The 60,948-nt window shown below is 52.3% G+C and overlaps 5 protein-coding genes and 1 pseudogene across 10 annotated transcripts in view; 4 read left to right on the top strand and 2 right to left on the bottom strand.

Moving 5' to 3' along the window:
* Positions 1-4,797: 4,797 nt before the first annotated feature.
* On the bottom strand, positions 4,798-10,852 carry LOC142093734 (granzyme F-like). The gene is made up of 5 exons (XM_075175162.1): positions 8,081-10,852; positions 7,824-7,971; positions 6,618-6,759; positions 6,237-6,470; positions 4,798-5,560 (listed from the first exon to the last, which is right to left on the bottom strand). Exons 1-5 carry the CDS (start codon positions 8,265-8,267, stop codon positions 5,423-5,425), a joined length of 849 nt encoding a protein of 282 aa, XP_075031263.1. The 5' UTR covers positions 8,268-10,852; the 3' UTR covers positions 4,798-5,422.
* Positions 10,853-10,904: 52 nt separating this feature from the next.
* LOC142093703 (mast cell protease 1A-like) lies at positions 10,905-13,167 on the bottom strand (annotated as a pseudogene).
* A 7,322-nt stretch (positions 13,168-20,489) lies between these two features.
* Positions 20,490-25,340, top strand: S1PR4 (sphingosine-1-phosphate receptor 4). Of its 2 annotated transcripts, none has more exons than XM_075175098.1 (2): positions 20,490-20,620; positions 21,531-25,340. In XM_075175098.1, the coding sequence occupies exon 2, from the start codon at positions 21,724-21,726 to the stop codon at positions 22,942-22,944; it is 1,221 nt and encodes a 406-aa protein (XP_075031199.1). In that variant the 5' UTR covers positions 20,490-20,620; positions 21,531-21,723; the 3' UTR covers positions 22,945-25,340. The 2 variants fall into 2 exon arrangements, with proteins under 2 accessions (XP_075031199.1, XP_075031200.1); XM_075175099.1 differs by having other exon boundaries at positions 21,582-25,339.
* A 489-nt stretch (positions 25,341-25,829) lies between these two features.
* Positions 25,830-38,673, top strand: NCLN (nicalin). Of its 4 annotated transcripts, XM_075175479.1 has the most exons (16): positions 25,850-26,084; positions 29,027-29,217; positions 29,431-29,575; positions 30,204-30,298; positions 30,530-30,610; positions 30,892-30,995; positions 31,423-31,511; positions 31,690-31,829; positions 32,268-32,446; positions 32,662-32,749; positions 32,856-32,894; positions 33,011-33,174; positions 33,808-33,861; positions 33,952-34,030; positions 35,400-35,499; positions 37,492-38,673. In XM_075175479.1, exons 1-15 carry the CDS (start codon positions 25,904-25,906, stop codon positions 35,457-35,459), a joined length of 1,689 nt encoding a protein of 562 aa, XP_075031580.1. In that variant the 5' UTR covers positions 25,850-25,903; the 3' UTR covers positions 35,460-35,499; positions 37,492-38,673. The 4 variants fall into 4 exon arrangements, with proteins under 4 accessions (XP_075031579.1, XP_075031581.1, XP_075031580.1 ...); XM_075175478.1 differs by having other exon boundaries at positions 25,830-26,084; positions 35,400-38,673; XM_075175480.1 differs by having other exon boundaries at positions 25,848-26,084; positions 33,014-33,174; positions 35,400-38,673.
* A 1,159-nt stretch (positions 38,674-39,832) lies between these two features.
* Positions 39,833-46,647, top strand: LOC142093882 (activated RNA polymerase II transcriptional coactivator p15-like). Of its 2 annotated transcripts, none has more exons than XM_075175492.1 (5): positions 39,833-40,438; positions 40,948-41,020; positions 41,291-41,407; positions 41,641-41,749; positions 43,654-46,647. In XM_075175492.1, exons 2-5 carry the CDS (start codon positions 40,949-40,951, stop codon positions 43,731-43,733), a joined length of 378 nt encoding a protein of 125 aa, XP_075031593.1. In that variant the 5' UTR covers positions 39,833-40,438; position 40,948; the 3' UTR covers positions 43,734-46,647. The 2 variants fall into 2 exon arrangements, with proteins under 2 accessions (XP_075031593.1, XP_075031591.1); XM_075175490.1 differs by lacking the exon at positions 39,833-40,438 and adding an exon at positions 40,768-40,831.
* A 3,015-nt stretch (positions 46,648-49,662) lies between these two features.
* The window catches only part of CELF5 (CUGBP Elav-like family member 5), a 43,379-nt gene continuing 32,093 nt past the window's right edge, over positions 49,663-60,948 (top strand). The window contains exons 1-2 of the mRNA XM_075175483.1: positions 49,663-49,951; positions 57,329-57,411. Of these exons, the coding sequence (XP_075031584.1) occupies positions 49,663-49,951; positions 57,329-57,411 (372 nt within the window). The remainder of the gene's footprint in view (positions 49,952-57,328; positions 57,412-60,948) is intronic.

Raw genomic sequence — 60,948 nt, 5'->3', positions numbered from 1 at the left:
GATACTTTGGGCAGTCACAGCTTTTCTTAGTCACGTGAATGACCTGGGGGGCTTCGAGACGTTTTGAATTACTAGGTTTGGAAAGTACTTGGAATCTTAAAATCTTTGGTCTAGTGTTTTGTATCCAGCGCTGTTGCAGATATTAGATGGGCTCTAATAAGTCACCCTTATGCAAAGGTGAACATAAGGAAAGGCAAACACTTCCCAGAAGTACATCTTGAAAAATAAAACCCATTAGGGGGTTTTCTTTTAACACAAAAACTTCAATCTGACTGCTGCTTTTCAAAAACTTGGGTGATTGTGTTTCTATAGTCAGGAAACTTTTGCTGTAACCTGAACACTGAGGTGTACCTATAGGCTTAGAATGGTTTAAGAACAGGAGCTGGTCGGTGAAATTGGGCTTGATCAAAACTTCCAGATCAAAACCCAGTTTGGATTCAAAAGGACAGACGTTCTTATCAGTAGTTTTGTAAACTTTGTCCCCTGGTCTTTGATTTTAGAATTTCATTCATCTGCTCTAATCTCAAGAAATATGTTGGATTCCTGTGCTTTAAACAGATCCCTTCCCCCCCGCCTTTCTATGCACTTAGACGAATGCAAATACTGTCAAGTTCAAAACCTCTACGCGCTACAAAACTACCTGGGTACCTCTAACAACAGAGAATCAGATTTTACCCCATTTTTCTCCAACAGTTGCTTAAATGTCTTTAGCTATCCGCCTGCTTTTTCTGGTACTGGTGCATCCCCACTCCTCGGGTAGGAATCGAGCTCCACACCTCAGCTGGGCAGGTTCCTCCCAAATCCATCCCATCTCTGAAGACCCAAGTCCCGTTGTTCTTTGCCTGGAGGGCTGGCGCTCTCGTTCCCCAGCTGTGAGCCCCAAAGCGTGCAGCCATAGTTAAGGCCAAAGTCAACGTCACATCAAGGAGAGCGAGATGGTTGTTCCGCACGCGCAGGCTCCGATTTTCTCCCAGGTCTGGTGACGCCTTTGCAGTGCGACGCTCGCTGGGGTTCCTGTGCCTCCCAGCTCCGAGGTCCTGAACCTCCAGTGGTTTGGGGGGGGTGGTTATTGCAACCAAGAGAGGAGAGAAACCAGGCCTGCTTACAGCACAGGAAATCCATATAAATAGATGATTATTATAAAACAACTCCTCTCCTCCCTGCCCTGCATTAGGCTTGGATAGACTATGAAATTTTGCCTGGAATCCCAGTCAAAACCGGTATGGTTGGAAACGTGGGGAGAAAAAAGCGAGTGGCGTTACTGGTTTTGTACTTGTTTGAAGACAAGCCTCAAAGTTACAGGTCTTGGAATGCCCTTTGGCTGTGTAAAATAGAACACGTTCAGCGTTTCACTGGCCATCACGCTCCTTCCCTCGCCCTCCCCCGTCAGCAGCAGCTACCTTGCTGTGCAAGATGGTGGCCAAGGTGGCTTCTACAGACTCCTCCTTCGTTCTCACTTCAGCGTGGCTGCACTGGGCTGTGTCTGGGGAAAGGCCCTCTCAAAAAAAGCTTTCTTCTGGCTTTCCCTCCACCCTGTAATTCTGTAGAGAATAGAAGAGGTTTACTGTCCCTTTTTTCTGGTAGGAAGAGTCTGGACTTCTCTGATCTGAAGTTTTCACTCAAAAAGTTTCTGGCTTTGTTTCTGGCTTTCAAAATTCAGGAGAGGACAAGGTTCTCTGCATTCGCTCGTCCTCGCCTGTGTTTCACTTCCATCGTACGAATGCAGAAGGTGACTGTTGGGCGTTCAGCCTGGCTTGGACCCCCGTCCCTGCAGCCGCTGGACAGGAGCGGGCTCTTTCAGATCAGCTGGTTTGCTGATGCCCTCGCCAATTAAGATTAATTCAATCAGGCTGATGTAGTTCAGGGTATGCCAATGAGTACCTGGGATGGGGGGGGTGTGCCTGCACGGTTAGATCCGCTCCTGCTCCGGGCGGTCAGCGGCGGGGGTCTGTGCTGCCCAGTTCTCAGGGGTGAGCGACCCCTCTCCTGGCAGGGGGGGCACTGGGAGCACTGGCTGAGCGATGCAGAGGAGCTTCCTTGCCTGTTGGACCGGGTGGCTCTGTTTTTAAGAGCTTGAAGCTGTCGGATTCCATTTCCCCCCGCTCCTCGGGGCAGAGGTGGTGGTGTGAGAGGCGTCAGGTGAGGAAGCCAGAAGCTGGTTTTTTCCTTATGGTTGTTCTTTCTGAGCTGGGAGGGGGGGGTCGGTGTTTGTCCCTATTGCTTGTGGACCCCCCCCCGCCCGCCGAAGGATGCGGCGTTTCTTAGAACGTGAGGTTTTGCCCTGCGTGGCTTGTGGATGAGAGGTTGTGCAGGGCGTGGGGAGGTGCAGGCTGAGACGTTGCTGGGACTTGGACTCGATGGGCACTTCTGTCACACGGGCCAGCCCTGCGGCGAGGGACATCCTGAAATTGTTTTTCTGGAGGAACTGTCATTCACTCGAGAAGTGGGGACCTGGCAGAGTGGGTTTTTCCTTGTCTCTTCTATTTCTGTCAAGGAAATCCTAAGCACCTGATGGAAATGTTTGTTCTCATTCTCTTGCCAGGTCACTTGCCAAATCTCCAGATTAATTGCCATCAGATGTAATATTTTCAAGCTGTATTCTAGAAGAGGTGGGTCTTTATTTTTTTGTCTTAAACCATGAAATGTAGAAAGAAAATATTTGCTGACTGTCAGACCATGGTGGGAACATGTGGCTCTTCTCTTCGCTGCCAACTTCACTAAAAAGACCGGAATGACTCCACGTGTCTTGACGAACATTGTGTGTGACAGAGAACTCGTCGGGATTTCCCCGCCTGGCACCTGCCGGAGTCCAGCCATAGAATCATAGAATCATAGAATCATAGAATCATACAGGTTGGAAAAGACCTCTAAGATCATCGAGTCCAACCCTCAACCCAACCCCCCCATGCCCACTACACCATGTCCCCAAGCCCCTCATCTACACGGCTTTTAAATCCCCCCAGGGATGGGGACTCCACCACGTCCCTGGGCAGCCTGTTCCAAGGCCTGACCACTCTTTCAGGAAAGAAATTTCTCCTCATGTCCAATCTAAACCTCCCTTGGTGCAACTTGAGGCCATTTCCTCTCGTCCTATCGCTGTTACTTGGGAGAAGAGACCAACCCTACCTCGCTACAACCTCCCTTCAGGGAGTTGTAGAGCGATGAGGTCTCCCCTCAGCCTCCTCTTCTCCAGGCTGAACACCCCCAGTTCCCTCAGCTGCTCCCCATCAGACTTGTGCTCCAGGCCCTTCACCAGCTTCGTTGCCCTCCTCTGGACACGCTCCAGCACCTCCATGTCCTTCTTGTGGTGAGGGGCCCAGAACTGAACACAGGATTCGAGGTGCGGCCTCACCAGTGCTGAGTACAGGGGCACGGTCACCTCCCTGCTCCTGCTGGCCACACCAGTTCTGATACAGGCCAGGATGCCGTTGGCCTTCTTGGCCACCTGGGCCTCTGCTTCTGCTTGGGCTGGGCAGGTGCTGCGGTTCTCAGGAAGCAGAGCCTTTGCACTCTGGGCCTTCTCTTGTTTGAAATCCTGCCTGCACCTTGAATTTCAGGCAGTTGAGTTCCAGCTGGCTCTGGTGCCCTTCCTGTCCTCTGCCTAAGGGGTGGCCTGGTAAGGCTTCTGCTCGCTTGCTCTTGGCAGGCTAAGAGTGCATTTGGGATTACATTTAGCAACTTGATGTCTGGTAACCTGTGGAGATGTGGCAGCACAGTCTTGGGGCGGCTCCGAGTCCGTGACCCCTGTCAGAGCTTGCCCAAAGGGGAAAATATCGTGCCCCTGCCTCTGGCTGACCCTCCGCCCTGGCACGATCATGGATGTGGGTGGGCAGAAGTCAGAGCAGAGAAGTGGATCTGCTGCTTCCAGACTGGGATTGCTCTCATCTCTCCGGCCTCCCTCGGTGAACGTGACCGCTGCCTGGAAGCCAACAGCGAGGAGGCGAGAAGCTCTCGGGCTGTGCCGGGAGGTGCTGGCGAAGGAGCTCGTAGGGTGCTCCAGGCAGGTGGGTGAGGAGCGTGGGCTGTCTCTGCCATCGCTGCTCTGCTCTGCAGAGCCTGGGGAGCTGGGCCTCTGCCCAAGAGGGACGGCAGCCTCTGCGTGTGCCCCCCTCGCTGCAGAACACGGTGGTGGAGAGCCTGGCTCTGCTCGGGGCCGCCCTGGCTCTGGATCCTCTTTCTAAGCAACACAAACCTCCCGGAGGACACAATTGCTGCCGGGCTCCTCCAGGCAGCTGCGTGGCTGGAGCAGCCACACGCGCGTGTCGCCAACGCGAGCTGCTGCCGCCCTGGCTCTCCGACAGCCCGACGAGCTGGAGGCAGCAGAAGGCTGGGCACAGCCCCAGGACACTCGGGCACTGCGGGGGCTGGAGCCTCGGGCCGCGTTCCTGACTTTGCCGTGCTCTGCGGGCAGGCTGCCCTGCGGTGAGATGGGCTAATTCTGACCCCACGCAACACCAGCGGGCACGGGGACCCCTTGCGCTCCGGCCCCCTCCCCTGAATAATTCTTCTTTCCTGCCTGCTCACGCTGCAGCAGATGGGGGGAAGGAGGTGACCCATCACCATCTTTTTCAGTTTTGCCTGAGCGCTCCACACTGGGGAGAGGAGGCCAAGAGGCTTCCCCTGCCCTGAAAACCAGGCTTGAGACCTCTTCTGGCAGTTTAGGTGGGAGAGAAAACGGAGGCCACTGGTGAGGGTAGAAACTTCCAGCTTGGGATTCAGCTGCTTGAGCAGCGACTTTCTTCGGAGCTCTTCAGGACTGGAGCCAGCAGCCGAGAGAAATCCAAATCATAGAAGGAAAAAGGCTTTCACATGCAGATGCAATTTATTGGTTTTATGTATTCTTACAAGACTGGAGCTACAGCAAGAGGGGAGAAAGGAGGCAGCAGGTTTCAGAGCTAGGGGACAGCAGCAATGAAGCAGGAACTGAAAGCGTCCTCCTTGGAGCTGGGGCAACCTTCTAACCCCAGGGCTTGGGCAGAGGAGACCCAGGCATCTGCTGTCCCCAACGCAAGGGGCAGGGAGGAGGCTGCTCTTTGGATCTGCCCCCCCCCATCTAATTGCATTGCCTTCCCCAAAGGGCGGCAGACATCCCAACAGCTACCGTCACCTCACCCAGGGCTGTCCTGCTGCTTCCTTTCTAGAGCTGTAGCCACAAAGGGGGTAAATCAGAGCAGCAACGGGTGGGAGCGGGCACTGCGTCCATGGTCCCTCCCCAGCTTCCACAGGGAACAAACGCAGTCAAGGTGCAACCTCTGCGCCGAGCCCCCCCGCTGCCACAGTTTGACTTTGCCGGAGGGAAGTCCTTGCCGTGTCCATGAGGATCCGTGGAAGAGGTTTGCCAGGGAGAAAGGAAGAAAAAGCCGGTGAGCACGGGGCCCTGACGGGTGAGTTTTCCAGGGCAGCGGCTGGGGGGAGAGTAGGGTCATGCCGACTTCATGACCCTGTTGACCCAGGGAAGGTAAGGAGCGATGTGCGTGTAGAAACCGGGCCAGTTGTTATGCCTGTAGGAGAAGATGCCGTAGGCTTTGTTGTTGCAGACGAGCGGATCCCCGGCATCGCCCTGTAAAATGGGGGAGGAGAGAGTTCAGTGTTGATTTACGTGGGGTCCCCAGGAAAAGGGTGCATTCGCAAAGGGAGGCTGCAAATATCAGGACAGAGCTTCCCCAGGAGAAGCTTGGACTCGCAATGGCTGTGGATAGGTCGGGGTCCAAAAGGGACCATTGGCAGTTTTGTCTGGGACCCAGCACAACTACAGCTGGGCAAATGCTGACGCTTAAAGTATTATTATTAAAGTAGTTTTCATTTCTGCCCTTCTGCTGGCTGCAGAGCACTACAAAATGCACTCAGACCAGCTATGAGATTTAGGGCAAACCCCGCTTCGGCCAAGCTGCTGTCTTGTTGTGCTATTGCAGACTCCGAGGCCCTCTGCTGTGGGGAGCCCAGGATCTCCTTGTCCCTTCTGCTTGGCCGAGGGCTGAGCACCAGCGTGGTGCCCGCAGTCTGCAGGACTGCTGCCGACCCTGGGAGGGCACCTCTTGTGCCAGGGCAGCAGGAGAGAGGGAGGCCAGTGAGGAAGCGTGGAGCGATGGGGGGAGAGGGGGAGAGTGAGGGGACAACAAGAAGCAATTTTAGAGGGTACCTTTTCAGTCAAGTTTTTTTAGCCCAGATCAGGTTTGTGCCCAGCACCTGGCTGAAACCTCCCCTGCAGCCTTCTACTCCCTAAGTCAGAGACTGACCTTTTCAGGTACCCCAGCAGATCCACTGCGGCCACAAATCAAGTTGTCAGCAAGTCCAGGGTAGTGGCTGAGGCAGTCCCTTTGTTTGATGATGGTGACGGTGGCTTCGCGTAAGGTGGCATTGGGTGTTTTGTAGCCCCAGCCGGCGACGCTGCACGCGGTCCCACCAGGGACTTTTGATTTTTCAAAGGAAATGGTCCTAACATAGCTGTTGCTCATGGCATTGCCTTTCAGCTGGGCAAGGGGACAGAAAATACAGAAATAAGTGCTTGGTCTGTAAATGCTCGGTGGCAAAGGCTGTGCCCTCCCGCTCCAGGGTTACAGCTCAGCCCTGCACATCGGGCGGATGGGACCATGCAGGAGCTCCAGGCAGGTAGTTACCTTCAGCAAGAGGATGTCGTTTCCCTTCTTAGCACTCATGAAGTCTGGGTGACAGTGATACTCTTGGACTTGGAACGTTTGCCAGCTTTCCTCTCTCTTCTGGATTGTGTGGGCTCCAAGGATGACGGTCAGAGGTTTGTATCTGGTAAAATCAAGCACGGTGTATGTCATTAGCTTTCTCCTGTCTTCCCTGGTAACACTGAGGCACATCTCCCAGGGGCACGGCCAGGAGAGACTGGCTGGGCTTTTAAAGAAGAATGACGGAAGCAAGGAGCTCTGCCAGCGAATCCACCCAGCCAAGAGGCAGAGCAAGTTCCTGCAAGGGTTACTTTACCTCTGGATCTCGAGCTGAGCAGATTTGGTCCAATGCTGCTGCTGTGTACTAAGATATGTGGGCCGTTGGTCCAGGCTTCGTAGACCCAAGGAGGGATTTCTAAATCGGGACCCTGCTCTGGGCCGATGTACCTTTACTGGCCTCTACATCACCTGCAGAAGGGGCTGCCTTGGGACAACTGGGAAGGACCCTGGGTACGGGTGGGAGTCCCTCTCAATCTAGCAGGTAGGACTTGGGCATCCGGGCTCCTGGCTTCTGCTGATCCTCGTTTCTGCTGCCCAGATGTGGGAACTGGTCCCGAGCCTGGCTTAGTGGCACTGGGGCAGAGCTGTCAGCCCTGAGGAGTGGAGCAGCTACACCCAGAGACATGCGCATCTAGGAGAGCCCTCTTGCCTCTCCAGTTTCTGCAGCTGGAGGGCTGGAAGAGAGCTGGGCAAGCACCTTGCTCGTAAGAGATCATAAATTCTGATAACAGTCGTGGAGGTCTTTGGTGGCAGAAAGGGCAAAGCCTGACACCAGCCATCCCTGCTCTGCCAGCAGGTCAGTGGCAGCAAGGGAAGAAGCCGGTCTGACTTCTCGTTGTTGATGTCTGGGAAGAATAAAATGAGTCATGGAGGGGGAATAAAAAAAGAAAGGTATCTGAACAGGGGCTGGGGAGGGACGTGGGGAAGGATGGCTGGAGGGAGAGCTGCAGGCAGACCCCTGCTAGCCCCCCCAGCCTTGCCCTGCTCCCTGCTAGGGACAGAGTTTGGCCAGAGCCGTGAAGGAAGTGATTCAAACCCTTAGACCTCCATCTAGGAGATGTCACCCAGATCATGGCAGTGCAACAATCTCATTGCACCAGGTGCTGTACGAACGTAGCAAAAACTTACACGAAGCACTGAGCCGCTGTCATCACCCAGTTGGGGGCCACTAGGAAGCCTCCGCAGGACTGGTTGTTCTTTCCTTGCAGATAGGCCACGTAGGGTGTGGAGTGGGTCCTGGCTTCACCTCCTCCCTCCCTCCGATTCCAGGAATAATCTGCAATGAACGGATGCAATGAGGATGAGGGGATCGGAGGGCACAGGGCGCGCTGCCGGGGACTCTTCCTTCCCCAGCCCTCTCCCCGCCTCCGGGCCGCTCTACTTACTGGCTTTGACTGGGGGCCATGTCACCAGCAGGAGGGAGAGCAGGAGTTTCTGCAGGTGCTTCATCATAGCGTTCTCGGCTTCAGTGGATCCCTCGGAGGTGAGGCTGCAGCTGGGGTCTCTTCCTGCTCCCAGCAAGGTTTTATAGCCTGAGACGAGACTCCAGGAAACCACAGAAGTCAGTCTCATCTGATTAATCTATCTGCAAATTGCATGCCTCAGCGATCTGAGAGGGGAATTCAGTCAGCCTTAGCCTTGGGCATCAATCCACCTTCACCTTGGCCTGATCTGGGGTATCTGACGTCCTTCTAAACCCAGAGCCAACGTTAACCCATTGGTTTTGAGCTGGAAGCTATAGGGAGCATACCCCCCTCATCACTTTGCCTGCCTGCGGTCTCTTCCCTTGCAGCTCCTCTTTGTTGTTGTGCACTTGCAAACTCTCTTGATTTTTATCACCAGCCTTGTAAGAACAAGCTTTCTTTCACGCGATGTACCAGTTCCGAAGACCGTGCAGTGGCAGTTGAGGACCCTCAACCCTTCTTTCTCAGTAGGTGTGGTCCTAGCTAACAGAGCAAAATTAGCGTCGGTGCATTTATAACACGGCGCTGGTCACGGCTATGGGAGGGCAAGAAGTTGGTACGGCAGCTTCATGAGCGTGGCCCACGGCTGTGAGTGCCGCTGCTGCCACGAGGTCTCTGCTCCTATTAGGGCTTTGCTTTGCACAGCAAGAGGCAGCATTTGAAGTGTTTCTTTCCAGATGTTCACCGTTAAATTGGGGAGTTCGCTGTCTCCTACCAGCCAATGTGAGGGAAGACAGGAGGACACTTCCTTGACCCTGGGGCAGGGGCTGACTTTCCCTCTGGCGTATTGAGGGTGGATGGAGACGGGGGATGCAGGTTTGGGATTCTGCCCCTTCACTAGCGAGAGATAACCCAACGACACCTCTCCCTGAGGCTGCTCTTCCTCCTCTGGGAAGGGTCCGTGTCCCAGCGTCACTGCCCCTACCCCGGCAGTGATTTTTAAATGCCAAACGAGTGCCTTTCGGCGGTGCACGGTGGGGATCAGGTGGGGATCCAGGTGGTTCTCCCTGGATCAGGCCCCGCGGCAGCTGCGCCTCTTCCGTCTCCAGCCCTCGGTGACAGGGACTGTGCTGGGGGAAGGGCTGGTGGCAAATCACTGAACGCGCTCCCCCCGCCCCCGGCCCCCAGGATGTCCCCTTGCCTCCCCACCGGCACCAGGGCACGGCTCCAGCGAGAGGTGGAAGATGGGCACGTCTACGCACTTGCCCCAGCAGCCGTTCCTGCCTTGGCTGTGACGAAACGGGGCTGATACGTCCTTGCTGCCGGTAAATTTGCTTTCCTATCTGCCCCCAGTGCCACAGGGCAAACCCCATTTTTAAGCTAAAAGCTGCCATTCTCGTGCAAAGACTGCAGCAGCTGGAGCTTCAAGGAAAAGCCTGACGTGACAAAGATTCGTACTACATAGATAAGCAGTTGCAGCATTTTCACTCGCCGATTTTTTTAGCTGATAGCAGCTCTTAGCAGAAGCCCAAACCATGGACCCTTCTCAGTTTCCCGACGGTGGCATGGGTGCTGAAGGCAAAGGCGACATCATTTCCCTTCGTTCCAGGCAAGAACAGGGAGAACGTAAGAGCAGACGTCCAGGGCCGGACTGCAGGCCATCTCCTTCCTCTGACAGAGGTGGCTACTGGGAGCCTAGGAAAGGCTATGAGAACAGGGCCAGCATCCTGTTCCCTTGAAGAGCACGCAGTTTCTGTATGTTTAAGATTCCCAGCTGGGTTTCCCCGCAGCAAACCAGTCTGGTCTCTTCTTGAACTTGCACAGACATCTGTCATCCTGCACCAGGGAGTTCTGCAGCTCAGTTATTTACCATCTCCTCCAGGAAAGAAGTGTCTAGCCCTCGCCCATCTGCATACGAGAGGCACCATCAGAAATGAGCTGGAAGGAAGGAGACGAGGGCTCAGAGTTTGCTTTACACCCAGTGCAGGCCATGGAAGGGGGGGCTGGTGCGAGGTATTCAGACTCTAGTGCAGGGGCTGTCTGAAAGCGGTGCTAGAGCATCCTCTGTGGCGGGGAGAAGCTCGCCTCTGAGCATCACCCGGCTGAGGGGAGAGTCGTAAAGCTCTTTTGGTTTTGTGCTGCTGCGAGATTAGTCTTTGCTCGTGCTAAACTGCTAGGGCTGGGCTTGCCTTCCTGAGAGGGCCAGAAACACGCCAACAAGCTCCAAGGCAGGCAGCTCCCAGCTAGGACTCGCCCTTGCCTTCTCCAGGGAAAGAGTCTGGCTCTCCCGGGATAGTTGGCATGGGAGGAAAGGAGCAAGCGGCGTGAGGTCAGGCACTTCTGTGAAGCCGGGTCCTTTACCAACCCTTTCAGTACAATCCCTTCAGAGGCTGTATCCGTGTCTCTACCCAGGACATCACGGTGCTGTTCGGGAGATGGAGGACTGTGGCTGCTGGAGAACGGCAGAGGCAAAGACTGAAAGCACTGGTGTGCAACAGCTGGGATTTTGGGTACGTCTCCTCTCTGGGATCCTAAAGCCCCATCCCCGGGATCTCAGCCACCACCTGCCCTACACCCAAGTGGGAGCAGAAACAGCACAATCCACAAAAAGTCCAGCTCCCTTCACCTGCTGGAGCCTCTTACAGCTAAGACAGCTGCAAAGATTAGCCTGGTTTCCCCTGTTGTCTTGGCTGCAACATCACCCAGGCATGAGGTCCCGGCAGAGGGGACAGCCATGACTTTGCAGGGAATGGCAGCGTTTGACCCTGGTACCTGCTGACAGACCGCGCTCCGGCTGTCAGCTGCCGAGGCGGGTGGTGACGTTGCTGAAGTTGCCCGTGCGTGCACATCGCTTTTCCCAGCCCGTTTCTACCCGGGCAGTTTCTCTTCCTGCAACGCACTCAGCCCCGTCACCCCAGGAGGGGCAACTGTAGCTCTTGTCCTCCAAGTCTGCCTCCAATTCAGTGGATGCAGAGCTATAACTGCCTCTCTCCCAGCAGGCTGACCCCTCACTTTGACCAGCCAGACCTTCCCTCCCTTCTCCCTGGGGGCACGGTACAAGAAAGGAGAAGACGTACGCTGGGAAATGCAGCTCTGAATTTACTGTGGCTGTTTAAGGTTCAAGCAGGGAGGGGGTTATCTCTGAAGGAAAGAGGGTCTGTTGCAGCACAGCCTTTTTCTGGTGCCATCTGGGAAGATCCCTGCTTCTGCCAGAGGGATTTTCCCTGCCTGAGATGGGCAGGGAATGGGAGAGCCAGCAGCCTCGGAAGAGAAAGAAGGGGACCCTTGTGTGCACCCATCAGGTCACTTGGGTTCCTAAGGAGAGAGGAGGGAGTCAAGCCTTCAGCAGGGGCAGGAAGGAGACCAGTGCAGTCTCCAGGGCTGCACCAACGCTGGAGCAAGTGCCGCTGCGGCTACTTCGTCAGGGTTTTTTTGATCCAGGGCAGGTAGTTGGAGATGTGGGTGTAGACCCCTGGCAGGGCATCGTACCCGAAGGGAACGATGCTTTGTGCCACCTCATTGCGTACCAGGGGTCCACCAGAATCTCCCTAAGGACAGATGAGAGACTGGTTTTAAAGGCCTCTTCCCTGTGGGACCAGGTTTCACCTTGGTCCCCCCCTGCCCAGGCACTGGGCTGTGTCTCTGCTCCAGATCTGTGGCTCTGCTCCTGCCCCACATGCCCACCGTGCTGGAGGAGCTTCTGGAGCAGGCGAGCTGGGGCTCTACCCCTGGGACCGCGCATGGACCGTGGTGTCAGGGCATCCAGAGAGCTCGTCCGCATGGGAGCTACAAATCAAACGCTTGTCACCTCTCCTGGGAACCAGCTAAGTCTGTGCCAGCAGAAGCCCCTGGACCAGAGAACCCGCCTGCCCCGTGGCCAAGCCCCCAGCCTGTCGGCAGCCCGTACCTGGCTGGAATCCCGGAGCTCGTGGAAGCTGCCGGCACAGACCATGCTGGTGTTGAGATGTAGGTAGAAGCAGATGCATTTCCTGCGACTGTAGATGGAGACTTTGGTTTCAAAGAGCTTGTTGGTTGCCTGGTCATCATCGATCAGGCCTCACCCAGCTATGCTGCACTTGGTGCCCGTGGGGAGGTCGCTGCCGGTCTTGGGCAGTGGAATGGTCTTGACGTAGTCATTGAGGTGGGCCTTCGCTGTCAGCTGGGAGAAAGCACGGTTTTTGGAGAAGGCTGTGAGCAGAACAGCTGAAGGACCCTTGGTGTGCGGAGATCTAGCGGGACATACAGCACTGCAAGCTCTGGTGAGCGGCTGCAAATAGGGTATGCGGCTCCAAGCCCTGCCCACGGTTCCCTCCCAGGTCCCTCCCATCCCTGCCTGCCTCCAGCACCCATGGGCAGGCGATGGTTTGCAGAAGGAGCTAACAGCAAGAACGTGCTCTGCCACAGCCCCAGTCTACCCTCCGACCCACTGCCTGCTGCAGGACTGCCTTGCCTTGAGCAGCATCGTTAGACACAGTGTTGGGGTCGTATTCAGGGTGCTACTGGGTCACTTCTGGTTCGTGGATGTTGTGAGCCCCCAGGATGACTGCGGCATTCCTGGCCGTGGCAGCGGAGGGGAGAAGGGGGAAAACAGGTTGGGTCTCACCTGCGTCCCTCCCCTTTTGCGGGCAGGTGGAGAGAGCTGCTCAGCACAGGGGGAAGAGGAACCTACTCCAGAATTACTCCAGTGATGGGGAGGAAGAAGGGGATAAAGCCCCTGTATGAAGTACTCACCCCAGGCAACGTGTGGCTGTCATCACTCAGTCAGCGGCCACCAGGAAGGCTCCGCGGGCTAACATCCCTGCCTTCAGGTATGCCATGTAAGGGTGGGAGTGGGGCTGAGCCTCATGGCCCCCCACAACCTCACCCTGTAGAGCAAGACACCCCACCGCAGGATGAGCCGGTGGCTGCTGAGGTCAGAACCCAGACCAGCAGCTTCACTCGCAGCAGCTTGCGGCACCCCAGCTTACTGGCATTGGCCCGTGGGCAGGGACGCAGGAGCCGCAGGGCCAGCAGGGGCTGGGGCTGGGGCTGGGGCTGGGACATCTCTCCCCACAGCTGGACACTCCTTCCAAAATATGTGGAAATCTGAGTCTCCTAGTGCCCAAGGGCTGGTTTTATACCCTGGGACCAGCTGTACCCAGCATGCAGGAAACCATCTGCGATGGCCTGATTGCGCTAATCAGAGCCGTGCAGCATCCCTGCAGGTCTATCTGCATCTCCGCTGCCCGAGCCTGCTCACAGCCCCGCGTGCCCTGAGGCTGTGATCGATAAGTGATTAAGCAGGACAGAAAGGCCAGGGCAGAGAGAGCGTGGTATGCCACAGCCCCACAGCCTCAGGGGTGCTGAGGAGAGGTGTCCTAGGGTATTTTCGAGGTGTGATTTAGCATTTCTCCCGTAGTTTGGCTGCAGGACAAATCACGTCCACCTGCTTCAAAGCACGGTGTCTTCGAGCTCTGGCAATCAGGCTGTCTCATACTGCACCTTCAGAGGTTCATGGCACTTGCTCCTGGGGGTGGTCAGGTCACGTCATGCTTTGTTGGCAAGTGCGATGACTTGCAGATGCTCTTTCCCCTCTATGGTTTCCCCTCTGCAGCCGGTCTGGCCACTGGCACGTCTGTTCAAATGGGAGCAGGGGAAGCCTTCATCTACCCTGCTCTGGATTCTCTGCTCTCTCCCTTCCCTGACCTGAAATTGCCTGCAAATCAGGCTGCAATTGCTGTCTTCACCTTGCCCCTAGCAAAGTGTGATTTGGTTAAATGCTAAACTGAGCATCAATCCTGCTGCACTTGTCCCTTCCTGGCCTTGTGGTCCTGAACAGAAACCACCATTGGGTGACTCTTTACAAAGAGGTGCCCAAATCTTTGTGTCAAGGGCATGGACCTGGGACTCAGGACACCTGCGTTCTTCCTGTTCCTGGCTCTCACACTGGCTTAGCTGGTGGTGGCTGCACTTTCCTTCTGATCTTTGGGCCTCCAATTGCCTAAGTGTGTCCTGTGATGGATTGTCTTTTGTATGAAGAGCTGCCTGACGCTCAGGCTGCAACCCCAGAGGGAGCTGTGCCATACATGTGCTGTTTAAAGTTGTCCTTCCCGTCTGCGCTCCCTAGCCCTTATCTACCTTAATTTTCCCCACTGCCAGGTTGTCCCAGTTTGCTGCGTTGTTGCTCGCTCCCTGGGGCTTGTGGGCAGTTGCGTGCCCGCAGCAAAGCGTAAATCTGTTAGGGTTAATGCTGTGTGAGGTGTCGGCTCTGCTCAGGAGGGATACGTTGCATGCTGGAAGGACACCTTTTCCATGCTCACAGACTTTCAACAACTCTTGACTCTGCTCCAGCACAAGAGCATCTGAGGGGCTGGGACAGCCATAGCAGAGAGGGGCCGTAGAGGAGGGGGTTCTGCACACCAGGTTCTGCACACCTCCTCAGCCTCATCCCTCCTAGTTTGAGTGCTGATCAGGATTAAACCTTCCCTCAAATGCTCTCCAGAAATTTTCTCTGAGCCCTGAAGTCCAGCCCTTTCCCTTGCTTTGCCCCATCGGCACCAAAATCTGGCTTAGGGGCAAACCAGCAGGCAATTGCTCGGCCACGGCCGCTGCTCATCCCCAGAGGCTGTGCTTATGTGACAAGAGGGACAGAGCCCAAGAGCATGGAAGTGCCACTGGCTTGTGCGAGCGCTTGCGAGGTAGGGCAGCCAGGCGTCTGGCCAGCATGCTAGTTGATAAAACTGGAACGGTGCTCTCCTCTCCTCTCATGCCCAATGAAGCTGTGGGCAGCTACTCCAAAACTGTTGTGTAGATGAACAATTTGCTAGTGAAAGGATGGGGAGAGCTGGTGAGGGAGGGGGTGATGCCTCCTTTTAATCGCTGGAGTACTTGCAATCTGGTTCACCTAGGCAGGAATCCTCCCAGAAGCTCTGGTTGAGGTTGCTACAGATTCTCTGCGGGCATCTGGTTTAAATAAACTAATTTGGGGTTGTAACTGCAGCCAGGAACTGATGAAAAAACACAACCGACAAAGGCAATAGAACAATTAGCACTCTGAGGCTTCAATGCCTCCCCCCCCGTCCTTGGTCCTGCTATGGGAGATTTTTCTACCCAAAGACCTTGTCTGTGTGCCCATTGCCTGGGACGCTTTCTGCCAAAGGGGATTCAGGGGACTCAGCAAAGGCTCCTCAGGGCCCTGCACGTCACTTGAAGAAAATGAGGCTTGCTTTAATCCTAAATCACCGTCTCTGGAGCAGTCTCTGGTTACCAGGTTATTAGGTCTCCCAGTCCTAATGTAGGTCTGTGACAAGTGGTTTAAGCTCGGCTCTGCCTGCCCAAGACACGATACCAGCTTTGCTTCCTGCTGAGCGTGACGTTAGGTTAAAAAGCACATACAGCTCCAAGGCTCCCAGCAAGGGAGAGTGGATCAGGAGGAAGACCTGCCCTAAAAACCCCTTTGGCACGCAGTAAGGGTGCTGCTTTGTGGCAGACGTGCCCTGCGCGGGCAGCGCTGCCGGGCCTGGCACAAGCACAGCGCTTCGGTGCTGTCATTGCCTCTGCTCACAGCGTGCCCGGCGAGCCGGTGCCGGGCTGATTTTGCCATCTTGGACCTGCTCGCGGGTCAGAGAGGGACAACGCTGGTCTCTCCCAGCCCCTCCTCCCCTGCCTGCCTGGGCCAGTCCTCCTTGTTCCCAGGCAGGGCTCAAAGCTGGGGACTCTGGGCAAGCTGACAGCAGGGTACCCAGGCTGGGGGCACACGGGCAAGCTGACAGGGCAAGTGGCCCAGAAGGGCACCGGGGAGGCAGTGGGGCTGATCTGCCGGTTAGTCTGCATTGCTGGGAGGAGGGCATTTGAGGGAGAGCTGCGGTATGAGAATAGAAAACCCCTGCGACAGTTCCTGGAAATAAAATCAGAGTATGTGTGTAGGTATAAACAAACCAACAGATAAATCTACCCCTCTCTTACAGCCCAGAGCAGTCTCCAGCACATCAGAAGAGCCACTGGGCTCGTGGTAGGGCTGTACTAACTCCGGAGATCTGGGAGCATGGGCTATCCTGCACGCTAATCCTTGGACATCACGGCTTTTGTTTGATGAAAACCTTACTCCCAAATACAGGGCTCCCACTGCACTCTGAGCCCTAGTTTCTCTCTGTGAGCAGCAGCTCCCTCCATGAGTCTGCACCCTGCAGTAACCTTGTGCAAAGGTCCTGCTTTCTCCTTGATCCCAGTGGTGCCAAGCTGAAAGCTCCACGCTGAGATGCCCGGGGCCGTTGGAGTTTACTCACGGCCCCGTAACAGCCAGTGGGTCAGCAGTACCGGGGCCAGGCTAAGCTGCAGACAGTAGAAACCAGACAGCAGTTTTCAGCCCCAAACTGCTTAGTATTCTTCTATATAACAAGCAGGGAGGAGAAACAGCGGGTGGAAGAAGTGGTGCACAGGGTGGTAAGCAGCAGAGCTTGGAATAAATTTATGCTCTCCAGCCACAGTGCAGCAGCACCAGCCCCGCTGCCAGGAACCACATCGCCCTGCCCCAGCCAGGCAGCGCTAACCGCAGGGAGGTGTGTTGCTTGTCCTTCCTCTACAGTGCCCAGGTTAGGTTTCAAACCAGCCCCATTTCCTCTGCGTGGTGCTTGGAACCGCACCCCTGCCAGCTCCCCCTTGAGCGGGCATCACCCTGCTGTTTACGCCGAGCCACCCGTTTCCTGGGTGAGGACTGGTTCCTCCCTGCCATCCCCGCATGAATATGGGAAGAAACAGCTCTCAGCTGTGAGCCTGTGGCGACAAGTCCGGCATTGATGAGCTCACATGAGGGATTTTATGGGTCCTGCACAGGGGACCCTAGGCCAGAGGCTCCAGCCAGGTCTTGGAGCAGCCTCGTGGCCTTGGTCACACCATGCTGACCATGGCTGGCCGTGCCACACTGAGTGGGGGTGGCGGGAGCACCGTGCAGCTCCCTCCCTCCTGGGGACGTGTCTGCTCACTGGAGACACGGTTACAGGGCAGAAGATGCTAGGGGAAAGCTGAGCTTGTCCCAGGCACGGTAGGAGAGACGGTGCTGGGCATGGTGTTTGGAGACCAGGCACTGAGCTGGTCCAGCTTCTCCAGCCCCTCTGAGCTACCCAGGCCAAAACCCAGCCCCAGGGAGGGGAGGGATTGCTTCTCTGGCAGTTGCCAGTGGCTGTCAGGAGCTGCATGAAATGCCACACTGTAAAGAAGGGGGGGGACTCAGGAGTCTGCATTTGTAGCATGCTGGCTTGGAGGGATGCTGAGGGATGAGCCCTTCCAAAGCTCCCGTCCTACAGGCACTGAGCACTGGAAACGCTCAGTGCCTCTCACTGCAGGTCAGGCAAAAGGTCAAAATCTCAAACCTCTTGTAAAGGAGGGAAAGGTGTGACACCATGGGAGACAGGGTCTGGGCTGGCCCACTGATGGTGTGTTTTACTGGGATGACTTCCAAATAATTATGTTTTTTTTGGGGGAGGGTGGGGAGGGGCATTTTATGCAGCTGTTTGCTTTCCGTTTAATGTTTTTGCATTGAGGAAATGGAAGTTTCTAAAGAAAAGTCACTTTAAAAATATCAACAAAACTTTGCCATTTAATGTCATTAATGTGGTCTAAAGGAGATGATCCTGAAACTTTCATGTTCTTGTTTTCCTTCAAATCCAGAGATGCACGGGAGAGACCCACCATCACCACCCAATTTCAATGAACTGACGCCCAGGCACAACAACTCTGCCTGGGACAATTCTTTGAGCACCATGAAGGGCCAGGTCTCCAGGGTTTGGTGTCAGCCCAAGTCCGAGGGGCGTTGCTGGCTCTTCCCAGCTCTTCTGGGGCCAGAAGCATCCTGCCATGTTGGGGACTGGGATGTGCCACTGGAAAGATGACCGCCTGCTGCTGCACAGTAGAAGAGATCAAAGTGAGAAATGCAACCAAGCAACTGCCAGGAGCGATCAGTCATTTTTAAACCAGCACAACTCCACCCTTCCTGGAGCAGAAAAACACCTGCGGGCAAATGGATGCCTTGGCTGATGTTGGGCTGTGCTGGGGCTCCACGGCGGGGACAGGATGGGTGGGTGGGGAGGGAGGGAGGGAGCCTTGTGGGGCAGCGATGGGGATGCCAGCTGTCCATGAGCCAGCCTGGGGGTTGCCTGGCTAGGCCCACCAGGCAGAGCTCTCCACAGAGCTTCACCCAGGGATTTTTTTTAATCCGAATGTCTGAAAATACAAGTTTTAATCAGGACTGCGCAGCAGCACAGCAGGAAAACCTCAACAGAAATCATTGATATTTTATCTCGCATTTGTAACTTGCTGTGTTTCCCCCGCGGCTGCTCACGGCCCCCCACAATCTGGAGCTGGACGCCCTCCCGGGAGCAGGCAGTCTCAGGGCAGGAGTGACCGGGCATGCCACTGGCCACAAACCCAGGGAGCCAGGCTCCAGGCTGCTCCTGCCCTGCTCCTCTCTGGGCCCCCCTGCCTGCAGACAAACTCTGCCCTCAGCGGCTGAGGTGCTTTTGCCTTCCCGTTGGCCTCGGTAGGAGCAGGCTGTGGAGGGCTCCAGGGCTTCTGCTGCTAAGGTGCCTCATCTCGGCATCTGTGAGCACCTGCTACGGCCACAGCTCTGGCAGAGGGTTTGGGGGGCTGCAGCTGGCCCCCATATCTCCCCTGGTCCTTCCAAGCCCAGCACTCAGCAGCTATCAGGCGGTTTCAGGTAGATTCTGGTCTTGATCTGAAAGAAAGAGATGAGAAACATTGCAGGACAGGGTTTCCCTCCGCCACCCCCCTTCATTTCAAAGAAAGAACATCTGAACTGAAATGGCAGCAAAGGAGAAGTACCAAGATAAAGCCCAGCCTGTGTCTGTGGTGATAGCTGCGGAACAACAGGAGCTCTCCCTCGTGCAGGTGCCCGGCTGAAGGGGAGTCTCGTTTGCCCCCAACCATGGAGCTGGGGACTCTGAGGGGGATGCGGGGCTGGATTTGTGCCGGCCAGCAAGGCCCCGCTCTGCTGAGCTGATTGCATGGAGTGGAGGGGACCCAAGTCCCCCCCAGGTCCCCCAGGCTATGGGACTGTGCCCTGACTTGCCGTGGGATGGGAGCAGTGTTTGAGGTGACTTGCCGTGAGGCGGGGAGCTCGGCAGGCTGGTGGGGGGCAGAAGTGAGAGGGTGCTGGAAGGGCAGCAGCAAGGGCTGGGACACAGCTCAGGCGGCTTCCCAGAGCCGGTTCCCCTCACGACGTGCTGTGAAACTGCGGCGTGCCTCGAGATACCCAGTCCCCTCCGCTACGGAAAGGCCAAACAAGCCAGGTGCTAGGACAGAGCAAGGAACAAGTTTTTGTCTCACTGGAACAGCTCTTGACAAAATAATCAGCCCTGATGTGCTTGTGGAAGGGGCATCAGGAAGACCCTATGATATTTTGCTGGTCCAGAGGACCTGGCACCCCATGGGTGAGTGTGTTGAGCTGTCCCAGCTGCTTGTCTGTCTCAAGCCCTCCTGCCGTCAAAAGCATTTGCCTCCCACCTGCCCCACACTCTCCGCAGATCTCCCTGACAAAGAGCTCGTTCTTGTCAGACACCTCTTTCCTGAGACTGCCCACATGCTGCCAGCTATTTGAGAAATTACTTAGGGCCCCTGACAAGGCAAGTTTCTTCATCCTCTGATCTTTTAGGGACGCCCCACCAGTTCTGTCCTGAGCAGACACATTAGCTGGAGGCTCAGCCTGAAGCAAGAATAAAGCAGGGGTGATGCGCAAGGATCACATTGGCCCTTTTGATTCCAGTGCTGTGCCGGGAGCATCTGCCCAGCCCATTTGGGAGTGTGCTCTTGGTGCTGAATGTGCAACCTTGCACCCCTCTTCTCTGGATTGCGCTGCACCCATGGCCCAGCCTTCCTGCTGATTTCCGCTCCTTCAATCTTGGGGTCATCTGCTAACTTTATCAGCATGAGTTTCTTTCTATGCTGCTGCTAGAAAAGCCCAAAACACCAGCTGAAAGGGTGAATGTGGAGGATGGAGCCCTCAGCTTTTGATGAGAATCACTCTTGCTTGCACATGACTTCCTGCAGCAGGAACCTCCTTTGCATTTTCCACTTGTCTATGCTGCGATCCAGGCTGGGATCTCTCCACTCATCAAGCAGTGGATGGGCTCCTAGGACAACTCCCTCCTTGCCAAGCTGATGGAAGAAATCACCGCTCTTTGCTCTCAACCGAGGGACCTCCCCATGGCCTTGTGCCAGTCTGGCGTGAGAACACAGGTGAAAGCAGCAAGCAGGGCACAGCTGCTGCTGTGATCCCGAGTTAAAGGGTGCTCTGTCTTTCTTTTCTCTATGCCTCTTTGCAGCTGTTTTGGGTGGGGTCCATCCTGCACAGAAATGTGGTTGATGTTGTAACTTCCCCTTTTTCCACTTTGGTAGGTAGAAGTCTCACTTATTTCGCGCAAGGAGCCCTCCCCACTACCGACTGTGCTGGGCCTCGGAGAGGCAGCTGTAGAGCACTGCTGGCTGCTGAACCTCCCTCCGGCAGCAGGAGCCTCGGGCCAGTCATGACAGGTGAGTCATAAGGCAAATTCAACAGCCGCGGTTGGGAATAGCACATTGCAAGACTTTGTCTCCAGTCAAGTTTTGCAGACGCCGGGAATAGGTCAACGATAGACTTTCACATTACAATCATGTCAGGACTCCCGGGTTCTGGTCTCAGTGCAGCCCCCGAGAGGGGGGGGAAGAGGCAGCAGCTTTGTGCCTCTGTTTCCCTGTCTGTGATCTAGACAATGGGAAAGAAGATCCTGACCCATCTCTAGGAGGTGCTTGGAGAGCTGAAGGTGGAGGGTGCAGTGTCAGGGCACGTGCAGGGCTTTGACCAGCTGGTTTCATTTGAACTGAGTGGAGCTGAGCCCTCCTTTCAGACACACAAGTGCTGGACTTGCTGCACTGACAGGGCAGGACTTGGATGGATGTGTCCTGAGAGACTGGCAGGAGCTGGGCCCACAGAGGAGCCCAGAGGGGTGAGAACATCGAGCTTCCTCCTGGAGAAGGATGTATCTGGGCATGGGTGGTGCACAGGGCAGTTGCTGAAGAGGCAGTTGCTCTCTGCCAGGCTCAGGGGTGAATTTAACACCACCAAAGGCAAAGCAGAGTGTCTCAGGCTGTCTGGGTGCTCTTACTAGCACTTGGCTTTGTTCAGCCCAACAGACCCTACCCATCAAGGTGGGAGGTGGTACCCCATTCGATCCAGCCTGCCCTGACTCAAAGAGGGGCCTGACACGTTATTTCATTCATGTCCCACCCTCACAACCACAGCAAAGCTGAGACTAGCCAGGCCCTTACGGAGAAATCATGACAACTGCTAGAAACGATGTCAATACTCTAGCTCACAACAGGAAACTTTATTAAACAACAGGAAGCCCGTGCTCATGCGTGGCCTTACAAAACACCTCACCCTCCTCTCCCCTTGCTCTTTCAGTGCTGTGGGGCTGGCAGACAGGGCTCTAACTCTCATCTCTACGCTGGGTAGGGCTGCTGGGCTGAGAGCCGGTCCTGTGTGGCAGAGTCTCACAGCTCTCTTCAGCCCTCAAACCGACGGTCTGCTCTGCTCCAAACCTCATCTCAACCTTGCTCCATCGTGCATCCCTCGGCTGCTGACCTAGGCTCGGAAGATGGATGGTCCAGAGCTGAGCTGGCTGGTGAATCGCTCCCTTCCACTGGGCTCTGCTCAATATTCTGAGCTCAGACTTGACCTGCTCGACAGGAAAGGTTCCTGCCTGCAGCTGGCTGCCATGAGGAATGTGAATATCATCCTGCAGCACTACAACTTCACAGGAAAGCTGACCAACCGGCAGTCTGGGGATGAGGGCATGGGTCTCATCCGCACAACCTTTGCCATCATCAGCTGCATCATCATCCTGGAGAATCTGCTTGTGCTGCTGGCTGTCCTGCGGTGTTTGCGAGCCCGCCGCTGGGTCTACTCTTGCATTGCCAGCATCACCGTGAGCGACCTGCTTGCAGGGATTGCCTACCTTTCTAATCTCTGCCTCTCGGGCAAGAAGACCTTCCAGCTTTCACCTCAGCTCTGGTTCCTGCGGGAAGGCATCCTCTTCATCGCACTGGCTGCCTCCACCTTCAGCTTGCTCGTGACTGCCATCGAGCGCTACAGTGCCATGGTAAGGCCGATTGCTGAGAATGAAGCCAGCAAGACCCTGCGCTTACGCAGCCTGATCATTTCCTGCTGGCTGCTGGCCTTCATCATTGGACTGCTTCCGCTGCTGGGCTGGAACTGTCTGTGCGACTTCAATGCCTGCTCTGTCCTCCTGCCTCTCTACTCCAAGAACTACATCCTTTTCTCCGTAGTCATGTTCAGCATCATCCTCCTAGGGATCATCGGCCTCTACATCTCCATCTTCCAGCTGGTCCAGGCCAGTTCTAAGCAAACCAGTTCTCGGCACAGCCGCAAACGGTCCCTGCGCTTGCTCAAGACTGTGCTGATGATCCTGGGTGCCTTCATTATCTGCTGGAGCCCCCTCTTCGTCCTGTTGCTCTTTGACGTCTTCTGCGAGACCCAGACGTGCGCACACCTTCACAGCCTGGACTGGACCTTGGCTCTGGCCATGCTTAACTCAGGCGTTAACCCCATCATTTACTCCCTCCGGAGCGTGGAAGTGCGCCGTGCTGTGGGAAGCCTGCTGTGCTGCTGCTGTGTCAGGGTTGGGCTTTGCAAGCCTGGGAACTGCTTGGTCATCACAGACATCAACTCTGGTTCATCCACAGAGAGCTCCCTGCGCTACCGGGAGAGCTTCCGCAGCTCTGTAGCACTGAACGCCCGGCCCAGAGCACCTCTCTCCAGCAACTCCAGCATGATGAGCAATCTCCCCAGCCTCTGAGAGGGGAGAGCAAGAGATGCCAGACAGCCCATCAGGACCTCATGCTGCTGGTCTCCTGGCCTGGCAGAACTGTAGTCTACATGCAGCTCAGGCTGCCCAGGTGCATTCCCACCCCGGTTGTTAGCTGTGGCCAGGCTTTCCAGCCCCTTCAGACTGGGATGTTGCTTCAGTGTGGGTGCAGCATAGGGACAGACATTGCTCCTAGGATGGGAGTGAAGGATACGGGCACATTTTGGGATAGATGCTCTGCTGAGACAACTGCTGTGCCTAGGTTATAAGCGTGTGCATGTATATAGATGCTGTACCTGCCCAGATGAGGGTATTTTGCCCCAGGACACAGTGAGGCATAGGGTGGGTATCCCCAACCAGACGGCCCCCCAACCCCTTGGGATCAGGCTGGGCTGGCAGTGCTGCCGCTGCATGTCATGCAGGGCTGGAGGTGATACCCGAGTCGTCTCCTGCAGTTTATAGCCTTCTGGAACTGCTGTGATGGGCACAGCTGCTGGAAAGGATGCCGGCTCGATGTCTTGCCGGGGAGTCAAGAACAATTGGGTTTGCAAGTGCAAGTGCGTGCAGCCGTGGGGCAGCTCCGAGCCCCCTGGCCAGGAACCAGGTGCCCACCTGTAGTGCAGCACAAACCAGCCACAGGATGGCAGAGGGCTGCAGCAACAGCCCAGTCCCTCAGCAGAGTGCAGAGGCTGGGCACTGTGCCTGGGCAAATGCTGTGACAGTGCTTACAGCCTGGCAGCAAGAAGTAAGAGCCCTGCGGTGCCTCTGGGCATGGGGCTGCACCGGCAGCGACAGCCCTGGCACCACCATGGGCAGGAGGAGGTACCCACAGTGACTGGGGAGTCTGGTGCCACCCTGCACGGCAGAGCTACCTGCTCCCGTCTGGCTGAACCTCTCAGGTAACCTACGCCTGTACAGCAGAGGGTTCACAGCGCTGTGGCCTCCCAGAGAGGTGGGTCATACTCCGGCAAATCTGCCAAGTTCTAAGGTCCCCACACAGGGGGAGGAACCTCACTGGAAGGTTGAGCAGCAGCTTCTAGGTGGCTTTGCATTCTATTGTCTCCGGTGGGGTTTGGCTCACACCTGAACAGAAGCAGCAGGAATTGTTTCCTCTTCCTTTTTGGGCCAAAAAGGCTGCATCCTTCCAGAAACCTTTTTGAAAACTGTTTGCAACAGAACAGATTTGCAAGAATCACTTCAATAGCCTAGAACAGTCATCACCCGTCAAGAGTGGGGTGGAGCCTGCCCCAAGCCCTTCTGAAGTTCAGCACAGCTGGGGAAAGGAATGGAGGGGTCTGATCCTAGCATGTTTGCTCTAAGCGCTCCCACATTTGGAGAAGGGGGTCGCCCATGTTCTGAGGATCTCCACCTCCCATGAACTGGCCGGCATCAACAGCAGAGAAAGTACCTGAGGACCCCAGGCTCAAGCAGTCACGTTAGGGGTTCTCCCTGCTGCCCCAGGGCTGAGCACCGCTGCCCTGGCCTCTCTGAATCCCATGCCTTCTCTCCCCCGAGCTCGCAGGCCAGTGACTGCCTGGCTGCGGTCTCTGGCCCTGTCAGTTTGCTGGCTGGTATCTCTGAAGTGGCAGGAGAGATCCCAAATAGCTGCAGTTTCACGGGCGGGAAGCTTAAGAGGCTGCCAAGCTGTGTATGGACACAGCCCAGCTGGCAGCAGGAACGGACAGGGCAGGCAGAGAGCTGTGCTGCACGGGCTTGGTGGGGGGAACTGCTCCTGCGGCAAGGCTGGCTGGGGCCAGCAGAGGCTTTTGCAGGGCTTGGAGACTTTTGCAGCAGGGCTGGGGCTGTGACAGGGGTCAAGCAGCCCTAGCAGCTCCGAAGGAGCCAACAGAACACGCAGAACGCCCGCTGGCACAGGGCAGGGGGAGTGGGAGCACGACGACACCCACACTGCAGGTTGCAGAAGTTCATTGGGGCCAGACTTCACCCCTGGTACCGAGGACGGTTCTGTGCTACGGAAAATGGCGGGCTCAAAATAGCCCCATTCCCGCCTGCGTCTGATAGAGACCCGGTGGGGCCCAGAAGGCACTGCCAGCTTGCGCCTCAGATTCCTGCTCTTCTATTCCTTAACCAAGTGAAAAATCAGAGCAGCACCCAAATGCCTCCCCACCACGCAAGGAGGCCAAAGCCACCCAAGCACTGGGGAGGAGAAGCTCCTGAGGATTTAAAACGTGCTGGCCCGGCCCCTCAGCAGGAGGTGCCGCGCTTCCAGCCCATTTGTTTTGCAATAAATCTGGATGATAAGAAAGCCCCGGGTTGATCTGCTATGATTTTATCTTCCTGCAGGTCGGGTACCCGGTGGCCGGTCCCGTAGGCGAGGGGCCTCCCCGCGGCAGAGCTGGAGCTCCGATGCCGCCGAAAGAGGCGCCGAGGCGGCCAGCGCGGGATCCGGGCTGCGAGCCGGGACAGGCCCGGGCCGCCCCTCAGCGCGCCCCCCGCCCGGGCCCCGCGGGCTGCTTGGGGCAGGGCCTCGCCCACCGCCCCCCCCCCGCGGCCGAGAGTGCGCGCCGCAGCGCGCAGACATGGCCCCGCACAGCCGGAGGCCCCCGTCCCGTTCCCGGGGCGGCGGCATCAGCCCACTCCCGGGGGCGGCGGGAGCTCCCCGGTCCGGTCCGGGCGCTTTCGCCGCCGCTGTTCGGCGGCGCGTGTGGACGTGACTCCGCGGGCTCGGTTCACAGCTCCCGCTGCCGCGGGCGCTCAAGCGCCCTGCGGCCGGCGCGGAGGGGCCCGGCCCGCCAGCACCCGCCTGCGTCGCCGCTGCGAGGCGGAGCGCCCCCTGCAGGCCAGGACTACAGCTCCCAGCGCCCCTTGCGGCGGCGCCCGAACTACAGCTCCCGGCAGCCCGCGGGCGGTGCGTGCCGCGTCGTGCGTGCGTCGCCGCGTCGTGCGTGCCGGTGGAGCAGGCCGCAGCGGCGGGGCCGGGGTCGCGGCGATGCTGGAGGAGGCGGGCGAGGTGCTGGAGTCGGTGCTGAAGGCCTCGTGCCTGCCGCTCAGCTTCCTGCTCTTCGTGCCCGCCGTGCTCCTGCTCCTGGGGCCGCCGCCCGCCGCCGAGGCCGCCCACGAGTTCACGGTCTACCGCATGCAGCAGTACGAGCTGGGCGGGCAGCCCTACGGTGAGAGACTGCACGGCCCGGCCGTGGGCGCGGTTCGGCCACCGGCCTGCGCCAGGCCTCGGTCCTCCGGGAGGGCGAATGCCGGCAGCGGCCCCCTTCAGGGCCGATGGGGCCCTGGGAAGAGCTACGACCCCGGGGAGGAGCCCAAGGAAGGCCGCGAAGCTGCAGGCGGCCCGGGGAGGGCGACCCAGCCCAGGGGAGGCTGCAGGAGAGCTCGGAGGGCCCTGGGAGGCTGCAGCCTGGCCCGGGTCCGGGCCCAGACCCAGGGGAGGCCGCAGGCGGGCCCCGCCCGGCTGTTTTGCTGCCCAGTCTGAGCAGGAGCGGGAGGGTGCCGAGAGCTCCCACATGGTGACCTAGAGGTGTCCAGGGACCCTGCTGTGTCCTTGCGGGCTCTGGTCTGTGGGCTGAACTCCCAGTGTTTCAAGCAGTCCAGCTGCAGCCCTCTTGCATACTGGGGAACCTGGCTGTGAGCTCAGTTTTGTTCCTTGGCTTTGACTTCTCTATTGACAGGTTGATTCTTCTTTGCTCTCCAGCCTCTTCTTCAGTCTCAATTAGCAATGTCTGTTGGGCCGGAGTCTCCTCATTTGAGACTCCTTTCTTTTACAGTTCTTCCTTTATGTTGCGATTGACCTCCAGTTCCTCTCTTCTTTTGCTTCCAGGCTGTGGATTGTGCAACACCTTTCTTTGAGTCAGAAACACAACCTGTTCTGTGAATCATTGAAGTGTTGTAACCCTTAGCCTCCACCCCTCTGTACTCACTAACCCAGAATCAAGTGTTGTTTCTCAGTCTTCCATAGATATTTTATTCCGGATCAGGGCATGTGCAGTGTCCACGAGCGACTCTTCCTGCTGTCTGTTTTGTGGCCTAAGTTTCAGACTTCTGTTAACAGTCTGGCCCCACATTTATTCTGTACTGTCCACGAGACTCGGTCTCTAGCCCTTTCAGATCTTCATAAGATCAAACATCAGTACAACTTATGAAATGCAAGCTATGCCTGCATGCTTTGTAAACACTACTGGTGGCTTCTGAATATCTGAAATTATTTCTGGGTTCTTCTGTCACAGTTTTTCAAAATGTGCCCACATCTTGGGATCTCTGTTGTTGAGAACCTCACCAGATCAGAGGTGGGCTCTCTCCTGGGGGTATGAAGCTCTCTCTTTTCTCCTGTGGTGGTAAATCTTTCTTGGCAGGCTTAACGGGGGCAGCGGGCATGTGTTTCACCTGGCTTTGACTTTGTTTGCCTGAGTGTTCTCTCTAGCCAAGTGCCCACAACATATTGTGAAATATTTTGTGAACTCTCAAAAAGCCACACATCGTTTTTTAAGATGCTTGCAATTAACTTTTTATGGTGTTTCTTTTTCTGGAGCCTTTTAGCTCAGTGGATTGTGTATTTCCTTTGTTCCTTGCCAGCCCCTTTGGGTAGCTGATGTTCCTGTTCCATGTGTGTTCTGAGGCCATATGTCCTTCAGGATAAAAACTATTTCTTGTTCCAGATTCTCATATTCTTTTCCAAGACGACCAAATAGAGATTGCTGCTGAGCCTTTTCTTGCAGGGGGCAGTTTTTTGTCAACATCAGCCATAGAGCAATGGAAGAACAACTTGGACTTCCTCTAATACTGTCAGAATAGAGTTCTTTGGATTGTAAATGAACGAATATTAAACAGTTCTCTGTAGAGAAACTACAGAAAATCAATTTGTCTTGCCGTGCTGTCAGAAAATACCATTGGGTCAGCTCTGCTTAGATGTCAGAGGGTTGTGCTGGGAGTAGAACTCTGGATCCACACTTTGCTATGTTTACACATTATTGTTTTGGGAATGGTGGAAGAGTTATCCCCATTATGGATTGTTTTTCTCTGATCGGGGGGGGGGATGCTGGTAATATTTGTTTGTTTACAACAATAAACAAGTGTAGGAGCTTTATGTGGAGAATTTAGATCGTGCCTTAACTCCGTTTCTGGGTGTATGGCCCTCACTGATACTATGCAGTAGAAGTACAGTTTTTTCTTGTTTAGGTGATTTGACCTTTGACAAGACCAAACTAATGTTAGAGTTAAGTTAAGCCAGGTTTAAATCTAACCTTCAGCAACACTCCTATTTGGCACAGGCTGAGATGCCTTCTGGAGCACCTTGCTCCTCTCTGGCTGCTTGGGGACCCAGTGTGATGAAGACTTCAATATAGGTGCCAGAGTTATAGAAGAAGAAATTGGATTTGGGCATTACAAATTGTAAGGTGGATTTGAATGTCTCTATTTATACAAGATGTCCTTGTGGTCCTCTCTTGGAAAATGCTGGAGCAGCTGGCAAGCCTTCAGACTGCTGTTCTCCCAAAGGATGGCATTTTCATGTGGCGGATTTGTATGCTGAAACTGAGAATAGGAGCGAGCAAGCAGTTGGAAGCAGCCTGCTCATTTGTCATTTTCTCAGCCACCGAAACATCCCAATGGGTGAGCTGGAACAGTCCTTTGGATGGACGTGGGGTAGCCTTGTGTCCTTTCGCAGAGTGGTTCTGCACAGCTTGTATCCTCTGCTTGCAGACACGATCCTGCAGCCGGAGGATGCAGTAGGCTGCATAGCAAGAGGCCAGGCTTTCTTCACATGTATTGCTGTCTGCAGGTCTTAGGTGCAGGCGAGCAAACAGGTAGCCTGCGTGGTTGTGGTGGGGAGGAAGACTGGAAGGTGGTCGAGGCTGTGTAGGGCTGGAGTAAGGGGAGCCTGGCAGGACATGGCTGCAAAGGTGTTGCTCTGATGGATGCAAGGAAAAAACACAGATCTCTGTTCCTTCTTGGACAAGGGGGAAAAGATGAACTTGGCTTTCTGCAGGTCCTGGCTGCTCTGAAGTTCATCAGATTGTCACCAAGGCTGTTCTGAGAAGGAGCTAGGCTCAAGCAAGGGGGATGTGATGAAATCACTTACAAAACCCCTTGTGTTCTCTCCTCACAGGCACCAGGAGCGCAGTGCTTAATACAGAAGCCCGCACGGTAGAAGCGGACGTCCTGAGCCGCCGCTGCGTCATGATGCGGCTGGTGGATTTCTCCTATGAGCAGTACCAGAAGGCTCTCCGCCAGTCAGCTGGTGCTGTGGTGATCATCTTGCCGCGATCTATCTCTTCTGTTCCACAGGATGTTGTAAGGGTAAAAAAAAAAACATTCCCTTTCTCTTCCAGTGGGAGATGTATTTGAGAGCGAGAGAGGCTTGGGTTGCTGTAGGACTGAAAGCTCCTGTTGTAGTGCACAACAAGTCATATTCTAATTTTAAAATTTCTCCCTCTGCTTTGGTTGTTAATTTTTTTCTGCCCTCTTGCATGTTTAGCAGATGCTAAGTTTGTGTCTTGCTTAAATCCTCAGCAATTCATGGAGATAGAGCCGGAAATGCTCGCTATGGAAACCATTGTGCCAGTCTACTTTGCAGTGGAAGATGAAGAGCTGCTGTCTATCTATGAACAAACGCGGGCTGCTTCTGCATCGCAGGGTTCTGCCTCGGCTGCAGAAGGTGAGTTCTGACAAGTGAGGGAAAGGTTTAGAGGAAGGCAGTCCAGATCCCACCTCTGGGAGCAGTCTGCTGTGTCATACACACCATGAGCCAGTGTTCTGTTGCCTTCATGTTTATTCTGTCTTTGTTAAAGTGCTTTGAGATTTAATGGAAGAAAAAGACAGTATAAGAGAGAGTATTACTTGACTATATTTGGAAATACAGTTGCATGGAGTAAGTTCTCAGCTTCACTGTTGCAAATAAGATAGAAAGCAAACCTCAGGTTTAAAACAACATTGAAGATGTTAAGTGACTACAGTGTGTTGGTAGAAACTGAAGCTTTTTGTCTGACCACAAGTCAGTTCAGTGCTTCCACTTTACTATCTTACTGACCTGCTGCTCGTGATTAATTTTAGGACTGCTGGAGAAAAGTTTTTGGTTTAGCCAGCTCAAAATATTGGGATTTCAGGTCAGAATGGAAATGCATGGTCACCAGGATTCCGTGCCAATGCATAAACACAAGTGACGAGTGAGAGGGCTTAAATGGTTTAAAGCTGGTCTCTCCAGAGCTCAGTTAGCAAGGGGAAAAAAGGGATGAAACTTCCCCAGGTGAAACTTCCCCAGGTGTACTTACTTTTTTTTGTTCTAGTTCTGCTGCACACAGCAACTGCCAATGGCTTCCAGATGGTGACCAGCGGGGCTCAAAGCAAAGCTATCAATGACTGGCTCATACCCAGCGTGGAGGTGAGTTGTATATGGATTCAAACTGGCAACATTGATGGGATGCCTTCTTTTATTGGGACTTCATCAGACATTTGGACTGACAGGGGAAGTCAGGGAATCTCAGCCAGGTAAGTATCTGAAGTCCTCAGAACTGAGGCCGCTGCAGACTCAGTAGGCGTGTAGAAGTCAGGCTGTTTCTGTACAGGCGCACAAAGGGTGATGCTGAGTGACACTGATCTCTTTCCTCTGCAGGGAAGGCTTACGGGGCTGGGTGGAGAAGACCTGCCCACTGTTGTGATAGTTGCCCACTACGATTCTTTTGGAGTGGCTCCGGTGAGTATGCTTTCTTCCTGCATACGTGTGTTCCTGTCTGTGTGTTCCTGTCTGTGTGTTCCTGTCTGTGTGTTCCTGTCTGTGTGTTCCTGTCTGTGTGTTCCTGTCTGTGTGTTCCTGTCTGTGTGTTCCTGTCTTTTTTCCCACGTGGCCTCTGCCCCTATGTTTTTTCTTGGCCTTAAAGACATGGGGCAGTTATAAGCGGAGCATCGAAGGCTGTTCTGGTATGTGAGAATAAGTGTAGGGTTGTCACCTTGTCTCTGTCCCACTTCATCCTGCAGTGGCTGTCACATGGTGCTGACTCCAACGGCAGCGGTATCTCAGTGCTACTGGAACTAGCCAGGCTGTTTTCCCGGCTCTACACCTACAGACGTACCCATGCTGGGTAAGAAACTGCCCTATTCTTGGTTGAATGTTTGTCGCTGAGATCAGATGAGAAGGGCTTTTGCTCCAGACCTGCAGAGTGTTAGAAGCAGTCTTTTACTTCCTTTGCTCTGTTTTGCTTCCCTCTAAGTACAGCTGCTGTTAATGGCTAAGCTCCTTCCTTTGGTTTCTTTGCTGTAGCTCTGCTTAAGCTTAGGGACCAGTGGAGGGAATGATGTGGGAAGCAGATTCCATCCTCAAGCCTTTTACCCCTGTCCTGCCATTTCCTTAGTATGTGGCATGTAGGAAGCGTTTTGTTAATGGAGAGTTTGCCTTGAATGTCAGGTGCTAGCTGTTGTGATTTCAGCACACCTCCGAGGCTGAGTGAGAGAGTTCTGTAGCCATGGAGTGCAGTGTGCTAACGCTTTTCTGTCTTCCTTGATGGGCAGGTACAACTTGCTGTTCTTTGCATCTGGAGGTGGCAAGTTTAATTATCAAGGAACCAAGCGGTGGCTGGAAGACAATTTGGACCACACCGGTGAGTCAGGGGCTGGCACTCCAGCACGTTCTGTGGCAAGGCCTCTGTTAATACGATTGTGTTAAGTGTCTAGTGTGTCATCCCTCCTGTGAGAATCTCCTTGTGTGGGCCTTGCTTTTTTGGGATGGAAATCCCAGCACAAAACATAGTAATAAAGGTTTGGATTTTTCTGTTCCAGATTCCAGCCTGCTGCAGGACAACGTAGCGTTTGTTCTCTGCCTTGATACTCTGGGCCGAGGCAATAGCCTTCATCTCCATGTCTCAAAGCCTCCCAAGGAGGGAACCTTGCAGCACGCGTTTCTGAGAGAACTGGAGACGGTAATAAAAAGCATTTTAGGTAGATGGGAACTTGGGACTTACTGTGGGGAGCTGCAGCTCTCCAAGAGAGGAAGGAAGGAAGGCAGATATGAAGAAAGGGTGTGCCATTGAAATATTTCGTGTATTGTTTATGGTCATTTGATTTGAAGTGCGGACAAATCCTCATGCCACACTTCCAAATGAAGCAGACTAGATCTGCTGCATTTTCCACTGTACTTCTTTATGGCTTGCTGCTTGCAAAAGCTACCCTGTAGTGTCATTAGAACGGCTTTTTTGATGTTAAACCAGCTTTTTAATGGCAGTAACTGCACCTTACAGATGGAAGTGTACTTACCTTCGGGAACACAAAAAAATTGGGTCTAGGTGGATTGGGCAGTGCAAGATGGGACTACGCAGTGGGCAGCATGACACCCCTGGATGGCTTGTTCTTTCCCTCAGGTTGTTGCCAGCCAGTTCCCAGAGGTGAAGTTTTCCATGGTGCACAAGAAGATAAACTTGGCTGAGGACATGCTGGCATGGGAGCACGAGCGTTTTGCAATCCGACGCTTGCCAGCGTTCACCATCTCCCATCTGGAGAGCCATCGGGACAGCCTGCGCAACAGCATCATGGATAGGAGGTTAGAGGCCTTAGGGAAGGCTGCGGTTGAAATCCAGCCCTTAAACACAAATTGGCCTCATGACTGCTTGTGCTGTTCTGATGGTCAGAGGATGGGTGAAAAAACACTGGGAGCTGGGCTCTGGATTCAGGCTCATGCGTGATGCAGTGAAAAAGGGTGGTTTCTAGAGGAAGCTGATCCCATTGACAAGTCCCTAATCCCCTCTTTTGCTTTAGGGCACGAATAGACACTAAGGCACTAACCAGGAATACTAGGATCATTGCTGAGGCTTTGACAAGGGTCATCTACAACCTAACAGACAAGGTAAGAGCTGCCCATCGTGCAGCGCTAGCCAGATTTGTCCTGCCCAGCCAAGCTTGCTCTCACCGATAGCCTGTTTTTGTTGTTTTTTTTTTTTTTTCCCTTGCAGGGAGCACCTGCAGATTTGCAGATCTTCACAGATCAGATGGTGAGCACAGTGCATTTTTGTAACCTGTGGGAAGAAGGAATCAAGAGTCTGGGGGAGAGGTCTGGTCTCAGCATACGTGTGGTTGACTCCCTTTCTTTGGTGGTATTTTTCTGTAGCAGATCCAGCAGGAGCAACTAGAATCAGTGATGGACTGGCTGAGCAGTCAGCCTAGAGCTGCCCAACTGATTGATAAAGACAGCACCTTCCTCAACACCTTAGAATATTATATGGGTCGCTACCTGAAGGATGTCAAACAGCATCACGTAAAGGCAGACAAACGGTAAGAAAAGAGATGAAAGAACCAGCCAGGGCATGCAAACTGGCTTCCCCCTCCGATGAATTTTGTCTCTGAGCTGCAGCTTTCCTGGCTTCTTGGCATGTAGCTGGAAGCGATTGCTCTTTTCTGCTCTCCTGTCAGTTTTGGTTCATGCTCTGTTCTCCCAGAGAAAGCTCTTTATCATTTCTCACAGCACAGTAACGAGTCCCAGCAGCTTCCTCTGTCTGAAGAGCTTGGTTTTTTCACTGTTTTGGTTCCACCCTTCCCACTCTGAGTGCTGCTTCTCTCTGAGTGCAGGAAAAGACTAAGGTCCCCTAGAAAGCTTTCTTTAATTGCAAAAAGGCAGCTTCCATCCCGTCTAACCTGCTTGGGTTGAAGCAGTTTAATGAACCCAGAGGGGCGTCTTCCATGTGCCTCTTCTGAGACAGCTGAACAGCATGTGTTCTGAATTGTAGCCTTAGGCTTCTGATTGTAGGAAAAGAAAGACTTGACAACTAAAATCAGTTCAAAACTGGTATGCAAGGTGGTCATGCTTATCTGTCTCTGGTTGGATGAACTCCTTGGGAACAGAGGTCTGGGCTGTCCTTACTGCAATGTCAAGAAGTGTAATACAACCTGAAGAATTTCTTTTCACAGGGACCCTGAGTTTGTTTTCTATGACCAGCTGAAACAGGTGATGAATGCATACAGGTATGGAATTCCCTTGGGCACGTTGGGCTATTGTCTCACTCTGTGGCAGTACCTGCTGTAGCAATTTCATGTGTTCTTTCTTTATTGCAGGGTCAAGCCAGCGATCTTTGACCTGCTTCTGGCTGTCTGTATCGCAGCCTACCTTGGTGTTGCCTATGTTGCGGTGCAGGTAAGAGAAGAGAAGCAGGAGACGTATTATTTTACTCATAAATCACATTAGCTACAGTATCTGGTGCTCACATAGTCCCAGCACCGAAGCTGAAACAATAATGCCACCCCACTCTAAAAGTAGTAATCCAAAATGGCTGGCTGTTTTGATGTGTATGTTTTTGAGTATTTCAGTTGGCTGTGCTGAAAGCAATCGCTTGCCATTCTAGTGCAAAACTATTTTATAGAGCTCCTTCTCTTGGTCAAGGATGTGCACAACTCGCTTGTTAAGCTATTTTGGCTATTGTAACAGCTTCAGACTGAAATGTCTCAAGGTCACTAAAATCTGCTGTAATGTTAAAGGTTTGCAGCTTGTAGTAAGTTAGGAGTGTTAGGAGATCCTTCCAGTATCTGAACTTGGGATGCAGCTTAGAAATGCATCTTCAGGTTTTGTTTTGTTTTCAATGAAACCATAAATGCATCCTGTGTCCATACTCCTGGAAACGTGATACTCCATGCCTTGGCCAGCCAGCTTAAATTTAGTGGTTTTGTTTAAGCATTAACAAAGGCACTGTGAGCTAGGCTTCTGATCCTGGCTGGGTTCTCTGAAGAAATGAATGAAAGGGAAGCATTTGACGTCAATCTAAATTTTGATCTCTTCATGTTATTTGTGTTTATTATTTGTTTGGGGAAAAAACAAGCATTTAAAAATCCAATGTAACGACATAAACAGGAAAGAAAACATATATTTTGATTTCTGTCAGTTGTCTTCATTATGTTTGTTATTACAAATTATTTGAAGCCTGGATCTTGTTATATCTGTCAAATATCTGAAGTAGCTGTTATCGAATCAAAATGCAATTAATCCAAGCAGAATCAAAAGAAGAATTAAGTGAATTTCTACGTCACTGGTGAAATGGTGAAAGAGAAGATCCAGTTAAAGGATTGGGAACTGCTGGGAATATCTGTGTTTGCCTGGTTCATTTTTACATTCCTGAAACTGCAGTGTTTCTGTAGTGACCAGTATTATGCATGTGTTGAAATCTGAAGCTTTCTCCTCCCCTTTAGAAGGAGCAGAATTGCATCAAAAAATGTAAAATCTTTTAACAAGGGTTTGCATCTTCACAATGGGGATGATACAGGCCTGCACAAATACTTCTGTAAGACATCACTTTCTGTACAACTTCAAGTAACTGGCTTCATTGTAATAATTCCTCCTAATTCACTCTGTCTCCAGGACGAGAGTGCTAGCGGATGATCCAAACAAGGTATTGCATTTGCACATTAGTATTGGTTTAAGCCTTCTAGTAAGTTTTCTCTCTGTGTAGAACACAGTCATTTTGTTAGAATTTATAAGGACTCGTGGTTATTTATTTTCCTTCTCTTTCCAGCACTTTGGTCTCCTTTACAAGATGATACAGAGATTATCCCTTAAAACCAAGCAGCAGTGAAGCAATGAGACATCACCCATACAGCAGCACTGAGCCATCGGTGAGCCCATCAGGAACCTTCTGCCTTCCATTGAATCCTGCTGTTTCTCTCCCTCTGTCTCCTCTTTGCTACTCTATAGAGGGGAGGAAGGCAGAAAGAAAATGAAATTTTAACTCTTGTGCACCTTTTAAGTGCTTTTCTTCACCTTCTTCCCCTGACTTGCACCATGTCTATTTTCCTTTGCTTTTTGGCGAGGGAGAGGCTCAGAGACTTCAGTAGTTCCTGCAGGTTGTTTCAACACTGAGCGGCTGATTCTGAGCAGCTTGTATGAGTGTAAAACCAAGTCCAGCACCTTCATGGACACGTGTGCCATACAGCCAACTTGGAAACTGAAACTACAGAGTAGAGTAACATGTTATCTCTGCCCAGCAAACAAGGACTCAGAGCAGTTGTTTAAAAGGAAAAAAAAAAAAGTGCACATGCAAATTAAAAAGAATACTATTAGCATGTTTCCTTATGGCACCTCTTCCTTAAGTTCACTGCCTGGCTTTAGGCAGGTGTGCTGAGCAAGCAGTGTCTGCAGCAAGCATCTTCTAGCATTTTGTTTAGACTGTGCAATAACTCATTTCCTTTTAGGAGGTGCACTGTAAACGATCTTGACTGTTATTGACAGAATGAGGAAAGATTGTTAAAACGGGTTCCTTGCATTAGGGTTCTTACCAGGACAGGTTCTCTCCTGTCTCTATTGGAGGATGCGTTTTGCTGTGTACTTCATTTCTCTTAAATTTTATGGTCATCGAACAGTTCACGGCTGCCACCACTCTTTGCTAAACTCTTGCTTGGTTTTTAAGGGGTGTTCTACAGTCCCAACTGCTGCAGGATCGTGTTCTGTGCTGTTCCATGTATTTAAACGAGCTGGTTATATTAATAGCAAGAGCAGCCCAGCTCCTGCTGAGCTCTGGTCTGTGATCTCTTCAATCTTCATTCCTCAGTCTTCACTTCCAGATGGGTTCTGGATTTTGGGGTGTTTTCTCATGTTCACCTGCATCTCAGGGTCTCATTTCACATTTTTCAGTTCTCTTTCTGGAAAAACTCTTCCTGGCCTGCACATATGAGCAAGTTCCCAAAGTGCTTGTTGCTGTCCTTTCACGTGCTGCCCCCAGAATGAAGGGAGGCAGGTCACTTAGCCATTAAAAAGCAAAACAAAACAAAAAATGAAGTTTTATGAATGTCATTTTAAACATGGCTGTTTCTAGAACTGTACTTAAGAGAGTGTGTCTTGGAACACACGCTCTCTGTTACTTTTATCCTTGAGCAAGCCTTATTTTTAGTTTGGTGATGCTTCTGCATGGAGAGAGCTACTTAGTTGCCCAAACTAGTTGCCAGTGCTGTGCAAAGACCAGGAGGGCCAGGTGACCAGTTGCTCAAGCATTGCCATCATCTTAAGTTTAACTCTTTCCTGAATTCCACCATCCAAGGTAAGCAGGATACTTGTCACCACGTTCTGGTGAGAGCTGAATGCCCTTTCTGGGCAGTGTTGCACTTTGTTTACCCTCAAGTTCTTCTGGAAAATATATCAAGATATTGACTACAAGTCCTAGGCTAGTTGTAGTTCTAGAAAATGTCCTGATTGAATACTACTGTCCTGCCACTCAACAGTGCTTGAGTCCTTTCTGTAATTTGTTCTATGCACATGAGGTCTCTTCACAGGCCACGGTAACTACCTTTGTTTTTTAAATGACTACTTGTATTTAAAATAGCTGAAAAGCTCTTGTGGGTTTGGATGAAGGTGTACCCATTTTTGTATGCAAGGAAAATTCAAGCTGTGCATTCTTGTCTGCGCCACAGCTGCTGTGCACGCACTTGTTGGAAAAGGGGTTGTTGTGGCCAGTCACTGTCCTTGTCCTTTGGATGGGGACTAAAGCACTGATTTCCATCCCTCTTTGTTTCACTATAGTCTCCTCCTTGGGCATACCCTTACCCCATGACGTGTGCTTTCTGCTACTTTAAATGTGTAGCAACTTGTTCTTTAAAGGGTCTTTTTTTTTCCAGGAGAGCGTGCTGATGTCAGTGGCTCACTGTGATATCAGCAGGTGGCCTGGTACCAAGCACTCCTGAAATATCAGCCCTACAGGGAAACTTGCCTTTTCCTGATCTTTTGAGTGCGTATTTAAAATACGTCTCTCTGCATGCATGAAGTGTTTGTGACACTCCTCCGCCAAATGAGTTTATAATGACTTCAGAAATTGCGGGCGTGGCTGGAAGATGAGCCTTGATTGTTTTCCACTGGCTTTTACGCTCTGTCGTTAGAGACTATGTATGTTGTGCTATGGGAAGGTGCATGCTCTGAACTGCGTAGGTTCAGCACATGCACGGTACAGTGGCTCTCTGAAGAACAACTCTGTAAGTTCTGAATACTTGGAAGTAGTTTCAGAGGCCTCCAGCTGCATCATACATTTCTGGTGTGTTACAGTTGGAGAGGGGGTGTTCCCTCCAATCCAGCACATTACTTAACCAGGCTTAATGAAACTCCATTACTTCACTGAGAAAAACAGAAAAACCAAAATTATTAGCAATCCTGCTGCAGTGTGACTTGATGCATATAAAATTTGCAAGTAGTGGGCAAGAGAGAACAGAACAGGCCCGGAGCGTTCTTCCTTGCAGTGGAGACTGTCAGCCTTCGGTCTTCCAGATAAGAAGCTCAGAGTCAAAAACTTCCACCAAGGCAACCGTGTGGTTGCAGCTCTGTTCCTGTCAAGGTTCTAGCATTAAAGCAAACACTTTAGCCCCTTGTGGTCTCGACAGTAAACTGCTAACACTCCTGATGCAGTGCCGGAAGCCAGTGGCAGCTATCTAAAAGAAAGGTGGATAGAGGTAAATGAGGAGTTCGTAAACCTGAAGGGCAGCTGGGATAGGACATTACTCTCTCCCACACGAGGGTAATTTGTCCTATAATCTGATTGGATGCATTTTGTGTCTCTCTAGCTGGCTGCCATAGAAATTAGTTTTTACTACAGATAAGGGTTTTATGCTTTTGATCAAAGTGCATGTGCACTGAAACATTATATACTCAAATCTGAGATAGCAAAATTCCAACTTTCTCATAGCTGGAACAGAGTGCCCATCCTGGGAGTGAACTTAGTTCCCACATTACTGTTTCCTTTGAGAAGTTGTCGGAGAAGCTTGTAAATAGACCCTGCTATTCTGCTAGGTTTTGAAAAAACAAAAGAAGAATGGTGCTGATCCATACTGCAGCATTTCTGATCAATTTTGTCACCAACATGACATGCAAAGGCAGAAATCCAACAGCTGTTCTGGTAAAAGTTCTCCACAACATTGCAGAAGAGCTCTGTGTGGCTGATTCTCGTTGCCCCTATTTTCACCTGTCATTTTTATCAGGAGTTTGCCTGGCCTGGAAGGAAGAAGCATGGAAAGCATATGTCCACATATACACAAGTGGCTAGCCGTTGATGCTTCTAGCCATAAAACAGTTTTCTTTGCTAGCTGACCGACCTTACCTATTGTCCTGGTGCTGTCAAAGTCTGCAGCTCACAAAAATCTGGTTTTCCGACAGGATTTAAGCACTGAAGCTGTTCATTCCTTCTATCCACTCCCATCCACACGGGAACTAATGGGGATTGTATGCGAGTACTTTGGACTATTGTAGTTGATCTCCCAAATAAGAGAGGTTGGTTCGTTGTTATGAAATAAGTACTACTGTGCAATATGAACTCCAGCCTTGTACTCAGTGCTAAGAGGAAAGACCCTGAAGCCAAAATGCAACTAGGTACCCCACTATCTGTAGCTGGAGGAGTCACCACAATCTATTTCATCGTTTAAAACCACATATACCCAAAATTGTTGTGGGGCTCGGGGGGGGGTTGGTTGTTTTAAAACATGCGCGCTCACGTTGTTCATAGCACAAGCCAAAATACCGAGCTGCTTCTGCACCTTGTGGCCAAGCTGGGTCTTACATTTAAGAGCCATTCAGTCTTGACTTACCGATCTGAAATGATGGGGGTGCTACTATATGTCTCAGTGAATTGGGCCTCTGGGTACTCAAGTGTGGGCTCCTGCTTGCTCACTTTGATCTGTTTAGTTTCCATTTGTAGTTATTGGATAGCAACTTCAAGGTTATAATCTGGAATATTTGCAGCTCAGGAAAAAGAGTTGATTTATCTAGCAATGTTAACTCAATTATTTATCTCTTGTGTGTCCTAAAGAACAAATGTATATTGAGGTGAATATTTAAAAGCTAATAGAAAATTCAATGCAGTTGATTTACGTATTTTTTCTGACTATAAATGTAATAATATTTAAGTATTTTAACATTTTTCATTTCCTTATTTGTTTGTCCCTTTTTCCCTTGGAAAAATAAACCGAGTGAGTAGGTTTGATGAACAAATTTGTTGGAGAACTATTTGCTGCTGGAAGCTCCAAAAACTGGCATCTCCTTGCATTATTTGAAGGAATAGACCCCCTGCAAAAAGGGAGAAAATGCATGTGTTTAAGAGCTCACATCATCCCTTCTATATAATCAAAAGTGAAATAGTACAGCAGAAAACATTTACAGACCCTGATGTGCAAATTCCTATTCAAAGGGTTTGTGCTGATCTGAAGCAATTAAAAGTTTCTATGCAAGACAGCTTCAATACTGTGAAAAACTGGCTAGCTGAGCCAACACTGTGTGGTCGTGGTAGATTGTTGTGCCTCTGTCATTACCAAATGACTTTTTGAACGCTTATAAACTATTTATTCAAATTACAAACATTGCAAGAGATCTGTTCCCTGAGCGTGAGTCAGTCCGAGTCTGACAAGCCACAGCGGCCACAGCTGCAGAGCGGGAAGCTGACCTGAACGCAACAGAAGGGGAGAGGCGGAGGTCGCACTCGTAACGGCCGAGTGTCCAAGGCCTTCTCCTTGCCAAGACCTTTCGAGCATCAGCCGCCCCCCTTCCCACCTGTGTGGTACCAAGCCCCGGGAACGCCTTTCTCTGCCCGTGATGTGGGGCAGGGCGGGGGCCGGCCTGGCTCCGAGCCGGCTGGAGCGTGTTCTGGTGCCCGCCGGCAGCAGGGCCACACCCGCCCCGGGCCGGGCCGGCGGCGGTTGCCGGCCCTCGGGGGCCGCGCGGGCCTCCGGGTGCGCCGCGCGGTTCGGCGCGGGGGGAACCAAGCGCGGGCCGGAGCCCGCCCGCGCCCCGGGGAGCCCGGCCCCGGCGGACGAGGCGGGGCAGGCGGGCAGCGCCGCAGCGATTGGCCGGATGGCGGGGGCGCCGGCACGGGGGGAAGCGCAGGGAGCCGCGGGATTGGGGGGGGCGGTGGCGGGGGGCGGGGCTTGGCTCTTCGAGACGGCCGCGGGCCGGCTGCCTGCTGCACGCGCCGCGCTCCCTCAGGTAGGAGCGGCGCCGGGGAGCCCCGGCCCTCCCCTCCCCTCCCGCGGGCCCGGCGGCTCTGGCGCTCCCCGTCGGCTCCCGGGCTGGCCGGCGGTGACGCGCGGCTCTTCCCGCAGGATGCCCAAGGCCAAGGAGTTGGCGGGGACGAGCAGCTCGGAGAGCGGCCCCGAGGAGGAGGAGGAGGGGAAGGTACTGCCACCCCGGGGAGAAGGGAGAGCCGCCAGCAGAGCTTCCCGGTCGGGTCTCGGTCCCGAGGGCAGGTGACACGCCTTTCCCGCCCGCACCGCGGGGCAGGCAGGGCAGGGGCCCACCGGCAGCAGAGGCACCTGGCAGTCGCGGTGCGCCCAGTAGCGTGTGTGGACCGTGAAGCTGGCGTGCTGTGGAGGCCCGGGTACAGCCCAGGAGAAGGGCTGTGGCTCCTCAGACCAGGCTGTTCAAACTGGTGATCTCTCTTTCTAGAAAAGAAAGAAAGAAATGTCTTCTAAGTCAGAGAAGAGGCTGAAAACAGAGGCCAACCCTTCAAAGGTGACAGAAAAACCCCAGGGACAAGGCAGTGAAGAGGAGGGCATGTTCCAGGTATGGAAGGCAGGGATCCACCACAGGAACACATCTTCCTCCTTCTCTTTATACAGGTCCCCCCTCTACCTCCTCTACTTGTAGGAGAGCATTTTTGTAGCTGAGCTGACTGCCTGGGGTGCCTGCTGTTCCTTCACTAGTCCTCCGGCACGTTGAGTGACCCAACAGGCCCTATGGGCTGAGGAGCAGCTTGTGGCAGGGCTGTGTTTAATGCAGGCTCTGTGTCGCCGCAGATTGGGAAGATGCGTTACGTCAGAGTGTCCTGCTTCAAGGGGAAGGTCCTGGTGGACATCAGGGAGTTCTACGCTGACAAGGAAGGCGGCATGAAACCGGGGAGGAAAGGTACACCCGCGTTCGCTAGCTGGCAGCCGGGGCCACGCCGGCCTTTCCGCCTCGGCTGCTGGCTCGCCAGCTCCGGCTTTGCCTGCCTCCCTCGGTGGTAGGGAGACCCGTGCATGCCACACTGAGGGACTGGGGAGCTGCGCAAACCACGTGGGAGGGTTTAGCGCTTTCTCAGCCTGGGTGGCAACAACTGAAGAAAAACACAAAGAATGACTAAGTGTGAGCCTCCAGTGAGATCTGGAGTTTGGCAGGACCGCTCTGAGAAGCAGTGCAGGAAGCTGCTGTGCAGGACTCTAGTTTTACCTCTCATCACCAGTCCTTTCTTTGGCTGTTGGCCGGGGCAGAGCTGCAAGGTGGAGGAGGGAAGGCTGAAAACACTGGCTCTGATGTTGCTTCCTTGTGTCCTACTGCTAGCTGACAAACTTGTGTTTTGGTACTGGTGATGCCTAGGGCAAAAAGGTGGCATTTTGTGTGTTTGCCCCTAATCTGTAATGGTGGAACTGAGCTTGGCAGGGAGAGCCTCCCAGAAGTAAATCCATCCTTCCCTATCTAGGTGAGGACAGGAAGGTTTAAGCCCCTTCTGGATCCCTACCAAGACACTCCAATGCTGCTGTGTTAGGTGTTCCTTATTCTTTTGGCAAGGTGTCTGATGATGTGATACAGTGGCACAACTGGGGTGGCCCATCACAGCAGCACTACCTGAGTAGGGGATGCAAGCAAACGCAGCTGGAGAAGGGAAGACACATTTTTCTCCAGCGCTCTTCAGCTGATGAGTCAACTCTCAACTTAGGCCTTTTGCTTTGGGACTTTGACAGTGACTTGCCAGCTTGCCTCGTAGTTCACAGGCCCTGGACTCTCTTCACCTGTCCTGTGTGTTGTGCCCAGCAAAGACTCAGTTAATGGGGGGTTTCTTTTGGTCCTTGCTATAGATTTTCGTGTCAGGGCAGACAAATTTGTTTCAGCTTGGTTTGCGTTGCTTCATAACCACTAAGCCTGGTTTTCCTTCCAGAAATTAATTTCCTTCAGAGAAGTTACAAGTAGAAATTACTCACTTAGAGGGAACTCCGTACCCTGTAATGAAAATAGGAGGCAAAGCCTTCAAGCTTTTCTGTGCCATTGGGGGCAGAGAGGGAAAGGAGCATTGTGGACTCCTTCCAGGCTGGAAAAAGCACACCCACAATGTAAGACAGAAGATCTGTCAGTTAAAAATGTTTTTTTCATTTAAATACTGTCTCTGCTGTTTTTCTCAAGAGTTCTTAGCCCCTGATCTTTATCTAGAGAATTTAATAAAGCTTGGGCTGTAGTTCTCTAATGTGATTCTTAACAAAGCCAAAAGGAACAAGTTGACAACATCTGGCTGGAACCCACACTGCAATTCCACTACCGTGTTTGTTTTGTAAGGGAGAGGGACAGGACATCAAGACCTTCTCTCTGCTGGATCTAAAAAGAAGCCAGTTCTCTAGTGTTTAAGCCACACTAGTGATTTCTTGTTAGCACCAGTTTTTTTAAATAGAACTAGAGTTGGCATTATTTCCTTTGGGCAGTTGAAAGGATGGTGTCCTAACTGCTGTGTGGAGTACGGTTCTCCTAGAACTTCCTCCCAGCTCATGTGGGTGGGAATTTGTACTAGAGAATAGTCTATAAGGGGTGGTGGGACTCTGGAAAGGCAATTTGAGCTTATATTCTCTCTATATGGTGCTTCTGTGACAGCATTGAGTACTTCTTGATATGGGTGCTGAAGTGCTGGCACAACTGCCATGCTTAGAAGGCTGCTTCTGTTTCTGGTCTGAGCCTTTGCCTCAGATTCCAACTTTCCCTTCTGTAGCTAGTCTGAAGGAGCCAACCTGGTGTGCTGCTTGATGCTTACCCCTTGCCTCTGAAACCTCTCCTTCTGTTGTTTCTAGGGATTGCCCTGTCTGCAGAACAGTGGAACCAGCTGAAGGAGATCATTCCAGAGATCGATGTTGCAGTCAAGAAATTATAAGATGAAGAATCTTGGACACTTTCAATCTGTTTCCTTTCCCTTAAGTGCACTGACAACTATAAAGCCGAGGGTTCTCATCTGGAGCCTTCCCCTCACCTTGCTGGGGTTTCCTCACTGAGGTGGTGATCGTGCTGAAAGGACCAGAGACTCTTCAAGAAGTAGCTTGTAGTGAGCACCTGGAACTAGAGCCAGTGCTGCCAAGTGAGACTTCAGCAGGTCTCAAGCAGACTCGAGGTCTGTGCTGGTGAGGGACATGACCCCAGCCTGGCTTTCTGGATGGCTTCAGCCTACCTTGTGGAGTGCTTTAACTGCTCTGTATCTGTTACTGTCTTCCACTTGGTTGACTGTTGAGTAAGATGGTTTGTATACCTCATGTTGGCATCCTCTGTGTTTCCTCCACGTGTCATTCTGGCTATTTCAAGTTCTTTCTGTGTTGGTGAGCGTTGTTTGGTGGGGTTTTTTTTGTTTTGGTGGGTTTTTTTTGGTTTTTTTGAGTGAAGAAAGGGATTATTGTACTTTAGCAACTGGTTTGTCTGTAGAGGGTGAATAAGCACAATAAATGTGTTTGCATTATAAAAAGGAGAGGCATAGTGTTTCACAGGCTGGCACTTCAACTCTTTGTTTCAGGCACCCTTCTTTGTAGGTTGCTGTTGGATTTCCCTTTCAGAAGGAGAGTGCTCTGTAGTGTTTATTCTCACGATATGTTCCCAATAATCCTGCTATACAGAAGCAGTCAGACAGCGATCTACTCCAGGTCATGGGAAGGGCAAACTAGAATGTGAATCATTCAAAGGAACTGGTAATTAGGAGGCCTATTAAATAGAGGGGAAATTAAAGGCCTGAGGAGGAAAAAGAATATTCCTTTCTCTGTGGCAGAGAAAAATGACAAGATATGGAAAGAGTGGAGAGAGGATATTTTATGCTTGAGCTCTAAATGGATCCCACTCTGAAATCAGCTGCAGCAAGTACAGCCTTTCTCAGCAAGGCTTTTCCAGGCTTTTCAACAGCTTGTGTCTTCCATCTATTTTTGGTTTTTCTCTTGCCCTGGTTTCCATAGTATCTGAATGCTTCATGCTCTTAAATATATCCGACACTTGCAACACCTTGGTGAAGTAGGAGGTACCGAGGCCCTTGCTCTACAGAGGTGCTGGGGCTGTAACAGCTCAGGGTTGTGTGGAAGATGTGGGGTGGAGAAGTGAATTGAAAGTAGGCTTTCCTAAGTGCTGAATTTGTAACTGCTGGATTAACCTTTCACTAGGGATAGCAGGCGAAAAAAATCTTTCTTCATAAAACTGTCTCTTTAAAAAAATTTTGAAGGGCTCAGTGCTGTAGCTGCTTGGAGCAGGGGTGGAGATAGGTAGACTTGATGACTGAGGCATTCTCCTCTAATCCGGTGTTCTGCTATTCTCTATTCAAGTGTCACATTTCTTTCTCTCAAGTGAGAGCGAGCGTGAGTATACCAGACTGTGTCCCGAAGCCAGGCTGCTCATGCTGTAAGCTTATTCCGTGGAATATTTATAACATAATGTCTTAATATAGTGTTCGGAGACTAAAGGTAATGGGAAGATAACTTACAAAAAAGAAAGAGATGAAAGAGAAGCAGATGGTGTAGGTATGAACCCAAGATGCTAGGGATGCTCAGTCCTTTCATTCTGTCCCAGCCCTGGGGTACCCACACTAAAGCACGTGACAGAAACAACCATCCCTGTGCATGATGCATGCTCCAGCAGTTTTTGAGGGGCAGAAGGAGAAGCCAGATCAAATCAGCAGAGCTTAGTATCTTTGCTGATTTAAACCAGCTCCAAACTGAACTTGATCAGCTCAATTGAATATTGCATGGTTCAAGAGCTGATGAGTGGCCTCCCCTTAATTGGGAAAGGAGGGCCATGTTCTATTGTTTTCTGACTAGCTTGCTTTCAAGTGTTGGAAGAAACAGTTTGCAAACTACCCAAACTTTGTGTAACAGGCAACAAGGCTTTTTTTTTTTCTTTTTTAAATCCTCGAAGAACAGCTGCTCTCAATCAGAAAGATATCTGGAATCTTTGATGTTCATTTCCAATCTACCCACTATTATAGACAATTTCTGGTCATAAAATCCATAAGCCTTAAAACTTAGTTAATTTTTGGTTTGTTGCAAAGTTAAAATATTAAAAAAACCTAATCTTAAATTGGTTGGGATAAGATAGCCAATGAAAGGTAAACAGCAAGGTCTTGGTAAACAAGAGAGGATGAAAGCTTATAGCAAGTTGTACTCTCTTACACGGAGAGTGTTTTTCTCTGAAGTTGGTAATCTGGCTGTCCTGGAGCAGTTTTCTCTGCAGAGACTTTTGCTCCAGACCAGAAACAATCGCGTTACAGGAATGAACTTTTATCTTCTTGAGATACTATATTGTTGCTTGGATATTTTCTGCCAGGACTGTCTTAATTAGTCCTTTGGCTCTTCTGCCTGGGGAGCAAATAGGTAAGGGAAGGCAGATTGTTTTGAAGGATCCTTGAAAGATCCTTCCCTCCCTTCCCTCCCCTTTTTTTTCTGGGCTGTTGTGAGGATTTCCTGCCTCAAGTGCTGTCTCCTAGGTGATGTGGAAATTCAGAGCTCTAGCTTGGATTTTCTCCATTCCTCGATACCTTTAGGAGCTGGAAGGAAAGGGCAGGCACTCCTAATGCAAAGTGTATCTTGCTGTTCCTGCGTCCTTTGTTTGAGCCCTTCTCAAATTTGGGCCACTGGACTAGAGCTCTTCACCTTTTATCTTAAGCTGCCCCTGTCTAAATCCAAACACTCATATGCCACAAGAAGCCAGGTTGTCTTCTAAAAGTTCTTTTTTGAAGCCGTGTCTCGGGTTTGGGCAGAATCTGTTCCTTCATCCTCTGGGAATCGTGCATCTGAGCTCTGCTGTGCCCCTTCTAGCTCTCCCTTGCAGCCTCCTCAGTGACAGATGTAACACGTTTCTTCTTCATCTGCAAAGGCGACCTGTCACTTCCCTTTTTCACTCTCTTGGTGCTATGACTATCTTTTATCTACCCCTTAATCCTGTTACTGTGGTATATAATTCTCTGGCTGGCTCTGTAAACTCTTTCCAGGTGCTGATTGACAGCTGTTCTATTTTTCATTTACCAGCAGTATTTTCATGTCTGTTTTTCTCTACTGCAGTCGGGGTGATCATAATATGTCCATTCACGGACTCCAAAAAATACTGAATATATCTTTCCTTCTAAATAGACATTTTCTATCTGAGGCACTGGGTCCCTCGAGCTGTAACATAAGCCGAGAGCAGCTTGTGCTGCAGCAGCTGACAGAAGAAAAAGCAGGCTAGGCATGGAAAGGTGGCTGAAAACATGACTTGCTTAGCCATGATTCATCCAAGGTGAGGTTTGCTGCTGCTGTGATAAAGGGCTCTTGTTTTTAAGGTTGCCTTATCTGTTTGCAGCTGTTAAAAATGAGAACAGCTTGACTCGTCATAGGCTTCCCAGCTGATGTATCTGTGGCTTCCAAAGAGATGGCAGAACCCTGGCAGTCTCTGCAGGAGATGTAAACAGAAAGTTTGACCAGTGTGGGGAGTTCTGTTTTTTTTCTTTTTTTAGGGTGAATTTTAGGAGTGGTACCACCCTCAAACACAAGGCAGCTCTACAGCAAGAGTCTTGAGATACCTTGCAACGGCCCCTAAGTTCAGGCCAGGCTGCAAAAAGCTGAGGGCCTTTGTGAGTTCATTTCAGTGAAAAGCCCGGATGCAAATTCCAGGCTCTTGCACCTGCTGGCCCTGAGTAAGTGTTCTGGCAGCTCCACACACAGGGGGGGACAAAAGCCAGGCCTGGAGAAAGAAGGGTACAGAACTGTAGCTTGGAGAAGGGTTGAGACTCTCTGCTGAGCACAAGAGAGAAGAGGAATGAATCCACAGTGCTCCTACTGAGGGCCAGCACGTGCCTCTGGGTCTGCAGGGGCATCTGTCACTCTTGCCATGACTTTCGCCTCGCAGCCAGGGGGATGCTCATACACGAACAGTGAACAGTGCTCTCGGTTCCTCCCTCTGCTCCCTAGGATTGGGACCCCTCTTCTTCCCCTGATAACCCACCCTCTCTTCCTAACCTTTCCTGCACGGATATCAGCATTGAAACCTGCTGCAAGTATCTCCTGTTGCAGGGGCCTGGAGTCAGCCCTCTGCTTTTCTGGGTAAAATCAAGCATAACAGAACTGGGTAGTATTTGAGCCGGAGCTCTGGGGGGTGAGCTGTGTGGGGCACTGTGGGGAGAGGGCAGGAAGGAGGATGGGACTTGGGGAGCAGGCAAGAGGGCAGTTCTGCTGAATTGGGCTTGCTGCGTGGGAGCGTGGAGCTGTTGTTGCGCTGGGTATGTGTTGGATAGCATGGTCCCCTCCTCCATCACTGCCTCCGTCTGTCTGCAGGATCCAGGGCGCTGGGGGATGGCAGAAAGCTCTTAGCTGAGAGACTAAGCAAGGGGGAAGAGAGGCCGGGTTGTGCCTGCACCGCAGTCCTTTGTAAAGCCTCAGGCCTGGCATGCTCAGCAGAGCCGAGCACCTGGCTCTGCCAAAGCTATCTCTGCAAACAATCCAGCAAACGCACCCCCTCCCTCCTCCCAGCGTGAGGGCGCAGAGGTCCATTCATCTTCAGGGACGCTGGGGTAGGATGACAGGCTAAAATGTATGGCGTGACGACAAGGGCTGTGCACGCTGCAGAGGAAATGCCCTGTGGGATATGCAGGCGGTGCGTGGCTGTGGGCGGCAGAGCTGGGTTGGGCGGCTGCATCCCTGCAGCTGTGCTGCTGAGGGCAGCTGCTCCTTGTGGAGCAGGAGCTTTGGGTGCGCCGTGCCTCAGCAGCACCCTGGTGTAACAGAGGTGGAGCAGGAGATGAGACAGCCTGGGCCGCCTGGACTGTGCTGCTCAGGGCACTGACATCCCTGCTGCCTCACGTTGTCTGTCAGAACTGGAGAAACTGGTGGGAGAGCGATCCACATCCTCGCGTGAGGAGTCCGATCTGACCCTGGTGGCAGTAACGGCTGCTTCGACGCGGGTACGCGACCAGCATCTGACCGTCTGGCACAGTCTGAAGGGGACCTACCTGGAAACGCCTCTGCCAAGCCACAGTTAGGAGGGAGCTGAGCTTCTCGAAAGAAAGGGGGCTTTGCTCCCGCAGAGAGACCTGGCCAGGGTTGTAGACCTGGGGCCACGTATCGCTTCCCATGGCAGCTAAGCCCCCTCCAGGACCGGAGCTTGTCCTCACCACCCTGTCACAGATTCTTCACTTAACTGTGTTAGAAAATTTTCTGCTTTAAATATTTCTTTTCCTCCAGACCCTGGTGCTGAGACACTGAAAAAAAGGGGCCAACCACTGGTTTCTGATACGGATGAGGAAGGGCACTCTGCCTTCTTGTTTGTTAGCAGTACAAGAGCAAGCTCTTCTTTTGGAAGAAGCTCTAATGCCCAATTTCCTGACGGCTGATGACAATTTGTTCTTCTGAGGTAAGTACCAGGTCCGATAAAGAACACCCCCCCCCTCCTGCTGAGCACACGGGGCCTATTCGTGGGTGCTTAGAGCTGCTCCCAGGGCCTCTGTTTCTGGAACCTAGGCCCTAAAAATGTGCCTCTTGCCCGAGAAGCACAGGCGTTGTGCCCCCTCCTCGGCCCTCAGGACGCCACCACAGCAGCCTTGCCCCCCCGTCGGCGGCTGCAGGCGCTGCCGCGGCTCTCCCCGCCAAGTGGGCCCTGCGTTGGGGGCCCTCTCCCCGGGCACCCCGCCCCTCCCTTGGGCCCCCGCGCCCCGCCTCGGCCCCGCGCCGCCGCCCGCGGGCCCGCAGGGGGCGCTGCGGGGCGGCTCTTTGTGGCGCCGCGGCGGCGGCGCTGGCGGCGGGGCCGTTCCCAGCCGCGCTGCCTCCCCCGTCCGCCCGCCCGCCCGCCCGCAGCCGCGCCGGGCGCGGGGCATGGCCAGACTCACCGAGGGCGAGGCGAGGAGGCAGCCGCCGCCGCCGCCGCTCCCGCCAGCGCCGCAGCCGCCGCGCCCGCCGCGCCGAGCCTCCCCCATGAGCAGCAGCGGCGGCGCGGAGCCCCCCGTGCAGCCCGACAGCATGAAGGACCTGGATGCCATCAAGCTCTTCGTGGGGCAGATCCCGCGCAACCTGGAGGAGAAGGACCTCAAGCCGCTCTTCGAGCAGTTCGGCAAGATCTACGAGCTCACCGTGCTCAAGGACCGCTACACCGGCATGCACAAGGGTGAGCCCAGCCCCGCGCGGCGCGGCACGGCCCGCTCCCCGGGGCGCGCACAAAGGGCGGCGGGTCGGTCCACGCGTGACCCACCGCGACGTGCTGCCTCTGTCCTCTCCCCCCCGCCCCCCGGCGGGGCCTCGCGCCCCCTGATCCGCTGCCCGGGAAAGGGTCTGCATCCCCGGCGCCCACGGGCGGGCACCGTGGCCCGGGTGGGGCTCGGCGTCCCCGCCTCGGAGCCCCGCGGAGCCCGGCCGCGCCCGCGCAGCCCTCCAGCCCCGCTCCCGGCACCCCGCTGGTAGCCCGGGGCCTGGCGCCGGTGCGTGGGGTGCTGTGACAAAGGCGCGGCGGGGCGGACCGAGGCTGCTGCGGGTCGCGGCAGCGGGGGCTGAAGCGGGAGCCCTCGGGGGGCGGCAGCCGCCCTCCCTGCGGTCCCAGACCTCCTCCCGGGCAGGAACACGGCGCCACGGGTGTGAAATCCGCGTAACAAAGACTAACGGCCGCAAATCCGCTGTTGCCAGTGGCGTTTGGGGTAGATGAAGGGCCTTCTTGGTGATAGACTGGGATAGATGAGGGGTCTGTCTTCGCTGAAAGACCTTTCGTGGATGCTAAAAAGTTTGAGGAGGCTTGTTCAGCTGCACTTATTTTTGTATTTGAAAGCTGTGTTTTGAAAAGCTGTCGTGTTCAGGATGTCAGCTCCCTTCTGTGGGGCGGTTCTAGCCCACCCCCAGCAGGTGTTTGGGGTCTTGTGATCACCACAGCTCCAGCCGTGAGTGGGAATTCACGGAACCCGTTTGCTGTGAGATCTGAGAGAGTGATGGCAGCACCACTCCCTGGCACATGTAGAGCGAGCCTGCAGGGAACCTACAGTAAGTACCTTGAAAGCTGTCAGTGCTCAGCCTGGGCCTCAGTGCCCTAAAACGATTTGTGGTGGGGTCATGTCTTGGTGCGCGTTGGAGGGGGTGCGAGTTGCGTTCGATCCTGGTGCCTCTGGTTTCGGATTTAGGAGGGAAGGTAAGAAAAACTGTGAGCGCCATGGCAACTTGAACCATTTTAGACTGAACAGAGAGGGAAGGGGACAACAGAAAAAATAAGTTCATTTTCAAACAAAAGGCCAAATCTAACCCCAACAGAAAAGGAAAACAGTTCCTCGTTGAAGCCTCTGGGAGCTGGGCTGTCTTGAATTTAACTGCTTGGGACTTCAGAAGCAAAATGCCATGTGCTTGTGTGTCTATGTGTGCAAGGGACTGAGTCCAAACCTGCTCCCATCTGACAGTGAGCTGCCAGGTTTCAAACCAGCGAGGAGAAGAATGGGCCCGAGGCAAGAGGCAATTGCACATTTCATTTCAGTTGACGTATTAAATATAGATTGTGTGGTCTGAGGTCAGGTTCCAGGCAGGAGACAGATTCTAGGGATCTGCCACTTAGATATGGAAATTAGAGGGGGCAGCGCTGGTATTAGCCAGATCTGTGTGACATTTAACTTGCTGCTAAATGCAGGATTCCTGCAGCAAAATAAATTTTGACATTTTTGAGCGGAAGCAGGTGTTGGTCAGGGGTTGTTGGTGCTCTGTTCTGTCCAGAAAAGGCTGTTGAGATGTGTAGGTTCTTCTGGTGGCTATTGTACAGTCATTTCCACACACCTTTGGTTTCCTCTGCCCGCCCCCCCCGCCCTGTTTTGTACAAAGTGAAAGATTGGGATTCCTTTCCTGGAGGCATGGGTTTACATATAGGCCCTGAACCTACAGGAATAGGCAACGTACATCTCCAAAGAAATCGTTCCTCCACAAGGATGTGGGGGTGGGGTAGCATGCAGCGAGGAGGTTAGACCCACAGCCCAGCCAACCCTGACCCCAGCCTTCCCCTCCCATCTCACCGGGTCTGGCTGCATTGGCTCAGGCTCCATGCGAGAAGGCCAGCCCGGCGAGGAGCCGCCGCTCCCGTTAGCATCAGCAGGCCCGGAGGGTGCCAGACCTGACCCAGAAGCCGCAGCGGCCCGAAGCGCCGTCACAGGAGCTGGCCGGGGCTTCACAGCCGCTGGTCAGGGGAAGGCTTTGGCAAATCTGGATAACCGGGCGCTCATTCCCGCGCCACGCAGAAGCCATAATCTTTCTGGGGCAGTTGTGACAGCAGATTCAGTTTTCTCTCCCCATGCTCCCTGCTCTGCAGCGAGATCCAATTGACAGCTCACATGCAGCTTCCATCTGCTTTTTCCTTTTCTTTCCCTAGACGGGGAGAAGCGGTTGTGTGAGAAGCCAGCGCTGCTGGTAAAGCCCAGCGGCTCCTCGTGCAATCCCTTGCAGCTTGATGTGGAGCTGAGCCCCAGGGAGGAAGGAAAGGTGGAAAAGGCCTGCCAGGGGCAGGAGGGTGAGAATTGGGCTGCAGCCTGAGAGCCCAAGAGCTACCTAGGACTGTCCTGCGCAGGTGCTGAGAACTGACGAATTCACTGGAAGCAGAGGAGGATCTTACAGGCCTGCTGGAACCATGAGCACCGTTATGAAATGGTTCTGTTAGTGCCTGGCTATTCATGTCTCGGCAACCTGACTACTGGTAGTTGATACTGTTCCAGCCGCCTAATATTATTCATGAGGCAGTTTTTCTATTTATGTTAATCACAGATACATTTGCATGTTAATGGCAGTGTTTGTCTTAAAGCTAATATTTTCATGGGAAGAGCAGGGAGGCATTTGAACAGGTTTTTGGAATGGGTCAGAGGAGACCGAGCGGGGAGAATCAAGTGGAAATTTTTGGCCTTGTGTTCCAGAGTTGGCCAGAAGGCAGCTCCTCCATGAGTGTCAACTGTGCTCTCCTGGATGGGTTTCCTAGCAGTGCCCGTGGTAGGGAAAGTGGAGAGATTCTGGAGTGTGAGATACTAAACTGAACTGCAGGGACAGGAGCAGCCTTCTCGGGGGGGGTGTGGAGACGTACGTGTACGGTGTGTGGACAGATGGGTGGCTTCTCCAAAGGGCAAGGAGGTGATAACCGCAGCCTAACTTGCCTCACTGGCAGCTGAGTTTTGACTTAGCTTCTGCAGGCTTGTAGATAAGCTCCTCGCTGACTCCATGCTTCCCCTGCTGAAGTATTTGATGTGATTTCTAATGCTCAGCTCAATTTAGAGACCCCTCTCTTCTGCAGACTGACAGCCTTTTCTTGCTCAAGGTTTTAGACCGATGATGTCTGGAGTAATGTTTAGGATCTGAAGGGACTACATCCCAGAATGAATGTGTGGTTTGTAGGGAGGATCAGGCACAGAATATCTTTTTTTTTTTTCTTTTTTTTTTTTCTTTTTTTGCTGCAGTCTCTTGCAAGTGGAACGAGGCTGGGTTCTGCTTACAGGGAGCTGGAAACCCTCCTGGAGCCAGTGGGAGTAGGGTGGTGTCACCCGACACTAAGGGGACATACAGGTTCTTCTAGGGATTCTTGGCAGAATGGTGATGGCACTAAGTCATAGTTACATTTAAAGCTTTATTTTCTTAACAGAATTTTATGGTGAGTATAGCAGAGAATTTATGATTAGAATTGCACAGGATTTCTACAAGCAGAATCACTATAGTACAATCTATAAGTAGCATAATACAGAATTTATAATACAACTTAACTTAGGATTTCTAATCATCTCGAGTCCCTGCAGGTCAGGTTAAATTTTAATACATGGTTTGCTGTATCAATATAACAATCATAATCTAGACTCAAAAATCATATAAAGGAAGACGAGTCGCTCAGTCCTCAGAGGAAGCAGACGATGGTGGAGGCGTCCCTGGCCACGGGGGGTCATGGCTCTCGCTGTCCAGCAGCAGCTCCAGTCCAAGTTCCCCCATTTAGGACTCGTAAGGGCTTGATTTCATGGGTGCTGTTACGCTCCCCTGGTCTGTGACTGGATCATCAACACCACCTGGTTGGCCGGGTGCCTGGGACCTTCAAGGCTGGCACTTTTTAACGCCACGTCCCATGTCTCAGCAGACATAACTGACTTGGTGTTGGAAGTGCCCAAAGGGGCATAAGCCTGTTGACCTGAGTTTGCTGTTAACTAATGTGGAACTTGAGAAAACCTGGTGAGAGTGACGGGCCCCTTCGCCCCTCGGTGGACATCTCCTCACTGTCGAGTGTCAGGCTCAAAGTTTTAGGAGCCTGAAGAACCCATGAAAGACATGGTAGGCAGGGTCCTGTCACAGCATGGAAACCCTTCCTAGCTGGGAAAACGTGGCTTTCCTTGAGCCTCTGGTACTTCTGTAAGCTTCAGGCGAAGCAGGGGACAAGCGGAGGTTGTGGAAGATGCCTGGTGCTTCATTTACTTGTTGCATCCTAAGGAGCAGCTGAAGAGTTAGTTTGCAAGAGATAATGTCTCTTCAGAATATTTTCCCAAATATTTGTTTACACAATTAGGCTTAGCGTGTAGTGTTTCTGCAAAACTCCTTTCTGTATTTCTGACCAGGACTTTGCAGAGAGAACAGAATTGACTCCTGCATCCTACCTCCAAAATATCTGGCTGCGGAGGACAGTAATCGTGTTTTCCAAAGGACGTAGCTGACCTCTTTAGCTCCCTCCTTTCCACAGCCCGTACAGCCTCCCACATTCCTGCTATTTGGGAAGCAGGAATGAGATGAATGAGCTGAATGTCCTGAAAGCTTAGAGACATGGAGAGCTCAGGGACGGAGCAGCGGACAGGGCTGCCCATAGGCTTGCTTGTCCCAGTCCAGCCCAGACACAGCCTGTTGTTAGAGGTTGCCCAAGTGCTGTTTCAGGCTTGAGTGAAGGGAGGGAGTACGAGCTGGCTCTTCTTGAGCAAATATCCACATCCTCGAAAAACAGAGCAGCAGCAAGGATTGCCCTGGGAGTGAAGCAGGAGATTTGAGTGAGGCATCTTCAGGCTCCGTAGCTGCAGGATGCTTCTGTCTCCAGAGGCTGCTGCCTCTTGGTGCAGATACCCGAGCACCTAAAAGATGAACAGTATTTTGGGCTGCCTTTGCTGTAGGGAAGAGAAGGACTGGAGGGCTCTAGGGAGGGGATTCATGGCACTTTTTTGGATTGGTGCTGGTAGATGTAGGTGTTGCTGGGCTTTACAAATCCCTGATCTGGCATGATGGCAGTACCTTGCAAAATAACACTCTATCCCTGCATGAGGAGTCTCTCTCCTTTATACCCACTAAGTGGTGTAGCTTTGTCCAATCCTCATTTTATCCTTCTCCTCCCATGGGTTGAGGTTTTTGAGCCTGCCACTGTGCGTTACCTCAGTTCTGATGTAGCTGAGCACTGGAATTGGGACTCAGGGACTGAGTTTGAGTGCTTAACTCAGCAGGTAGCTTCAAGTAGACTTAGTCCTCTCCTATCCTTAGTTTTCTTAGGTTTGATGGCTAATTCTCCTGAGGCACGGATGGTGTCTTCATTGCACGTGGGCATAGTACCAATGCATTGAAGCTCTTGTGGAATAAATTGCTTATTCCCAGCTCCTGACGTCAGTTTTGTGTGCTAAACTGACCCTGATTATCTCAGAACGGGTCTTGTGTGGCTTGCAAAGCAGCAGACTGAAGCAGCAGGTGGAATCAGGCAAGCATCTGTGTTTGGGACTTTGGTGACCAGGCCTCCAAATCTGTTAGAAATAGGGTTTGGGCTTTCTGGTTGTACAGGTGCTTTTGAGGCTTTTCCTGGGGCTTGACATCGCAGCAGTCTGCGAGGGGAGAGCGAAAGCAAAGGGGTGCTTCTTCTCCAACAGTAGGGCTAGCTGCCTTTGCCATGAGAAGTGAAGGTTACCTGCATGCTTCCCGGCTTCGCTGCATTTGTTAAATTATCTGGTGATCCCACGTCTGGCCTTGGTGCAGCATTCTCTGTTCAAAACCTGGGCAATAAGGAGCTTTAATTACCTGTTTGAGATATCTAATACTTGTGTGCTGTTTGTGAAGGGTTTTTTCCCTAGCAAGAGCTGTGAGGACAGGCGTGATTTGCTTAGCTGCAGCAATTTATTGGAGTTGAGATGGAAGAACAGCATAATCTTGTTGCCGTGGGTTGGGATTGTCCTGAGCAGCTGCCGTCCGTGTGGCCTCAAAGCGTTGTGTACCATGGAGTCACTCTGAGGTGGAGGGGAGAAATCCAGACAGCCCCTGTCCTGCATCCACCTTTGGATCCATGGCAAGCTGAAGCAGCTTTGGAGCACCCCAAGCCAGGCACAAGAAGGTGGGGGCAAAAGAATGGGCCTCTCAGTTTGGACCATAAGAATGCATCTGCAGCCCCAGCACGACAATATAGACATGGACATTTAGCCACAAGCTGAAGGGACGCGTCCTGCCTTTGCTTAGGACGTGAAACACCACTGCGCATAGGAGGGGGCTGAGTGAGGGGGTCAGATGCATTTTAGTGTTTGAGTCTATTCTCCAGTGCTTTGCCCATCCTCATCTGAAACAACTGAAGTGACGGAGCTCCAGCCATTTCCCTGGGGAGATCATTCCACAGTCTAATAAATCTTTCTCTGCTAGGAAATGTTTCTTGATAACCAGCCAAATTTTTCCTTTGCTTAGTTTCATTTGATTATTCTTAGCATCAGAGCACCCAAAGGTGATCCCTTTTCTTCCTGGAGGGGCTACAATTCCTCCTCTCCTCCCTTGGCTCCAGTCTTAGCCTAAAGATGTTGAGTCAAATCTTGACTAAGAATGTCAGGATCTGGCCTTTTCCGTGTGCTTTTCATCTTGCTTCTTCAGCTGGCCCTTGCAGAATGCGTTACGCTTTGCTGTTCTCTGTATTTCCCTTGTCATGCATATGCATATTTGTGTGTTTGTGCACATTGTACGGGTGTGGCACAGAAAGCCAGGCCTCTCCTTCTGTAGCTTTCCATGATTCCATGAATCTGGATCATGGAGCTTTCATGTGAGCCTAAAATCCCAGACGCTTTTCTTCTTTCCTTGCTTTTTTTTTTTTTTTTGTATCAATAATCATACTGGTCCTTGCATCTCCTCTGATCCTCGAGTTTTGGGCTGTTTCTCCCACAGGCAACATTAGCTTGCGTTTTCCTCTCCTGTTGCTTCTCACCTTGTTCAACCTGGTTGATTCACTGGAACCCTTTCCCATGACTTCAACAGACCTTGGATGGGGCCTGCAAGTTCTTTAATGTTGTTTCTTTGTCTTTTTCCCTAGAGTTCTCGACACATCCAAATTACATTTGCACCTTTAATTAGCAAGCCTCCTCTCTTCTCCGTAAAAAGAGTCAGGTCTCTCACAAGGGCTGTCCTGTAGTACCTGAGCAGAAGCATTGGGATGGAGGTCTGCTGGAACTGGGCAGCATCTGTGGTTCCTGTGCTTCTTGTACTTTGGTCACCTGCTGTTACCAGAGAAGGAACGTCGTGTCGATGTGCATCTGCAATTGCATGTCTAACTTGACGCTTGCTGTATCCACCGCAGGTTGTGCGTTCCTCACGTACTGTGCCAGAGACTCTGCCATCAAAGCCCAGACAGCACTGCATGAGCAGAAGACTTTGCCAGGGGTAAGTCCCAGGGAATTGTGCCTGGAGCTGATGCCATGGGCAGGCGAATGGGGGATTGTCAGGGGAGGGAGTGAAGGTGACAAGTGGCTTAGATTAATTTTCCTGCTTGTGAAAGAGAAATGTGGCTTGGGGGTTAGAAGAGGGACGTGGGAGCCAAAGCACAGCGCCGCTCTTCACAGAGCTGCTGCTCTTTTCTCCACCTTGCCAAGGCTGCCCCAGGTAACTCCAGCCAAGCCTATTCCTGTGCTGCTCTTTGGTCTCTGTGGTGTGACGTGACATCTTCAGCTATCTGTCCCTGTTGCTAGGGAGCTGTGGGCTTTGGGGTGACGTGCGTGGGCCCAGCTTGCACAGTGTGCATGCTGGAAAGCTGACAGGAGACAAGGCAAGGTGCCAGACCCTGTTCCTCCAGGTGTGCAGAACTTCCTGGTGCATCTGCTCCTATTTGCCATTGCCCTGCAGGGTGCCTGGACAATTTGTTGGGTGGCTTTGTGCAGGACCCAAAATGACTTCTAATGCAGTGGCTGAGTTGGATCAGCTTCTCAGAAGAAAAAAAATACACTTGCCACATCCCATTGTTTGGAAGAGAAATGGGTTGTATAGGTGAGAGCAAGACTGCTGAACTAGCTGTGGTCTGTTCCTGGGTCCTGCTTGCTCCACAGCTGGTGTTGGGAGCAAAATGCAGTAGGGATCGCAGGAGACCAGGCACTGGGGAACAGGTCCCTCCTCGCAGGGAAGTCCTCTGCCTCCCTGGGACCTGCTGGTGGGCTAAAAGGAGTTCTGAATTGTTGCCGTTCCCATTTTGGTGTGATTTGAGAGCTTTGACTGGGCAGTTCCCTTGCTGCACTGAGGGGGTTGATCAAGCGTGTTGGAAGGATTTATTTGGAGGCGAGTAGGCGGAGAAGTTGGGTACTTATAGGCAGAAGCTCACGGGAGGTCCTGAGTGCTCAAGGCAACAGAATAATTAATGTAAACCAGGGGTCTCTGGAGAGGGGTTAGGAATTCTTAACCATAACATTTCCTCTTTAATCCATACAGGTCCAAATAGCTTCCCTCACCTCTCCCAGCTTCCCTCAAGACCTCCACGCACACATCCTTTTCCATATATGTTTACCTGTGCTCCCTTTTTGCATGGGCCTGTGTTGGCATTTGAGGGCTGGAAAACGCGTGTAACTTAATTACCACTTAGTAGGATTTTTACTGTTTCAGGTTATCTCAGGGCAGCAAGGGGGAAGAGTGCAGATAACCAGGTGCTCAAATACTGTTTGAGTTAATTTTGTGTGAGGGGAACAGGTCACCCTTTCACGCTAAAGCAACGTAATCTGTGTGTGTTGGTCCAGGGCAGAACTGACAGAATCTATTAAGAACAAGTTCAAGGATGGAGGAGTAGTCGAGATGAGTCGTGGTCCAGTGCTGTACCACAAAGGAGAAGACAGACATGTCTCTACCTCGTACCTGTAAAGGGACTCCGAAAGGTTATTCATGTGAGGCTCGGTGGATTCAAGGCAATCCCAGTTTTGCTGCAGTTCTACATTGGGATTTGTTGCATGTTTCACTATGTTCTCTGTTTGTGCTCTCAGTCGTTATAGGGTGCTGCACGGAGTAGTATTTAAAGCAGCAATTTATCTGGGATGTGGTGATCTAAAGGCTTTTTATGTTAAGGGAGGTGTAAGAAACTGCTTGGGAACAGCAAGAAGTCTGTGCTGGCTGAGTACTTTCGAACATGTTTGTCTGGAGACAGTTAATGAGCAATGCGCTGTAATTAAGCTTCAGGATTAAGATGAAGATGAGCTGTGCTGCATTTGGAGCTGTCTGTTTTCAGGCTGGCGATACACCACTTCATCACATTTAGTTTCTCTTTTGGAAAGTCCCTCAATGACCAAGAAGGCAGGATTCCCTCTCTTTGGTCATTTTAGTGGCCATTTCGAGATGGTTACTACCAGAATGGAACAGACCTCCATCCTGATGTGCGTAGAGTTGGTCTTGGCATGGGCATGGGCTGGGTGACCTGAGGTAGCTTTCAGCCCTGTTTTCTTGGCCTGGTTTGCTTGTGTCTGTATGGTATCGCCCATGCTCTGACCCAGCTATCACAGAGGATACTCTGGAAATGAGTCACGGGCAGGAGTGCTTGGTAACGGATTGTTTCCCTGTGTTGGGAACAAGGCCGTGAAATTTCGTCTCTGTACATGCACACCTAGATCATCTTCTGATGAACTCTGTGGCAAAGCCTTTCACCAGAAATATAGCGAGGACCCTAGCATAAGACAGAGAACAGAATGTGCTGGACCACACCGCTGGGATTTCAGTAAATGGGCCATAGTCTGGTAAAGAAGCGATTTCTTGTTCATTTTACCCATTTACTGTCTCTTTATTGCACATAGCAATAGCAAGAAGAAAGTTTTAAGAGCGTATGACATCAGTGTAGGGTGTCAAACTGTCATCTGAATGCATGACCAAGCATCAGCGTGTTTAGAGACAGCAAGGGATCAAACTGCGTAGAAAGGATCTTGTTGGTAATCCTACGCTTGCCACTGTATTGCAAAGCAACCATAGATGCCCCAAGGACCCAAGTACCTTCCTTTGTTGGTCTCAATGCAGAGACCAGTGGTTGATCTCAACAGTTCGTGAACCTGAACAGAGACAAATGGCTTAGGCTACACTGGGGATTTGGAAAGGACAGACTTAGGGAAATGCTTTGATACGGTTTCTGATGGGTCCTTGGCTGTGATCAGGCAGCTGGAGCAGGACTTCTGGGTTCTCTTCCAAGTCTGTCACTGGGTGGGCCTGTGCCCACGGAGGTATTGCTTAGGCCCTCCGGTCTGATGCTAGCGATGTCAGCCACATTGATCCTGCATGGCCATACCTGCAGTGTAGCTGTCCTAGGGTTTATGTTTATATTGTAGGTTTTCCACATAAGTCAGTAGGAATCACTACGGTCTCTATTTGCTTTTACGGCATTTCGGGCAAGTTCTCCTTTCGGGAGATCAAAATTCTTGTTTATTTTTAGATTGAGGGCTGTTGGATATATGGTAGCTAAACAGTATTTAAACTCAAAAAAGCTTATTTTTTGACAGTAAGGCTTAGCATCTTTTTCCAAAGGTAGACATTTTTGGCTTTCACTCCCTTTTGTAAGGGCTACTGTGTTCAGGGTGTAAAGCAAGAAGACTGTCAGCTTGTCTAATGTATTATCTAAAAGACCTGTGTTGCCTTCAGAGCTGGTGAATTGCTATCAGTGCAGTCTGGAAGTAACAAATGTGTGAATCTTCCTTTGGGGAAGGAAGGATGGAGCTTCCTAGAACAGAGAGGTAAAGCGCATCCTCAGTGAATTAGCAGAAGTGTCTGATCACCCTTCTGAGGAGCTTAAAAGGGTGCCAAGTGTCTATGCCCTTGCTGTCAGCTGGGGTAAGCAGGAAGAACGCCCTGCCTTGTGGCTGCGTGGGCAGGGAGCCTGTCCCCCCACACTGTGGTGGGGGCCCTCAGATGTGGACAGCAACTTGTGAGCCTCAGCACAGCCGAAGGGCTGGCACGAAGCAAGACACG

The sequence above is a fragment of the Calonectris borealis genome, chromosome 28 (genome assembly GCF_964195595.1).
Source record: "Calonectris borealis chromosome 28, bCalBor7.hap1.2, whole genome shotgun sequence".
Classification (NCBI taxonomy): domain Eukaryota; kingdom Metazoa; phylum Chordata; class Aves; order Procellariiformes; family Procellariidae; genus Calonectris; species Calonectris borealis.
Note: the sequence above shows the minus strand (reverse complement) of the source record. Positions and strands in the feature narration are given on the sequence as shown.

Coding starts and splice junctions, on each gene's coding strand:
- LOC142093734 (XM_075175162.1), bottom strand. CDS start 8,267: ATGAGACTGACTTCTGTGGTTTCCTGGAGTCTCGTCTCAGGCTATAAA. Junction 6,760..7,823: donor ACAGCGGCTCAGTGCTTCGT/GTAAGTTTTTGC, acceptor TGATTTTACCAG/ATACAAACCTCTGACCGTCA. Junction 6,471..6,617: donor ACGACATCCTCTTGCTGAAG/GTAACTACCTGC, acceptor CCCCTTGCCCAG/CTGAAAGGCAATGCCATGAG.
- S1PR4 (XM_075175098.1), top strand. CDS start 21,724: ATGGATGGTCCAGAGCTGAGCTGGCTGGTGAATCGCTCCCTTCCACTG.
- LOC142093882 (XM_075175492.1), top strand. CDS start 40,949: ATGCCCAAGGCCAAGGAGTTGGCGGGGACGAGCAGCTCGGAGAGCGGC. Junction 41,408..41,640: donor AAGAGGAGGGCATGTTCCAG/GTATGGAAGGCA, acceptor GTGTCGCCGCAG/ATTGGGAAGATGCGTTACGT. Junction 41,750..43,653: donor CATGAAACCGGGGAGGAAAG/GTACACCCGCGT, acceptor TGTTGTTTCTAG/GGATTGCCCTGTCTGCAGAA.
- NCLN (XM_075175478.1), top strand. CDS start 25,904: ATGCTGGAGGAGGCGGGCGAGGTGCTGGAGTCGGTGCTGAAGGCCTCG. Junction 30,299..30,529: donor GGCTCATACCCAGCGTGGAG/GTGAGTTGTATA, acceptor TTTCCTCTGCAG/GGAAGGCTTACGGGGCTGGG. Junction 30,996..31,422: donor TACAGACGTACCCATGCTGG/GTAAGAAACTGC, acceptor CTTGATGGGCAG/GTACAACTTGCTGTTCTTTG.